At 44.2% G+C, this 65,858-nt stretch overlaps 1 pseudogene; it reads left to right on the top strand.

The window, feature by feature from the left end:
- Positions 1–47,506: 47,506 nt before the first annotated feature.
- On the top strand, positions 47,507–62,761 carry LOC121287380 (annotated as a pseudogene).
- Positions 62,762–65,858: the final 3,097 nt, after the last annotated feature.

Below are 65,858 nucleotides of genomic sequence, written 5' to 3'. Positions count from 1 at the left end.
AAACAAAATGGCAGTGCTGCCCAAGCAGAAGGGATTAAATTCCAAATTTTCCACCTGTGCTCTGCTTTTTTTGAAATGCCTGCCAATTATTAACAAAGAAAACTAACATTAAAATCATCCTGCTGCTTATATTATGGGATATTTTGAAGTATCATAGAACATAAATGAGTTATCATGTACAGTTCTTGAAATCATTTTGAAAATTGTTTATATAAAACAAATTCTGTTTATTGGTGCAAGCCTCTCAACCACGAGAACAGGTGATAAACAGAATTGATAGGTTCTCACTCATGAAGGAGCAAGGGATCCAGCTGTAGCACTCTGACCCTCCGGCTTGTTTATCTTACAAGAATCAGCATGAATTTCATGCATACTCTCCTCTGAGAGGGTGAAGTTTCCAGCAGGTGTTGTAAGTTCAAACTGAAACTACAAAATCTTAATCATTAGTTTCGTGTCACATGGAAGCAGGAGGCAAGCTCATGTATTTTTAATGTATATTTTTAAAGTGGTAACATTTGTTGACCAAAAATGTGGAAACTATATTTACAGCTCAGGCATCTAATGTAAGATGTGGCCTGTGCCTGTAATTCTCCACACACTTCAAACATTTCCTTCTGTCCTTGTGGGCAGATGCCAAGCAGAAACTGTCCATTTTCCTAAAGGATGGAAAAGAAAATCAAAAGGATAATCACTTCATGAACACAGACAGCTCCTACCTGTAAACTGTCATTGGTAGAGATTTTGCTTAGGTTGTCATCATTTGCCTTCATGTTTTGCCAGTCTCCCTGCCCACTCCCAAAGAGCAGCAAGGGAGCATAAGAACATAGGAACATAAGAAATAGGAGCAAGAGTAGGCCATTCTGTCCCTCAAGCCTGCCCCACCATTCAATAAGATCATGACTGATCTGCTCCAGGCCTCAGCTCCTCTTTCATGCCAGCTCTTCATAGCCCTCAACTGCCCAATATTTCAAAAATATATTTACCTTCTCTTTAAATACTTTCAGTGATCTACCCTCCACAACTCTCTGGGGTTGAGAATTCCAGACATTCACTACCCAGACTTTCACTACCCTCTGAGAGAAGAAATTCTTGTGTATCTCAGTTTTAAATGAGTGTCCCCTTATTCTGTAACTATGTCCCCTAGTTCAAGATTCCCCCACTAGTGGGAACATCTTCTCAACATCTACCCTGTCAAGCCCCCTCAGAATCTTGTACGTTTCAATAAGATCACCTCTCATTCTTCTAATCTCTAATAAATAAAGCCTAACCTGTATAGTGTTCATCTCCAGGTCCCACCTTGGCTTTTACCCCTATTCTTCTGGGTTATAAGGCTAAAACACCTCACCCTGGACCACCATTTCCACCTCCCCTTCAGGTTCTTCCTTTACCATTTCATTCTCATTCACAGCCTTTTTCACTGAAGTCTCTTCCAGCTGTCAGGCCTCAATATTTGTACAGAGGTCCATTCATCTTCAATTTCAATCTTCACTTGAACTCAATCCCCCTCACTGACCGCCCCACCCATCCCCACCACCGCCACCCCACCACTCCTAGAGTCAACCCTTTACTTTTTGTTTAGCAATAACAACTTGTATTAATAATAATGTGAAGGCTATGGGCCCTGACAGCATATGGTATTGAAGACTTGCATTTCAGAACTAGCTACACTCCTAGCTAAGCTGTTCCAGTGCAACTGCGTCACTGGCATCTACCAGAGAAAGTGAAAAATTGCCTAAGTGTGTTCTGTCCACAAAAAGCAGGACTAGTTCAATCCAGCCATTCACCATTCCATCAGTCTACTCTCAATCATCAGCAAAGCGATGAGTTTTAGTGCTGTCAAACTGCGCTTACCAATAACCTGCTCACTGCTGCTCAGTTTGCCTTCCATCAGGGCCACTCATCGCCAGACCTCATTACAGTCTTGGTCAAAACATGGACAAAAGAGATGAATTCCAGAGGTCAGGTGAAAATGACTGGCCTTGACATAAAGACTGCATTTAACAGTGTAGCATTAAGGGGCCCATGCAAAATTGAAGTTAATGGGAATTGGGGGGGATAATTTCCATTGATTGGAGTCATACCTAAAACAAAGGAAAATGGTTGTAGTTGTTGGAGGCCAATCACCTCAGACCCAGGATATCACTGCAGGAGTTCCCCAGGATAGTGCCCTAAGCCCAAACATCTTCAGCTGCTTCATCAATGACCTTCCCTCCAATAAAAGATCAGAAGTGGGGATGTTTACTGATGATTGCACAGCGTTCAGTACTATTCACAACTTCTGAGATACTGATGCATTCTGTGCCCACATACAGAAAGACCTGGAGAACATTTGGGTTTGAGCTGATAAGTGGCAAGCAATATTTGCATCACACAAATGCCGGACAATGACCATGTTCAACAAGAGAGAATCTAACCATCTTGCCTTGATATTCAATGGCATTACTATTGCTGAATTCCCACTAGCAACATCCTGGGGGTTACCTTTGACCAGAAACTGAACATGACCAACCATTAAAATACTGTGGCCTGAGCAGGTAAGAGGCTCAGAATTCTGCACTGAGTAACTCACCTCCTGTCACCCCAAAGCCTGTCCACCATCTATTAGGCACAAGTCGGAAGTGTTTTGGAATGTTCTCCACTTGCCTGGATGTGCTCCACAAACACTCAAGAAGCTCGACACCATCCAGGACAAAGCAGCATGCTTGATTGGCATCCCATCCACCACCTTAAACAGTTAATCCCTCCATAATTGTGGCAGCAGTGTGTACCATCTACAAGATGCAATTCAGCAACTCACCAAGGCTCCTTCACCAGTATCTTCCAAACCTATAACCTCTTCCACCTAGAAGAACAAGGGCAGAAGATGCATAAGAACACCACCACCAGCAAGTTCCCTTCCAAGCCACACACCATCCTGACTTGGAACTATATCGCTCCTCCTTCACTAGCATTGGGTCTACCTAGGCCACGTAAAATGCAGTGGCTCAAGAAGTTCCATATCAAGGGCAGTTAGGGATGGGTACTATATATTGGCCTTGCCAGCAATGCTCACACCCCATGAATGAATAAAAAACATGCCTTTACTGCAAAGCACATCCCAAGTTGCTTCACAGGTGCAAGGAAAATTACAGGGCAGAAGTTAAAAATGATGTAGAAGGCTTAGTCAAAGAGATGGGTCTTGAAAACTTTCTTAAAATACTAGAGAGATTTAGGGAAGGAATGTCAGAGAGGTAAAAGCCAGGAAGTTGAAGGCTCTGCTACTGATGGTGGGGGCAAAGAGAGAGGTGTTGCTCCAGTCTGAACAATAATGTTTTGGTGGAGGTGTGAATACAGGATTGAAGGAGATTTCAGTGTTAAGGTGAGGGAAAGGACAGTAATTTAGAGACAAGGACAATAATTTTCAGTTTAATATATGAGGAAAGGGAGCCAGTGTCAGCCAGCAAGGATGGGAGGATGAGGAAGAAAGACATAAGGCAAGACAAGATATGGAAAGCAGCATATTTCACAAATTGTGGTTTTTAGAAAGTGAAGGAAGGTAGATGGTGGGTGTTATTAGAATTGGGAATAATTGGAGCATTATCAAGTAAGCTATAAGGAACAACTGTCTAGATTTATACAGTGCTTTTTTCAGAATAACCTCTCAATGTACCAACAGAGCTATAATCAGAAAAAAATTGACTCCAAGCCAAAAATGGAGCTACTGCGAGAGGTGTGGAAAAGCTTAGTCCTAGAAGTGCGATGGAGGTATAGAGAGAAATTGGAATCCCGTCCCTGAGTGGCAAAGAAGTAAGAGTCAGTAAAATTGAATATTCTGGAGGGATTGTAAAGCTGAAGAATGTTACACATACTGAGAGGGGTGAGACCATGAAGTGATTTGAACATGAGGGTGAGAATTTTAAATTGGACATGATGAAGGATTGGAGAGGTAGGTGGGGGCAATGTAGATTACCAATCTCAGGAGTAATGGGTGAGTGAAGTGTGATGTGAGATAGGATACAGCTTTGGATGAACTGAAGAATACAGAGCATGGAAGATGGGATGTCAGTCATTGAAGTAATCAAATCTGGAAGCAACCAAGTTAAGGATGAAAGTTTTAGCAGTAGCTCAGCTAAGACAAGGTGGAGGCAAGAAATACTATGAGGTTAGTCTTTATGACGGAAAGGACATGTGTTTTGAAACTCAGTTCAGGGTCAAATTGGACACTGAGGTTGCGAATAGTTGGGCTGCACCTGAAATGGTCGTGGAGGTGGATGGAATTGGTCAAGGGCACAAAGTTTTTGGTGAGGGTTGAAGAATAAGGTTTTATCCTTCCTGAGACTAGATATCAGAAAAGCACTCTGACTGCACAGAGACAGCAGAATTATTTATAAAGGTTGTGGAGAGAGAGAGCTGAGTATCATCAGTGTACCTTTGGAAGTGGATTCAATGTCTTAAGATGATAATGCCAAGGGACAGTATACTTGAGGACATTGATTGTTTCCTTATGACATTTCATGTGGTAGTATACCTCCTCTTGTAGACCAACTCTGCAGCTGTGCCTAGATTCCTAATGGGGTCATGATAAGGGATAACCCTTGATGGTCAGCAGCCAACCTAATGATGGAACAAAGATGGCACAGGATTAATGCATAATGACCGCCAGGCAACTGAACATAGGACTGGATAGTGAGGAAATGGAATTTCCTTCTATTCCGAAAGATGCCAGGATCATGTTATAGAGCAAGGGAATTCGGGTGCGGGCTATTTAATTTTTGGTATAAACCTATCAGAATTTCAAATTACATGAGGTCTCATGTATATGCTGTTATAGTTCCAATTCTACATCTCTGATTTGATATTCTTCCATGTCTGGAGAATTGGTCTAATGTTTTGCTTTTTTTTATATATGTTGGCCCTATACTCATTGGAGTTTAGAAGAATGAGAGGTGACCTTATTGAAACATATAAGATTCTTAGGGGGCTTGACAGGGTAGATGCTGAGAGGTTATAATCCCCTTGTGGGACAATCTAGGACCAGAGGGCATAATCTCAGAGTAAGGGATCGCCCATTTAAGACAGAGATGAGGAGGAATTTCTTCTCTCAGAGGATGGTGAATCTGTGGAATTCTTACTGCAGGGGGCTATAGAGGCTGGGTCATTAAGTATATTCAAGGCTGAGATAGACAAATTTTTAATCAGTAAGGGAATCAAGGGCTATGGGGAAAAGGCAGGAAAGTGGAATTGAGGATTATCAGATCAGCCATGATCTCATTGAACAGCGGAGCAGACTTGATGGGTCAAATGGCCTGCTCCTGCTCCCACGTCTTATGACCTTATGTGACAGTGCTCTGTCACTAGGAGTGACATTTATGAAAATCTGTATTTTACTATTCATACTGCTTGAATCATTTGGAACTGCTCTGAACTATCAACTAATTTTTGTCAGATTGACAGCGCAGCCCATGTTATATAATATTAAAATGTTCAAGCTCAAACTGTAAATCAATTTTAAAACATTCTTTGGTCTCTTCATACATGTCATAAAGCCTATGCAAAGTTTTGTACATTCTGATGTGATTTACAGAACCACATGTTCTGATGGTAAACAGAGTTGACAGAATCTTATTCGCCTGAGGAAAAAAGGGTCCCAGGTGTGATATTCACATGGGTCATTTCTGATGAACCTGAGGCTTGTGTTTATCTCTAAAGTATCAAATGCTTTCCCCTTTGAGAGAATTGTTTCAAGTTAGCATGAAATCTAACAGGAATCACAGGTGTGTGGGCATTCGATGATTGATTTCGTACCACATGGGAAATGAAGCAATCTTAAGTTTTAAGAAATAACAAGATAATATCTGGCATTTTGACCAAGCATTTCTAGAAACATTTGCCCACTTGTTCCCCTAGAAAATTGGGTTCAGTATGCTTCAGATTTCAAGACTGGGCATTCATTTTTTCCTAAAGTCTGCGAGGAGAGTATTTGTCAAGGCCAGTTTGCAGGGATGGGGTCACAATGCGCAATCACCCCATACTCTGTCGTGTTTAGACAAGGAGCACACAAATTGCATGTTGCCTTCTCATCTAAATGATTTCAGGATGCAGCTGAGTGCTGAACACACTGCTGACTGGTTGCATGCTGAAAAGGGGACCTATCAGTATACATTGCTAGCACATGTTTCTCCTCGTCTGCATGCTTAAAGACGGCTTGCTCCTCTTAACAGGGAGCTGCATTCATTGAATTGAATGCAGCCACAGATTGCCTTGAAGACTTGGTGAGAAACAAAAGCACAGAAAATGGAGTAACAGGCCAAAGAGGTGTGGTAACTTGAGACATAATATACCTTTAAGACAAGTATTGTAATGTAAGGTCACAAGATCTTATTGTCCAATAGCAGAGTAGCATGGGCTACCTCTATGTGGGAGAGTCTTGGTTTAGTTACTGAGGAGTGAAGACAGAGTTTTAATGTTGTGAACACATAAGTATAGTTGTAGAGTTAGATTGTAAATAAACAGCATGGGCAGAATTTTCTGCCTGTCGGGTGGGCGCGCCCAACCCAATCTCCGGCAGGCGGGGAGACGATCCCTGCTGGAGAAGCAGGCCCTGCCGCCATTTTACGTGGGTGGGCCAATTAAGGCCCGCCCAGCGTGACGTCCGGCAGGAAGCGCTATGCACTTCCTGTGCAGGCGGGGGGGATTCCCCAAAAGCGAGAGTGCGCTCTTTCACGCATGCGCACGAAAGAGCGCACATCTCTCTGAGGCTAAGTGCTGCCTCAGGGAGATCGCTTACACTTTTAAAAAGATTGAAAGTAGAAAAAAAAATTCCCTAACATGTCCCCCTCATGTGACAATTTCACATGAGATGGGACATGTTCATAAATTACAGTAAAACTTTATTAAACTTTTTAGAACCCTGCATGAAACCTCATCCAGCCAATGGATGAGATTTCATGTTTTTTCTATTTGCCGCTGGGGCTCCTGGCCTGTCCACCAACCTTAAGGTTGGACGGGCAGGTCCTTTAATTGTTTAAATGATCCTGTCAATGGCCTCAATTGACCATTGACAGGTCAGCGGGCCCGCAGCTGATTTTGCCGTGCCCCCGCCTTCCTGAAAATTTAAATGGGGCGGGTTGACGTCAGGGGTTCCGCCCAATGTCATCCTGTGTCATTTTACATGTTGGCGAGTGGGCCCCACCCCCTGCTCGCCAATGGCAAAATTCTACCCCATGTGTTTATTCTAACAATGACCTCCTGATGTTCTCTGTCTGTATTCCGACACAGTCGCCCCAAACAAAGTATGCAGCCCAGATCCTTTAGTCCCAGCAAACAAAGGGCAGTGGATCCAACAAACTGGCGACAAGAGTAAAAGCACAAAAAGCCAATAAACTAACAACAAGAGAAAAAGCATGAAAAATCATGGAAGAAATGAGATAAAAATGCAAGAGAGAAAAACAAAGGAAACTAGAAGAACTAAAATCAGCCTGTATCTCACATGGTAGATGTAAGTTAAAGAAAATTTCCTTCTGAGCATCGAATTAATTCCCTAAAAGATGCTGCAATTTGGAAGAGTAGAGTCATTTGCTCCAACCTTGGACGACTGGTCTCATTATGTTGAACTATGTCCTCTTCTTCCAGGCAAGCGACATTGTGGGGGAGGAGAAGATGTGCGTGATCCTTCTGTTCACATGTGGGAGTAAGACTTACTGATTAATTTCACAAAAGTTGAAACATTGTTCCAGTCATCTACGCTTCTGGTACATTTTGATCCAAAGAAAGAGTTGATATTAACATGTGATGCATCAGCTTATGGAGTAGAAGCGGTGCTTTCTCGTCGAATGCATGATGGGTCAGACGACCTATAGGTTATGTGTTGAGAACACATAGTACTGCAGAGAAAAAGTACTCAAAAATTGAAAAAGAAGGCCTGGCAATCATTTTTGGCGTTAAAAATTTCATCAATATGTGCAATTTGTTGTCACTTTACTATCATAATGGATCACAAGCCATTATTAGGACTACTCAGTGAAGACAAGGTTGTACCCCCTATAGCCTCAGCAAGAGTACAAAGATGAGCATTGATCTGGGCAGCGTATGAGTATACTTTTATTCATAGACCCGGAAGACAAATTGCTAATGCAGATGTGCTTAGTCATTTACCTTTACAGGTGAAAGATGAGGATGTTCCAATTTCTCGGGAACACATCTTGGGGAGAATTTTCCCCATGTCGGGCGGGCCAAGCAGGCATCGGCAGGCACGGACCCGATTGCCGCCTGCAATTGTGTTCGCACCGCCATTTTATGTGGGCGGTCCAATTAAGGCCCATCCAGCATAATGTGCAATTCCCAAGGATAGCAGGAGTGGGTAGGCGATGGTGGGAGTGCAATGACCGCTGGGTCTAATGGCACCCTGGCGGCCGGTTTAAATGAAGTGTTGGCAGCCTTGGAAGGGCTGCTCATAATGGCAAGTAGAAGGGCTCACCAGAGGGCTTCTGGAGAGCAGGCCAGTCCGGAGGGTAGGCCAGCAGAGCAGGCCAGGCCGGATGGTAGGCAGTGGGGCAGTGTGCCTCGCGGTTTTCAGGTGAGTGCCTAGCTGCCCTCCTGGAAGAGGTGGTAGCACAGCGGGAGGTCCTGCTTCCGAGGGACTGGAGGCGGAGGCCCCTCCTCCTGACCAAACGTGCCTGGGAGGAGGTGTCCAAGAGAGTCAGCTCCCAGGATGTGGTGCAGCGCACTTGGGTCCAGTGCCGCAAGGGATTCAACGACCTCCTGCGCTCGGGAATGGTTAGTACCATGTTGGCAGAGGTCACTTAATACAGCCGTCAGTCTTTCCCCCCAAGGCGCCCAGTCAGGGCACTTCACACTCACTTGAGGTGCGGGTGGAGACAGAGAGTGCCCTGGGCGCTGGCAGTCGGAGGACTGCTGGGGACCAGGCACATGCTCAGTCAGTGGCTGATGATGTGCCTCTGGAGTCGTCTGTGAGGCAGGAAACACTGGAAGTACAGCAGGGTGTGCAGGAGGATCTGGTGGAGATACATGAGGGAATGCGTGGCATGGTCTCCGTGCTGGAGGAGTGCATGCAGAGCATCAGTAATGCAATGAGCCTCATGGCCGAGTGTCATGCTTCCTCCATGGAGGGAGTGGCGACTCTCATGGAGAAGCTCCTCCAGGAGAACTATCAGGGCTTCCTGGGGTTGTGCTTGGACCTGCAAACCCTCACATCGGCATTGACCTCAGCTTGTCAGTGCCAGTGTGGGAGATGATTTGGGTGCCTGATGTCCCAGCTCAGTGGCCATCCATCTACGGTGAGCAGGGAGGTCCAAAGCGACCTCACGTTGACGCAGCAGCTGCCTGTTATCTCTGTGGGCTCCTCTCAGGGCGCTCCGGATGAGGGCAGCAGATCCTCCGCCCCTCTGCTAGTAACCATGGCATCCGATGAGGCTGCGGCTAGTAGGGAGATGCCAGCTGTGGAACTGGCTGGTCCCTCCCAGGTGGGACCGTCAAAGGCTCCATGGGCCAAAGATTGCTCGCCAAGGTCATTGAGGCCAACAGGACAGCACAGTGAGCAGGCTGTCTCAGATGCCAGTGCCAGCAAGGGGGGAGCACCTAGATGGAGCACCCAGAAATGTAAATGTAAGGCACCTTAGACACACCACGGGTTTCTCACTGGTGCTTTTATGTTGCCCCACTATTAGTCCATTAACACTTGGTGTGATGTGCAACACCTTTGTATTTGTTTTTTTCTGAACTTCATTTTATTAAAACATTAAATTTTGAAACATAAGCATGGCTCAGGGTGACTCCTTTCTTCTGCAGGTGGACGGTTACCCATGACATTATGCGTGAGTTGTGTGACATTGAGATTTATTGACAAGGGCCTTAGTTAATGTTATTATCCAAGCTGATTGAGCACTCAGGTATCGAGTGTGGGGCCTGCAGCCCTGACATGTGTTGAAGGCCCATCTGTGGTGGGATAGCTGAAGGTTCGTTGGATTAAAGTCTCCTGGGTGTCCCTGCCTCTCTGGAGTATGCCCGGGTCAGCATCTACCCACTCAGCATTCTCCTGAGCATGCTCATCCTTGGACTCACTGCTGGGCTCATTGTGTCTCACTCGTTGCCCCTTTCCAGCACAAGATTGTGGAGGTGCAGCTTGCAACCACTATCAGCGACACACGATCTGGGGGGTACTGGAGTGTGCCTCCTGAGTGGTCCAGGAATCGGAAGCGCATCCTGAGAAGACCGATGGTTCTTTCTACCACTGCCCTTGTGGAGAGGTGACTCCTATTGTACCGCTGCTCAGCCTCTGTTCTTGGATGGCAGAGAGGCGTCATGAGCCATCTTTTGAGGGGGAAGCCCTAGTCACCCAGCAGCCATCCATCCAGTCGTGCTGGAGCACTGAAGAGCCTCAGCACCTGGGAGTGTCTGAGGATGTAGGTGTCATGGGAGCTGCCTGGGTACCTTGCACAAACTTGCAGAATCTGCATCTTGTGATCACACACTATCTGCATGTTCATGGAGTGGAATCCCTTCCTGTTGATGAAGGCTCCCGGATCACTCACTGGCATCTTGATGGCCACATGTGTGCAGTCTATTGCACCCTGGATGCAGGGGAACCCAGCAATCACTACAAAGCCTCTGGCTCGCTCTGTCTGACTGGCCTCGTCCCAGCGGTAGTGGATGAAAGTCAATGCACGCCTGAACAGAGCGTCTGTCACCTGCTTGACACAAGTGTGGACAGCTGGGAGCCTCCACAAAGATCACCCACCTGGAAAGAGCCAGACACATTGGCGTTGAGGGCAGCCATGACCTTCAGTGCCACTGGCATGGGCTGCCCACCCACACAGTGGCGCTGATCTCAGGGCCTATCATCTGACAGATGGAGGTGACTGACTCCCTTGAGAGATGGAGCCTCCTTCGGCACTGCACCTCAGATATTGAGGTAGCTGCTTCACCGCCTTTATGCTTCTGCGACCCCTTCCGCCTTGGACTTCCTATTGACCCTGCGCCCCTTGTGCCTGTGCCTCTCCTCCCAAAGGTGGCTCTGCTGGAGGCTGAATGTGGACTCCTGGCCTCCTCCCCTTTCTGGCCCTCCCTTCCTCCTCAGAGGAAGTGCCTCTAGTAGAAAGCACAACTCCCATTCCCAGGCTAAGGGAAGGCTTCCTGAAACCTGTAGGCCCCAGAAATGATCTTTACTGTAGAGTCCTGACCTGAAGGCTGTTACTCCTGTCCAAACAGCTGTGAAGAGTTTTGAAGTATTCCTGCTCACACAGGCAAGTATCAGTAACTTTCACAATTAAATATCTGACAGATCACACTAGCGATCCTGCTCACCCCTCTTATCCTGCCCGTGGATGAGGTTTATACAAATGTCTCCTACCCGCCTGCCTGTTGTGCCCATGCGACGTCCTGAAGATCACACGGGCCCCGAAAAATAGCAGACAATTGCTGCCTCAAGGGCCTTAACTCAATGATCAATTAATGGCGGGCGTGCATCGGAGAACATCGCACGCCTGCCCACCTAAATATTGCGATGGCACGTGGTGACATCGGGATGCTCACCTGATGTCACCTGCGCGTCATTTTACGTGTCGGCGTGCAGAGCCCGCTCCCGCAAGCCAACAGGAAAATTCTAGCCCTTGTTATTGAACTTCCTGGACTCATCACCGATATGTGCTCAACAAATTAACGAACCGAGACCCCATCTTATCCAAAGTGAGGAATCGAGTTCTTTCTGGATGGTCAAGAAACCAAGAATGAAACCATATTTTCAAAGAAGATACGAGATAACCAGCCAGGAAGGTATTTTAATGTGGGGAGCTCGTGTAATTGTTCCTCTGAAAGGACGAAAACCACCGTTATCTGAGCTTCACAGTTCACATCCCGGAATTTCTAAAATGAAGGCTATTAATAGCACGTAGCTACATGTGGTAGCTGGGAATGGTGAGATAGAAAACTTAGTAAAAAGTTGTATGCAATGTCAACGAGTACAAAAATTACCTGCAACAGCCCCATTACACCCCTGGGAATGGCCAAAAAGACCATGAGTAAGTGTACATGTCGATTATGTGGGACCTTTTATGGGCACAATGTTTCTCCTTATAATAGACGTGCATTCAAAATGGATGGATATTTACAAAGGTCACCCACATCTTCAGCGACAATAGACAAGCTATGACAAAGCTTCACTATAAATGGATTACCTGAAGTCCTGTTATCAGATAGTGGAACAATATTCACAAATGCTGAATTTAGCCAATTCACAAAACTCAATGGTATTGTTCATGTGAAAACATCTCCATACCAGCCCTCTTTCAATGGACTTGCTGAGAGAGCAGATCAGACGTTTAAATTTAGCATAAAGAGATTGTCTGGAAATTCAATAGCAACTAAATTAGCATGATTTCTATTCCACTATTGAACCACCCCTCATTCGACAACAGATGTCACACCTGCTGAACTGTTAATGAAACGTCGTCTCCATTCGAGACTGAGCCTAATTATGCCAAACTTGGTGGGGGGGGGTTATGACGGTAAAAAGAAGGCAGGAAAATCAGAAAATGGGAACTGATTGACACAGTTGGGACAGAACATTTCATGTAGGAGAGAAAGTACTTGTGAAAAATTTTAGAGGAGGACCAGCATGGTTATTCAGTGAAATAAGTGCTATAATGGACCTCTTTCCTAGGAAAGTTGAAGATTGAATAATAAGAAGACATGTAGATCACATTTGAAGTGGAGAAGCCAAATATCCAGAAGTGATTCCACCAGTGCTCAAGACTGAATCAACATTTCCTGTGGAAAGAACTCAACCAAGTACAAATGTATTTGAAGGGCTGACTATACCTGAATGAGTTGAAGAAACAAATTTACAGGTAACTGCTGTAGAACCTGAACTTCAGATGAGTTCAGCAAGGGAAATTCCAAAGCAAATTTCAGAGCTGTAGAGTTGAGACGTTTGATACGCTTAAGGTAACCCCCAGAGAGACTGGCTTTGTGAATAATTGAACTGTGTAAATAACTTGATGTATTGAAAAATTGTAAAATATATTTTTCAATAAAGGGGGAGGGAGTTAGTAATTTGAGATGTAATATACCTTTAAGACAAGTATTATAATATAAGGTCACATGATCTTTTTGCCCAACAGCAAAGTAGCCCAGGTTACCTCTATGTAACAGAGTCTTGGGTCAGTCACTGAGGAATGAAGACAGAGTTTTTAATGTTGTGAACACATAAGTATAGTTGGAGAATTAAAGTGTAAGTAAACAGCATATGTTTATTCTAACAACGACCGCCTGATGTTCTCTATCTGTTTATCAACGCAGTCACCCCAAACAAAGCTTGCAATCCGGATCCTTTAGACCCAGCAAATCAAAGGCACTGGATCCAACAAGAAGGAGCTCCCAGGTTTTCTGATGTGGCACTGGAGGCATTAGTACAGGAGATGGAAAGGAAGAGAGATACAATGTTTCTACCAGAGGGCCAGGATTCCCTCAAGGCAGACCCTGAGAAGGGAATGGGTGTAGGTGCCAGTGAGATAAATTCCTGGAGTCTGACCCCAAGGAGGTGGGGTGGGGGGGGGTTATCCATCAAGTGGTTAGGGGAGGGCATTAAGTGGAATTGCGTGGTCCAACTTGTCAGATCGTGCCGCAAATCAGCCTTAGAAGCTGATTGAGGTCACAATCTGCCCATTCTGCCTACTTCTAGTGCAAACCCTATGCCAGCAGCATCAGTCAGGTCTGGAGGTGGCTGGAAATGCTCTGGCCATTATTTCACTTTTGGGCTCCATGGGTCTGAAATTCCTGGGCACCTGGTGAGAGGGCTGGGTGGGGGATGGGTGGATGAGTTGCTGACAGCATAGGTGGACTAAAATTAGAGATAGGATTCAATTCCACTAAGTCTCCATTTCTTGCTTTACGCAACCAAATTTTACCAAAAGACAAGCACTTCATCCATACCTCCCCCGCCCTCCCCATGCATCAGAAAAGGTGGGACTTGTAGAATGTCACAAAATGAAATCGCAAAGATTACCCCTCAAGTCACCCCTCATGTAAAGGCTGCCTATTTCATAATTTGTGTGCCAGGACCATATCCTGCTGGAAGTTGGCTCAATAATTGTTCTAGATTCTCAATTACAATGGATCATTGTCAATTGATTGTCATCAGGAAAGCAGCAACTTGATTCTGTGTTATCCTTCTATATTTTCTGACATCTTGAGCCCTTAAAATTGCAGCACAATCACACACCAAAATTCCACTTACCCACTTCCATACAAATGATGCTGACCCGGCAAGCTGGTAAGGGGACAGACCAGCAGCAGCAGCAGACCAGTGATCAAGAAACTTTCAGCAACAGAGTGGGGCCACTACAACTCTGGGGTTTTAGTAGGTTTTGGGGAAACAAATATTCAGCAAATTGCTAATTATCAATCAAGATTGTGTTTTTAGTGTAATGTTAAGACTTCTGTTTAATCAGATACGTACAATATATATTTTATATCAAAATCAGACAGTTCAGATTAGTTCCCTTTCAAATGAAATATAATGAATAAACATTTTTTAACCACATTTATTAAATAATTCTCTAATATTCATCCGGGTTATAAAGTGAAAATTGTTAAGTGATTGAAGAATCAGGCTTAATTACAAACTTGCAGGAAAATTCTGTTTTCAAGAGGTTAATATTGTCTGGAATGGATTGTATTGTTGTTAATGGCAGTGAGATACCCCCACCATTGTACTGATTTTTTAAACTATCTTCCCCTTCAATAAGGTTCACAGTCTGTGGTTGTTACATCAATGATAACTTTATCAGAACTGTCAACATTAGAAGATGTTGGTGCAACATAGGTTATAAACCCATTTTAAAAATGAAGAACTATTTTTTTAAGGGTGATATATGCTACCCTGTCATTTGGTGGTTTTCGAATCATTCTGTGAATATTGGCACATGCCCAAGAATGTCTTGCCTTAATTTCTGAAACACTGTCAACTAACATAAGGAAAACATTGTATGATTACAGACAATATTTTGGTATATATAGCAACAAAAATAACCTATTAGTAAGTCAACCAATACAAAAAAATATAGAAATGTTTTTAGATAGACAGAAATCTGATGATGTTGAGGACACCCTGGGATCCCCACGCAGACAGACTAGTGTCAAACAAGCCTTGTTTGAAAATCAAGGCTGCACACTATTTTTTTAGGCAATGGCCCAGATTTTGTGGTTGTAATGATGGAAAAACTGTTAGCGTTCAATACAGCTGTGAAACAGACAGCAACTTCCGACACACACACAAGCCCAGTTAAACGTGGAAATCTAGAAGTTGCTGTTAATGATTTCCTGCTGTTGATATCACCACAGATATAAATCTCCAGAAATCACTTGAATTTACATAAACTTCACTTTTCATGCTCTAATCTTGCTGTAAAAACCTTTACTCAAATGAGATGTAACTGGGTTTTTAACTCGTAAGCCGGCATTTTCCTGCCCCGCTTTTGGTGGGACCAGAAGATCTCAGCAGCTGGTGAGGCTAGAAAATCAGGCCATAATTACTGCTGAGCAACCTCTCTGGCCATGAAAAGCTAATTTTATATTTATAGAGTGTCAAATGTATCTATTATGATAAAAACATAGGTTTTTAAGATAGTAAAATTTAATTATTTTTTAAAAAACAGTTTATGATATTTCAGCTTCTACCTTAATCTTAATTGTATGTTACAACATTTATCTTGCTGCCTGTAAAAAATAATTAAAAATGAAGGATAATTAGTGCATTTTACGCTCTGGATTGCTGCCTGTGAGAATTCTTCTTTGAGATTGGCTCTTTATCCTGCTCATGACATCACTGTAGCTGGACACCAGAAATCCCCCTACAATTGAGGCCAGAATCAAAATTAACAACAGGAAAGGGGAAATCTATGCTGCAGAGATCATTAGTTCCTTATGAGCAAGTTTCTTCAAGGCCAGCTACGACCACTGTCACTTTGCCAATAACGATAAAATCCAGGCCAAATAAGCTTTTTACTAAAGGCCAAGTTTACATGATAGGATCTTTTGTTGTGTCTTTCTCTCTTCACTTTCAATTGGATTATGCGAGACTCTCCTAGCTTTAAACAAGATTAAAGCTTTCTACCATATTTCAGCAAACCAGACTAGTGCAACAGTGTTTGTTCGGCAAAAAATCTAAGAAGACACAAAAATACCATTAGCACAAATGAAGTATTAACAAAAAAATGGATATAGGAAATAACAACCCTGAATCAACAATGATTTTGATCATTTCCCTAATTTTCTATGATTTTTATTTGTTCAGTGCTAATGAAGAATGGAAATGTTTACTTTAATATTGTTTATATTCTAAGATTAGTTATTCAATTAAATTATAGCTTATGTCAAACAAAAGTGTGCGAGTTAAGCTTTCAGAAATGGAATGCTGTAATATGTTTGCATCTCACTGTAAATATTTAAGCATATACATCACTCTGAACTTGAAAGTTTCAGAGCTAGAATGAAAACTGAAAGAAATACAATCTAATGAGTTTGATTCAATTTCTTAAATTTGTTTCAGCAATTGCTGCTCAAATGATCCCTAAGAGGTTCACACACACTTAAAAGATGACAGATAACAGGTTGAAGTATTTTATTAAATAACTTTAATATTCAGCTTTTTATTAAAATATATTTGCATTAAATGAATTCATCAATTAAACCCTTAGTTTAACCTCAATACCAGTGAACTGCAATAATTGTGTCAGCAAAGGAATAGTTTAATTTTTGGATGAGTTTGTTAATTAACATCTTGCTTTGAGCAATTAACTAATTTGTATTAATAAGGGTTCCACTGAATTGTCACTTAATCCTAAATGTAATAAACTGTTGCAATGTTGAGCAGGTTGGACCTTTGCTCATTGCAGTTTACAAGATCTGATTAATAGAGAGCTGATCTTATTGAAACATATAAGACTCTGAAGGGGCTTGACAGGTTAGATACTGAGAGGATGGGCAGAATCATCCCAGATTTGCACTAAGTACAGTAGCAGGCAGGAAAAAAGACATGTTACCTGCTGGTCGCAATGGCGGCTGTTCACGCCATATTGTCCCAATCCCACATCATTAATCATGCATTCCTGGGAAACACATGGGACACACACAGGGTCACTGGCAGGACACCCTTCCATTCTCGCCCTGCCGTCACCTCAGGGTCAGGCCTTCGGTAAATCTGGCACCATATTTAAAGGCCACCTCTTCAAAGAGGGTTAGGAAGCAGCTGCAAACTGATGGCTGCCAAAGGGATGAATTTATCAATGCCTCCCTTGAGCGCCTACTGGAAGCAGTGGAGGCTCGCCACAATGTCCTTTTCCCCCAGTCTGGTCAAAGTCCAGCAAGCAAGGTCACCAATCCATCATGGGAGGCAGTTGCAGCAGTGGTCAGTGCTAATGTCCTGCAAAAATGGACAGCCACTCAGTGCCAAAAGAGGATGAATGGCCTCCTCCGTTCCACCAGGTTCTAATCACTCTCAACTCATGCACTCTCAAACCCATCGCACATCCACAGGGATCTCACGCCTCAAGCAACAACACCACTAACTCTCAAACACACCGTCACATCTCCATCAAGCTCATAGCATTCTCATCCCTTCCATGTCTCTGCTCACCGCACAAATATTCCATCCAGTGCCATGCATCCTACTCACACTTTCTCCATCTGTTTTCATGCAGGTGAAGCTGGCTCACAGATGCAGGGAGAGGTCCCAGACCGTGGGTGGAGTGGCCCACATTAGGTCTCTCACTCACTTTGAGGAGTGTGCCATCAAGCTGACTGGTGAGAACATGGATCGTGCCTGCGGCGACAGTGAAGTCAGCGGCGAACACCCGCATGAGGATCCTGCACCTCATCATCCCTCTCTCAACACAACTGTGAGTGCTCTCTCCTGCTTTTGACTCTGCTGCCATGCACTAATTATCTCTACTTTGGTTCACAGGGAGCGCTGCCAAGTGACTGACACTCTCAGCCAGCCAGTCCCTCATCTCCATCCATGTCCTCACCTCCATCCAAGAGGACAGCTCCTCCATTGAAGAGCTAGAAATAAGCAGCCTGGAAGACCCATCACAGTGCTTACCCACATCCTCACCAGCAGAGAGACACACACGTCAGTGGGACCCAGATCTACAGCAGGCTCAGGTTCACAATCTGGTGGTCACTACACGGACTCGTGTTTGTGGCAGCAGGACAGAGGTTCAGCCGAGCTCCCTGGCACTGGGAGGACTGCTGGGGAAAAGGCACCTGTGAAGTCTGAGTCAGATGGCGAGCCTCTGGATTCAGCCTTCCAACTCATTGTGGAGAGTCAGCAGAAGGCAGGGGAACGTCATACAGAAGCCTTCAACAGAGTGGCACATGAGTCGCAGGAGTGCGTCTGCCTGCTCTCTGATGAAGCGGTGCCCACATGTGCACATGTGAAGGTCTCCATGGGATGGTGGACTACTCGGCAGAACCCAGAGATGTACGCAGACCTGCACTCCCTCATGGTAACCACAGGGAGTGGCAGTGGCAATGCGAGAGGGAAACAGAGCACCTCAACATCCCTCCAGGTGCTCCTTCCCCTCAAGGAGTCAGGCCGGGGCCCTCTGGCACTCAAAGGGAGGAGAAGCGGCAGCTAGATAGCCCTGGGTCCTCCACTCAGGAATCTCAGAGGCTGTCCTCTCCCTCCAAGACCCCTTTGCCTGTGAGCCTCTCAATCTCATCCTCTGTCACTACAGAGAGAGCAGTTGGCCTGCAGGAGAACAGCCAAAGCAAGCTGAAGCCCCCAAGGCCTCAGATCTCCAGTGGACCCATGCTGAAGTCATCAGAGGCAACAGGGCCAACCATAAGCAGTCTTCACTCCTGCTGAGGATGTCAGGGCAGCACCTCAGCCAGGATTTTACCCTCATCTGGCAGGCTCGGCGCGGGCAGGTAGGAGCTGTCAGGAAGCCAACTGCTGCCTGCAATCGGGGCTGGACTGCGATTTCACACTGGTGGGCCAATTAAGGCCGAGTGTGAAATGCATGCTACAGCGCTCAGCACTGCCTATGTGTGAGGTGGGGGGAGGAGGGTGAGCGTACAAGTTCACGCTTGCATGCAAGTGTGCACAGGAAAAGCTCCCTGAGGCACAGAGTTGCCTCAGGAAGCTGAAGGTATAAAAAACCAAAAATAAAGATTTTTAAAAAGTTACAAAACATGCCCCCTCATGTGACTCTGCCACATGAGCAGGGACATGTTATTAATGAAAAGTTAAAATTTTTATTTTATTTTTATTTGCTGTTGGAAATCTCATCCTGCCCGTGGACGAGGTTTTCTAAAAAATGCAAAGGCTGCTTGGCCTTTTTTGCCAACCGTAAGGCTGGACGGGCAGAGAAAAATTACATTTAATTAGTACTTTAATGGCCTTAATAGGCCTGTTAATTGTCGGCAGGCGTGCTGCCGACTCCCGAGCGCGTCCAGCAACCGAAGTATCACGTGAGTGTGCAATGACGTCGGGATGATGATGTCATTTTACACTCGTTTGGGTCAGGCGCACGCCCACCCAACGAGGTAAGAATTCTGGCCCTAGAAGTGGTAGGCCTAGGAAAGCTAAGAATTTCTGATCACAAGTGGTTGCATCGGTGAACACATTTTCTCACTTTATAGTCTGAAAATATATTCACTTTCACTGAATATTGTATAATGGTGCCTTTCAGCTTTGTTTACAGGCTTCATGAGTCCTCTTACTGCATGTTCCCCCACTAGAGATTCAGCTGCACACAGCAAGCCCAAGAGAGATTCTGGAGGGAGAAGTTTGTGTGTGGCAAGGCACTCTCCCATGCACAGGGATCATTCCTCCATCACACTCATCTCAATATCCTAAGCATTTTCAATGCTGCCTGCTGGGGTTCTCTTTCAGTTGTCTATCTGACCTACAACTCCACCCACCCACTGATCGTACCCCCATGCAGCACCTGTGCCTGTCCAGCACAAGGCTCCTTTCACATTTGATTTTAGAAGCATGGTACTGGTGAAGTAAAAACAGAATTACCTGGAAAAACTCAGCAGGTCTGGCAGCATCGGCGGAGAAGAAAAGAGTTGACGTTTCGAGTCCTCATGACCCTTCAACAGAACTAGAGTCATGAGGACTCGAAACGTCAACTCTTTTCTTCTCCGCCAATGCTGCTAGACCTGTTGAGTTTTTCCAGGTAATTCTGTTTTTGTTTTGGATTTCCAGCATCCGCAGTTTTTTGTTTTTATTTATGTACTGATGAAGTATGTTTTCAGTTCCCCCGTCCTTTCCCCTCTTTCAGTCACCCATGTTCTTTCCCCTATCACTGTTGACCCCCCCCAACATCACCTTCCACCTCCCCTCCATCACTCACTAGCCAGGACCCTTTTCTTTCCGGATGTTCAGGTGAACATTTACATTCCCTACTTTCCTGAGAATCCCATCCCCATCCACATTGACTTCCCCAACCTCCTCCATCACACCTCCAGGTCTTGTGTCTGCCTCCGAGACCCACCTCCATCCCTTCTACCGCTACCATTGCACCTTCAACCTCCTAACCTACTGGCTCATTCTGCCCTCTCTCATTCTTGCCATTCCCTCCTACCACATCCACCCTCATTTTGCTCCCCACGAGGCAGTCATCAACTCCACAGACCTCTTCCTTGTGCATTTACCTGGAAATTCTCCCCACCCCTTACTCCACACCTAGTCCTTCCTCCACCCTTACTCCTTCCTCTCCCTGGAATCCTTCCCCCTCCAAATTTCTCCTTCCCCTCTGAGCTTCTTGCTTCCCCAGACTCCTTCCTCCCCTTGTAGTCCTTCCCCCCTCCAAAATCATTCCACCCTACGAATTCCTTCTCTGACATCTTCCTCCCCCTTATACCTACACCCCCAGTTACCACATTCTTCCCCTTTACACCCTCCTCCCTCCGTACTCCCTCCTCCACTCCCAACCTCACCCTCACCCAACACCATCGATCACCCACCCCAACACAACTCTTCCCCAGTATACCTTCCTTTCGTAGTCAAACCTAGATCTTCCTCTCCCAGCACCCCTGGTACATCTTCCTCTGTCCCTCATGCTGGACCTTCCTCTCCAACCTCTTGACAATCCTCCGTAGCAAACCATGGCCAAGACACTGATGTCCAGACGCAGACCCTCAGCAGTGACTTTCCACCTTCTGTGAGCTGCTTCGTGGCGGAGCCATTTCATTCAGACTCCGTCCAGCATTCGATGCATGTGTTCCTCCAGGGTCCGGTTGCTGTCGGACTTTATCATCTTCTGCTCCTCGGATGTCCGTGATGTGAGCAAGTCCTGACCACTGCATGTCACGCTTGTCAAGAAGTGTTTTGCACCGGTGTGTTTTCCGGCAATTTTGTGGGCGGTAAATTTGATGTGGGGGGTTGATTCCAGTGAGCAGGGCTTGTAATGATATGCAGATGCATGAAAATGAAGTTCCTGGCGTGCGGCAGTGGGAAATGCAGCCCACCATTGACAGGTGGAACGGACGGTTGCAAACTGGTTTCATGACGGCGTGAATTGGATTTTTGGCCCTCCTGCTATATTGTCTGCTCAGCCCATCATGATGCCTGACGCCAAATGGCACAGAAAATTCTGTCCAATGCTTCCTCTCATGGGGGAATCCAGAACTAGAGGGTTAGATTAAAGCGGTATCATAAGCTGGAGATAAAGAAAATTTCTTGTCCCAGAGGGTCCTAAATCTTTGGAATTTTATCCCCTAGAGAGCTGTGGAGGCTGAATAATTGATTTTATTCAAGGGTTAGACAGATTCCTGAACTATAGGGGAGTCAGGGGGTTGTAGGAATAGGCAGGAAAATGGAGTTGAGGCCAAGATCCAATCAGCAATGATCTCACTGAATGGCATGCAGGCTGAAGGGCCTGTATGGCCTACTCCTGCTCCTAGTTCTTATGTTCTTGTGTGCTAAGAGGCTCCTTCCATCTCCTTTTGATACCTTACTTCATAACTTTAAACTACTGCTCAGAAGTAGTCAGAAAGCAGACATTTTGCATAGTATTTGCCCTGAAGTAAAGTTACACCTTAATCAAAATGGAGCTAAAGGCAGAGGACGCCATTCATAAAGTTGCTGGAAGGAAATCAGTGGTGTCTGACTGGAGGATGGTGTAAGGATGATGGGGGAGAGTAGGAGCAGGACTGATATACTGGCCAACAGTCTCCTCCCGAAATGCCCCTGATCAGCAGTTCTAAAATGTAAAATGTAATGATGAATAACTGAAAATTTTCAATTTTCGTCCTTTATAATAGGGTTATGTGACTATTAAGTGGAATACACTTTCCTATCATGAACTATAGATACAGATACACCACAAGCACTTCCCAATGAAATGCAGTTGTCCAAATAAAGAATTTTACTGCTATTTCAGCTTTAAAATAATTTAATTTCTAAATCTGAATTCATTGGTTTCTTTAAGCGGGAAAAGTTAAACCATTTGATTGGACTCAAATGTGTCCAAAAGTCATATTACCTCTGAATGTTCAATGAAAAAGATGAAGGATGGGAATCTCTTATCTGTGTTTTGAATTTTACACATGGGGTTAGAAATGTTCTTACATCTATTGTTGAAGTCATTGGGAAATTAGCTGTTCATTTCAAAGTTCTGCTAAAATAATCTGATCTTTCCAATATGCCAGCTGTATCTGAGGTTTTCCATAACCAGACATCTGCAGCAGGATTTTCAGGTCATCGGGTGGGCCCATGAGCAGCGGGGAAATGGGCCGCCGCCCACAATCTGCCCCCGACCGCAATTAATTGATCAGCCAGCGTGAACCACCTGTTGAAAGGCCCAGCACTGCTGGGGTGGGGGCAAGAGGAGGTCGAGCATTGAAGTCAGCACGGGCACAGGGTAGCGCGCAATGAAAGCTCCCTGGAGGCAGAGAGCTGCCTCAGGGAGCTGAAGAACTTTAAAGCCAAAAGTAAACGTATGAAATTCCGAAAAAAATTTCCACCTCTAAGAATCACTCGCCTAAACATATTGATGATAAAAATTCTGCCCAAACTTTGTTATTTTTTAAATTAATATTGGAAACATCCTCATCTGCATCTGCCTTTGGATGAGGTTTCCTCGAAAATCCAAAGGCCGCCTAGTCAATTCATAAGAACATAAGAACATAAAAAATAGGTGCAGGAGTAGGTCATTCAGCCCTTCAAGCCTGCCCCACCATTCAATAAGATCATGGCTGATCTGCCCCAGGCTTCAACTCCTCTTTCGTCCTCACAGCCTTCAACTCCCCAATATTTCAAAAAGCTATCTACCTCCTCCTTAAATACTTTCAGTGATCTAGCCTCCACAATTCTCTGGGGTAGAGAATTCCAGACATTCACTACCCACTGAGCAAAGAAATTCCTTCGCAAATTAGTTTTAAATGAGTGTCCCCTTATTCTGTAACTAAGTCCCCTAGTTCGAGATTCCCCTCTAGTGGAAACATCTTCTCAACATCTTCCCTGTCAAACCCCCTCAGAATCTTGTACGTTTCAAGAAGATCACCCCTCATTCTTCTAAACTCTAATGAATAAAGGCCTAACCTGTTTAGACATTCTTGATATGCCAACCCCTTCATCCCAGGAATCAGCCTAGTGAATCTCTTTTGAACTGCCTCCAATGTCAGTAGATCCTTTCTGAAATACGGAGACAAAAACTGTACACAGTACCCCAGGTGTGACCTCACCTGTACAGTTGTAACAAGACTCGCTTATTTTTAAACTCCAACCCCCAGCAATACAGGACGAAATTCCATGTGCCTTCTTAATTACTTGCTGTACCTGCATGCTAACTTTTTGTGTTTCATGAGCAAGAACACCCAGATCCCTCTGTGCTGCACTTTTTTGGAGTCTCTCTCCATTTAAATAATAGTCTGCCTTTTGATTGATTCTTCCTACCAAATTGCTTGACCTCACACTTTCCTACATTAAACTCCATGTGCCAAGTTTTTGCCCACTCACTCAACCTATCTATATATATCTGCCAACTGGTGACTTTGGATGGGCAGTGAAAAACCCAGGTTAATTACTACATTAATAGGCCTCTTAATTGTCGGTGGGCGTGCTGCCGACTCTTGCACGCGCCCACCAAATGAAATATCGCGCAAGTGTGCAATGCCATCGGGACACTCCCCTGACATCATCGTACACTATTTTACGCCCAATCAGGTCAGGCACACGCCCGCCCAAGGGGTGTAAAACTCTGCCCCGGTTTCTTTTTCAGCCAAATTTCCTGCACCAAAAAAATAGTGATATTAAAGGGCTTCACGTGCGCCAAGTGTAAGTGACACATTTTATACAGACTACCCTCCTTTCTTGAATGAGGATACAATGCTCTTAGACTTTTTCTGCTTTCAAGTTAATCCTTTCCCTAGCTATTCTTGTTTTAGCGTTTTTTTCAGATATACATTGATGCACATGAATGAAAGAGATTCAGAATTTGTGGAGTCAAGAAACAAGCAGCAAAACAGATAGCAAGCCGGCTATAAAACAGAATACAGAGAATAGCAGTTAAAGGTTCAGATTGGCAAAAGGTGGGAGTGGTGCTTCACAAGGATCAATGCTGGTACACCATTTGCATAAACAATCTGAAATCAGAAGTACTATTTCAAAATTTGCAGAATACACCAAACTGGGAGGTTAAAACAGAGGAGGACTGCAACAAAATACAAGAAGGCATTAATAAACATGCAGAATAGACCTGCAATTGGCAAATGAACTAGAGTATAGATAACTGCGAGGTAATTCATTTTGGTAGGAAGACTAAGGAGACCACATACTCCTTGGAAATGTGACAGAGGAACAGAGGAATCAAATCGTTAGAAGGAGCAACCTAAGTCAATAAGACCATCAAAAATAGCAAACAAAGCATTAGGGTCCATTTCTAGAGGGATGAAATTGAAAAGAGACACTGGAGAAGGTACTAAAAAGATTTACTGGAATGAAACCATAACTCAGTGGTTATACCTATCAAGAAAGAGTGAAAAGTCTGAGGCTGTTTAGAAAAGAGAAGGCTGAGGGGTGACTTGCTGAGAGCTTTAAGATAAAGAAAAGTTTTGATAGAGTAGATACATAGACCGGAAATTTCCAGCCACGTTGGCATTGGTTGTCATGGTGGGCAGGGGGGACAATATAGTGAGAAAGCCAAAAATTGGTCTTATGCTGTCATAAAACTAATTTGTGATTGTCCGCTCCGCCCGCCAAAGGCAAGCCACGTTTCTCGCTGCTGCACGTCAGAGACGTCATTTTAACACATTTGCATCTAATTATAAGCCCTGCTCACCGGAATCATCTCCCCACATCAAATTTAACAGCCTCATCTGCGTGACTTCAGAACGGCATACTTCACGTCTGCTTTTAGAAGGTGTGCACCTGGTGACCTGAACTCAGAGATGAGTGCACACAACTTTGCACAGCGCTCGCAAGGACAATCGCCCATAGGACATCAAGGAAGAGACATCACATAATCATGGGAGGCACAAGCAAGTTACTTTTTCCCGCTGGTTTTCAGTGTCATACCAGGGCAAGGGCTCCAGTGCCAGTCAGACCTGCGGGGGGGATTGGGGGCAAGGCAGTGCAGACAGACTGAAGGAAATATTCAAGCATATGCTGGGGGTGGGGTGGAGGGAGCGGGGGATGGCAGTGGTGAGGGAAGCTTGGAAAAACTTGTCAAAAATGAGCATTCTTCCACAGCTGAGACCATTCGGCTGCAGGTCCATTGATGTGCTTGGAGTCGGGCCTCTGAAGCTTTTCTGCCCACTCAAGCAACACAAAAGCATGAAAGTGCCACCAAGTTCTCCAGAATTTTTCACCCCTCAGTTACAGACTGCAAATTAAAGTGCATTTTAGGCGGCACCAGAATAATTGGCCAACTGGGTAAGTTGTATAATCCCCTTGCAAAAGGTAGCCATGGCACAGTCACTGGTGGAGGTGCTCAGAACACCTCGCAATGTCTTTATTAAGGTTTGGACCCGTATCTTTGATGGTTCAAGCCAGCAACGCAGACTTGCAGTGCGGTTTAGAAGAATTCCTGCACCTGAGTTGAGAGCACAGCATGTGGTCCAGTGACCGAAGCTGCTGCTAATTGGCCAAGTGGAGTGGAGTGGAGGTGGGTGGGGTTTCGGTCAGCCAATGAGCGCACTACATACTGGTCATCCAACTGATGGCCAACAACTCCTGCATGCATGAAGGGGCCTTCAGACTTAACCAAGAGAAGTTCTTAGTATACCCATGCTAACCTTCGCGTCCCCATCTTTGAACTTGCAGGAGGAGAACATCAGGATGATGGAGCTTGATCATTTAGCGGTGTGCTTCTTGGCTTCCAGGGGGCAGAGAAGAAGAAGAGAAGGAGGCACTTTACTCAGCAAAGGGAGGAGCACCTCCCTCAGGATGAAGGGGCGGCAGGGCCTACAGCTTGCAGTTGAAGATCCACACTGAGCTGCCGCTCATAGGCGTCTCATGGGACTCAGAGTTAATAGACAGCGTCTGTCATTTCTGCAGGTGATGGAGACCACTGTCACCAAAGACTGTGCATGTCCAGAGAACTGTTTGGTCACATAGGTCACCTGCTGCAGGATTTGGCATCATGGCGACATGGAGGGCATCCACTGCCAATGGTCATGAAAGTGACTGCAGCACTCAATTTCCTTCCAGGCCTCCACAGATGACCTGGGCGGGATCTCACAAGCCTCCATGCACAAGTGTATCCAGGAGGTCACGGACAACATTTTTGTGAAGGCACAGAACTTTGTACATTTCGCCCGGGATCAGGAAAGCCAGGAAGCAAGAGCGCTGGGATTTGCACAGATCTCTGGTTTTCCAAAGGTGCAGGGTGCCATCGACTGCAGTCATGTGGCACTTAGATCTCCATGGCAACAAGCAATCAACTACCAAGGCTTCCATTCGCTGAATGTTCAGCTGGTGTGCGACCACCACAAACATATCCTGCAGATCTATGCAAGATTCCCAGGGAGCATCCACGACTCCTACATCCTCAGCGGCCTCAAGTCTCTGACACCTTCCAGGGTCCAGAGAGGCTGCAGGGTTGGCTTCTCGGGGGACAAGTGCTACCCACAGAGAACGTGGCTGAAGTTGAAGGGTCATGAGGACTCGAAACGTCAACTCTTCTTCTCCGCCGATGCTGCCAGACCTGCTGAGTTTTTCCAGGTAATTCTGTTTTTGTTTTGGATTTCCAGCATCCGCAGTTTTTTGTTTTTATTTTCAAAATGAGGTCTGGTGCCTTGACAGATCCGATGGAGTGCTGCAATACATTGTTGCTCACTGCATGCTCCACAATGTAGCGCTGCAATGGGACCAGGACCTGGCTGCAGGGGCTGTGTGTATCCTCCAATGAGGCGGACGTGGAAGGGGATGATGGTGATCAGGTCCTCGAAGGCAAGGATGCTGGTGATGAGGCCACCGCATTGGCTAGACAAGGCAGGCATGGCTTGGGAGGTCCTCATAGTCGCAAGATTTGTGGAAGGTGATAATGAGATGCAGTGAGAACAGTCCTGACATCCTCACATTGCATCTGTGAACGTTTGACTCCAGTGTGGCTCATGGCAGTGCACATACCCTCTGCACTCGGGTCATGTCATGGAGACACAACGGAGGCCCTAATAGCCCCTAGATTCCAGGAGGATGATGATGGCATGTAGTGAGGACACTCCATAGATCTTCACATTGCCTCTGTGAATGTCTGACCCCTGTCTGACCCCTGTCTGGCTGAGGGCAGCCCACTTGCTCTCTGTGATGGAGGTGCAGCCATGAAATTTTAAATGCACCTGATCCTTTGTCAACCTTCAGCACTCATCCCCTTCAGGAGCACAGTGTCACCAGTCACAGATGCTGAACAGATAAGGGTCCAGGCCCATCTCAAAGGCACTGAGAGCATACAGTTAGAATGACCGAACTCTAAGATGTCTGCCCACGACATTCTGGCAGCAATGACAAGCACCATCAAGGTGCAGGCATCACTAATATGTCCAGTGAGTGTGAAGCTGGACCATCACTTTGCTCTGAAGGTTACACACAACACAAGACCCTGGAGTGAGTCACCTGCCTTTATCTTGTGCAAGAGCCAAGGTTTCACATCTGAGTGACACGAATACTACTCCTCATAACAAGGAGCCATAGGCAAGGAGACATTCTTGGGGGTTTATTTACAATAGTAAATATTAAGTACAAGTGATTAACCACCATGCCCACGCTGTGCAACGCTCTCTTCTTAACCTTCCTAATCCTGCCATTACCTCTTGGTGCTCCCCTGATATCCACAGCGGCAGTGGAGGCAGCCTGCAGACTGCTACGCCTTGTCTGTGATGATCCTGGCAGTGTGTGTGTGGAGGACCAAGACCTGGAGGGCCCTGGCCTGCTTTAGGTGTCCTGCTGTGTGATAGTTGCACCCTCCTCGACCCATGGAGCTGGATATGCTGGGGTCACAGAAAAAGGGATTCAGAGGGGCCGGACACTCCTGGAAACACCAGGGTGGAAGGCCCTCCAGTGTACCTCTGCTGATTCTCCTCCCTATGGGTGCCTAAGGACCCTTAGCTGACTCCTTAAAGGGAGGCTGGAGTGAGATGGAGCTGCCCTGCACCCCTCTCGCATTGACACTGTCGGAGGCCAACTATGGTGTTAGTGATGGAGTTCAACTCGCGCAACAGTGCAGGACCAAAGGACTGGACCAAGGTCTCCATGGTGGCTGCCATCCTACCAGTGTTGACCTCAGTGTGTTGGCATGCTGGTGCTATCACCTCATACTGAAGGTGTTTGGTCTCTTTCATCATGCCTCGCAATCTGAGGAGTGCAGTGGACATCCCTTCCTGATATTCCTGAGCTTGCCTTTGCGGTTCCATCAGCTGAGGTATGACCAAGTCCAAAGGTTGGTCATCTGACTCAGACTCAGCAGATTTCTGGTTTCCAGCAGTCCTCTGAGTGCTAGAAAGCTGGGTAGTCCCTACCGCCTGCTGTGGATCAGACAGTGTAATGTGTTCACTAGATTGTGACCCTGAGGCTATTCTAGAACTAGGTCCCACCATGGTGTGCTTCTCTGCACTGGTGGAGGGTGTGGATGAGTGGCTGTGATGGGTCTTCAAATAGGGTGTCATCAGATTTTTCTTCCAAGGTATCTTCAGAGCTTGAGTCGAGGACATGGCTCTTGAACCTCCTTGACTGCTTCCCAGATGCGCCTGCAAAATCAAGGAGAGATAATTAGTGCATGGCAGAGACTGGGAACAAGGGAAATGAATGACAGCATGGTTGTCTGATGGATGTTGCACTGTTGGATCCTCACTTAGGTGAGCACCCCCAACCTCATTGCCAGCGCAATAATGGTCAAGATCGTCCAGCTAGCTGGATGACTCTATTTTCAAAGACCATGAGGACCTTGATGTCAGCCATTCCTCCACCAGTCTGCGACCTCTCCCTATTTTTGTGTGCCAGCTTGTCCTGCATGAAGAGTGCAAGCAGGAAACCTGCCAGGCCAGATGGGAAGAATACTTGGCATGTGTGTGTGGTGAGTGGTGCAATGGGCGGGATGAGGACATGATCTGCAGAGCAGATGAAGGTGTGTGAGAGAGAGTGAATGGTGATGTCCCTTGAACTGGCAATGAGTGAGCTCTTTGTAATTGTGTGATGGGTTTGTGAGTGTGTGAGTTGGGAGTGATGAGAAGACTGACTTACCCTGGTGGAACGGCGATCATTCATCCTCTTTTGGCACTGGGTGGCAATCATCTTTTGCAGGGCGTTGATGCTGACCACCACCGCCACTGCCTCCCATGCTGGATTTTTCATCTTTCTTGCTGGTATTCACCGAGAGTTGGGGTAGATGACTTCACAGCTGGCCTCCGCTGCGTCCAGTAGGCACCCAAGACTTCTTTACCTAGAGAATGGTTAGGTGTGAAACTTACTACAGTGGAGTAGTTGAGGTAAATAGCATTGATGCATTCAAGGGGAAGCTAGTCAAGTACAGAAGAGATAAACAAATACAAGGATATGTTGATGGAGTTAGAAATATAAGGGTGTCAGGAGGCTTGTGGGAGCATAAACACCGCTGTGGACCTGCTGGGTTGTATGACCTATTTCTGTGCGATAAATACTGTGTAATTTCAAAGTCCCATCATTGTAAATATATTCCAAAATAAACATGCATGCAAAAGTTCACTCGTTAACACAAGTAAATACCAGAATGAGTAGAGTGGCCCCAATGGAACAAGCTGTAGGAAACTTAGATAAAAACAAAAAACTGCGGATACTGGAAATCCAAAACAAAAACAGAATTATCTGGAAAAACTCAGCAGGTCTGGCAGCATCGGCGGAGAAGAAAAGAGTTGACGTTTCGAGTCCTCATGACCCTTCAACAGAACTTAAACTTGATAATGTGTTAACCGTGGCAATGCCAACCTGTACCTAAACTTATGGGACATAAATATTCTTAATCCCAATCGAGAGAAAGTACAGAGTTTTCAGTAGCTTTGTTTGGAGATAAGCATTGTGATAAGATTCTGTGTATCATCCACCTGACTGAGCCAAAAAACTATACACCACTCTATTGAAATGTAGAATTTTATGCCCTCCCCAAGGCGAGTTTGATGATGGGGAGGGCATTTGACTGGAGTGGGGACACTGCTGCCTTCCCACCTCTGCCCTGATTAAGTCCTGGGCAGAAAGGCTTGTGGATGGCCTTCCCACCCCAGCCCCAATTAAGGCCCCTTACTAAGGGCCTTATCCCGCAACCAATACAGTGAGCAGGGCACTCGCCATGCAGGAAGATTGTTGGGTTTTCTTGCAGACTTCCAAGGGGGCTCCCTCATTCAAAGGCATTCGATCAGTGCCTGCTTGTGTGACTTGGCATTTGGTAAAGGTGGCAGCCTCTGAGAGCTACCCCTTCTCTTGCTGCCGACACCACCCCCCAACATAACCCCCACCCTGCGAATCCCATCCCACCATCAATCACCTGTGGCCTGGGTTCATCGGCAATCCTGGGCCTTGGGTGGTGCAAATTACTGCCAGCTGCCAGCATTCCCCCTGTGGCGCTGCTGAGCAATGCATCGCACACAGCCTCTGATTTGCCAGCAGCTCTGGGAGGGAGGCAGGATTTCCAGCCCCAGGGTCCTCTGATCCCAGGTAAGGCCTGCCACTGCCTGAGTTAAGTGCCTGAGAAGCACTTAATCTGGCACACCTTCCTGAAATGAATGCTCTTGCTGGTTCTCCAGCCAGAAGACAAGACCCCTGTCACCTCCATTAAATACCTTCCGTTGTTGAAGTAGTTCTAAAAATTATTATGCTTATTTCAATTAATATCATAAGTAATAATTGAAAAGGAGCCAATGTTAAAGGCTTGTACCGATGTGTATCAATTAATATTCAGCTGTTGGATTGACATTATAGACAGTTTTCTAATGGATTACTGACTCATGACAACAAAATAAAGTCTTGAACATACTGGTCACAAGCGACACTCGTGACAAGCAGAGTTGGCAATCTCCTGCTAACCTAAAGAAGAAGAGGACGCAGGTGTTCTTCTCTTACAAGACACATCCCTGATGGACCACAGACTTTTCTTTATCACACAAGTAGCAATGAGTTGAATGTGTCCAATCTTCTCTCCTCTGAGGTTAAATTTGCAGTTGGTGTTGTAAAATAAAACAGGGAACCATAGGTGTATGAATGCCAAAAAATTAATTTAATATCACGTATGGAAGATTCAAACAATCAGGTTCACTTAATAAAAAACAGTTCTAAAATAATACTGCTCAATATAGTAAATTGGTTGGGAGCATTTTGTTAACATTTTTATGCTTATTTTCATTGGTCTAGGAGAGAAAAACAGGAGAGACTGTCCTCTGGTGAACATAGCCCTTTTTCAGTAGACCTGCTGCAGACCATGAGGCCTACCTGCCCACTCTATAAAAAGGGATCCCTGTTTGGGTTATGTGCAAATTAGCCTATTTACACCCGCACTGGAAAATCTTATTGAGAATAATGTCTGCTTACAAAATAAAAACAGAAAATGTTGGAAATGCGAAGAATTCAGTGAAGAAGTGAAAAAGAAAAATTCGTTTTTTTTTATTCGTTAATGGGATGTGAATTTCATTGGCTATTACCGAACCCTAACTGCCCTTGTTCAGAGGGCATTTAAGATTCAACCACATTGCTGTGGGTCTGAAGTCACATGTAGGCCAGGCCAGGTAAGGACGGCAGATTGCCTTCCCTAAAGGACATTAGTGAACCAGATGAGTTTTCCCGACAATCGACAATGGTTTCATGGTCATCATCAGACATTTAATTCCAATTTTTTTCATCTTTCAAGTGTACCCCTTCAATAGAATTGTATTTTTCACATACTAACACTCCCCAGTAGTTTCAGTATTTTCTTTGTTTCAGCAAATAATTGAATGATTTCTATGTTAAATTGGTGAAGAAGTTAGCTTAATTGATTTCTTTTGAACAAGGCGACTGACAAACACAGGATTCAACAGGGAGAAAGAGATATTCTGTGTAAAACAAGACAAAGATGGAAATGATTTCTGCAAGTTCTGAAAAGACAACAGCAACAATAGAATGAGCTGAATATTCTCCTTCAGCTTCTACTTTGCTACGTTACCACAATCAAACCGATTTCTGTGATGGAAATTGCAGACAATCGAATGAACTGATTGCATTAATCATTGGAGTGTGTATAAAGAAGGAGCAGAGATATTTTAGATGATATCAGTATTATCTGGAATACAGTGCTTTTGCTTTGAACAAAACCTATTTCGGATGACATCTGTTGTTCATAGCAGAGTTCTGACTGCATCTTCATTTTCCCAGTTCAGTGATCATTACCTGTGAATAGGATTTCTATCATCAAAAGGAATTCTGCAAGGTTACAGAATCCTTGCAAGGTTCCCATTAAAGCTCTAGGTCAAGACTGAAGACTGTCAAGGGTCAAGCTTGTTATTTGTGGTCAACTGGAAAGAGAGGTGGCCACTATAATGCTCACTCCATCTGCTGGGCGTAGCTCTGGTACCACCACTTCCTGGGATCATATGGCAGCCCTGGGCATTAGTAGTAACCAAGGCAGAAAGAAGGAAATATTACCATTTACACATGGTGGGTGGAGAAAGGTCAGCTTATGAAGATGAAAGGAGATCACAGCTTGATCAGTAAGACCACAGTAGGCCTCATTGCCTGAATTTTCTGACATTCTTAGCTATGATGCTGTCTATTTTCATGAAGATGAAATACTATCATTATCTCCAATTTGCCTCCCTCATAATTGAGGTGCCTTTTTGGGAGCTCCCTAATTGATTGACAAAATTGAGCTGAATATATTTTTATGTTGAAACAAGGGAAAAGCACAGCTACATCTCATCAAGCTGCTAATGTACTGTTGCACAAGAACGTATGTTAGACAAGTTTGAGTGCAGGAGTTAAACCAAAGTGCTTCATTGAGACAATACAAAAAATAGTGGGTGGAGTATTAGGGAAGATGGCTGAGATTATGGTCAAAGAGGTAGGTTTTGAGGAAACACTTGAAGGTAGAGAATGAGATGACAAGGGAGAAGGGTTATGGAGAAATTTCTATAGTGTAGTCCCCAGACTGCTGAAGACTGTACCACTGAAGTTGGGGAAGATGCATAGAGGGACAGAATTAAGAGCTGAGGATATGAACACGTGCATTGGAAGGGTTTTCTGAGATAGGGTGGTTCAAGGAGATATGGTGGTGTTTGGAAGTAAGGACAATGTTCAGTGCAATAGCAGATAATGGATATCATGACGGCAATAGCAATAGGGTACTGGGACTTAATGCTGTATAGGATGGGAGTAGCTCAGTTTTGGACAAATTAGAGTTTATGCTGGGAGCAAATACAGGAAACGGTGAGGAGAACATTGGAGTGATCAAACCTGGAGATGATGAAGGCACAAGGTCAGGAAGTAGCGTAACACAAAATTGTGGTCATCAGTAATAGTTGGTTTAACAAATGTTAGTCATAATTCAATCTGGTGTTAGATAGAGCCTTACACTTCTGTAAAGCATTATTTTGAAAAGTATAAAGCATCATAGTCAAATCTTGCCTGTCAGGTCAACAATATGATTAGATGATCCAGGAACATGGCAATATATCTTTTCATACAACCCAAGTCACCCATGGAGATATCTAAAGTCATTCCATACTCAGGTGTGCAGGCCAGTGATTCCTGTATCTTCCACACAACATAAGCTTAAAGTTTCCATTTAAATGTGATTTTTTCTATCATTAGTACACTTACCACAGGGTGGTTAGTCATGAATATCACAGATAATAAACAGAACTACACAGTTGACAGGGCATGAAAAGATATCATGATGTACAAAATGAAAATACATGAAACAAGGGTGCAGACATAGTGAATGTTTGTAAGATTAATTTGTCAGTTACTTCCATTCATTGTTCTTTTTATGATAATAACGACAGTGTTATATTGGCACTCCCCTGGACTGATCCTGGTCACACAACAATGTAGGTAGAATGCAGGTTTGTAGTTACAAGACAATTTCCTCCAAACTAGAATACTGTTTAGTGTTTCTCTACTGTTTAGTGATGTTGCTCCATATCATACCAATACAGAGAGATTCCTTCCCCCTTACTGCATCCCCAGTCCCCATTTCAAAGACTAATGACTATTGGAGTTCTGGATCAATTATTAATGTGGTGTAGATGAATTTCTCACCAATTTCTTCATGGGTTTTACTCTGAATGGTAAGATTGCAAAGTGCAGGACTGGCCATAAAATTTACAGGCTTTTGTTGGTTATGAGATATCCATGAGCATCTAAACCTGAGTTTGCATGTTTTTACATCGATGCTCAACAAGAATCATGGGCAGGATTTTTCAGTTGGCATGACGGGGCAGGCCCAACACTCCAACGCGTAAAATGACGCGTGATGACGCCAGGCATGCGTCCCAACGTCATAGCTCTGAGTAGCGATGTTTCCTTTGGTGGGTGCATGCCGGAGTCAGCTGCGCGCCCGCCAATATGTAAACGGTCTGTTAAGGATCTAATTAAGGTTATTGTAAATGCTGCCCATCCTTAAGATTGGTGGGTAGGCAAAAAGGCCAAGTGGCCTTCACGTTTTTTAGGAAACCTCCTCCATGAGTGGGATGAGGTTTCCTAAAGCTTTTATTAAATAAATTTTTTTAATTTCATACATATAAAAACATGTCCCATCTCATGTGACACATTCACATGAGGAGACATGTTTAAATAAATTTATAAACCTTTAATTTAATAATTTCAGAAGGCTTTCAATCTCCCTGAGGCAGCTCCGTGCCTAATGGAGATTGAAGTGCTCTTTTGCGCAAGCGTGAAAGAGCGCTGGCCCTGACTCTCCCTCCTCAGTCCACTCACACAGGTAGCACTGAGCGGTCCTGCTCATGTCTTACACTGAGCGGGCCTTAATTGGCCTGCCCGTGTAAAATCACGGCACGGAGCCAATCGTGGGCGGCGATCGGCTCCACAACTGCCCCCGGCCGCTCCTGCCAAGCTCGCCCACCAACTGAGAAATTCTGCCTCATGATTCTGTTTAGGACACCATAAGCTAGGGTTTTATTAAGTAATGATTGATCAACAACAGCAGGTTTCAGATTAATTCTCTTGCTTAACAGGAAATAAATAAGCAGGATTTTCTGCTTGGCGGAAGGGTGGACCAGGAGTGGGCGCGTGGAGCAGGAGTGGGCACAGACCCAACTGCCACCGGCAAATGGATCCGCACCGCTATTTTATGCAGGCGGGCCAATTAAGGCCCACCCAGTGTGTTTCGTGGCTCCCAGGGATGGTGGGAGTGGGTGGGCGGCAGCGGATCAGCAATTGCCACCGGGTCCAATGGTGACCCGGTGGCCTGTTTAAAGGGCAAGCTGCAGCCGCTCCAAGGCTGCTGTACTTGGCCAGAGGTCGGGGCCAACACAGATCCAGGCTGGCCATGCAGGAAGGTAGGGCGGATGGTCAATGACTTCTCGGACAAGTGCCTTGCTGCCCTCGTCGAGGAGGTGACAGCACGGCAGGAAGTGCACGTCCCCCAGGACGGAAGGAGGAGGCCACCCTACTTGATCAAGTGTGCATGGGAGGAGTAGTGGAGGTCGTGAGCTCCCACGATGTGGTGCGGCGCACATGGATCCAGTGCCGCAAGCGCTTCAATGACCTGCTGTGCATGGGAAGGGTGAGTAGCGTGTTGGCATCATTCACTTCACCATCATGTAAGCTTCTCCCCTGCTGGCGGACCACCCATGTCTGACTGGCCTGAAATCAATGAGTCTTTGACGGCATGTGTCCATAGTTGGATGGGCCAGCAGATATTCCCTATGCATTGGTCAGCCTGAGGGGGTTGTGATGAGATGGGTTCTGCACCTGCAGCATATGGTGGACTGAGACCCACATGACTGTGGTGGGGGCAACCTGAAAGTTCTGCATCCAGGCGCAGTGCTCGAACTCCAGGACATGTCGAAGTCAGGGTGATGACATGGTGGGAGGGGATCTGCAAGGCGGCGTGGCACAGATCGATCTGTTGCCCTCTGTGCTCCATGTCATTGTGCCTCCTGGCTTTGGTGGATTAAACTGTGTGCTCCCAAGTGTGATGAATGCAGCATGTGGCCAAGGTGGGGGGAGGGGGTTTGGCGGTGGGGAAGGACACACCTGGAATACTTGTGCGAGTGTTCGGCAGAAGTGGAGTAAGGATGCATTGGACCCGTGCAATGGCCACCTGTGCTTGGGGTAGGCCGGCTGTGAGGAAATTCACAGTACAAGTATCACTGCTCTTTTCTCATTTCCAGGAGAAGAATTCTCACGACACCGCTGAGTGGCTGAGGACTGGCAGTGCGCCAGTCCAGGTAATGCTGCTTAGCCGCTTTGAGCAGGAGGCCCTCGACCTGGAGAGGCGCCATGTGCCCAGGTCCACCGGAGGCAGGGAGGCTGGGGTTCCACAGGCAGGTCAGCACTCAGTCTCCCAACAGCCATGGCAGCGCTGATTGTTGAGTGAGTGACATTACCAACATGGCTGGCCCATTGCTTGTGGAATGATGAGCACATGATGATCCAGGGGACAGGCATGTACATTGACATTTTCCGCAGGCTAACTGATCAAATTTCCTTACACTTCCTTTCAGCATCAGCGGTGCAGGACCGGGACCCGGAGAAACAGGGGCCCCCTCTGACACCTGAGGACCATGAAGTTCCAACACCACAAGCGTCACACCATCTCTGCCAGGCAGGAACCAGCGCAGATACTGGCACCCCGGCGGGCATTAGATCTTCGGTTAGCGTCCTGGGGCACAGTGGTGAGGGCACTTCACAGTTGCTGGAGGAGCTGGTGGAAATAGAGGGTGCCCTTGGTGCCAGCAGTCAGAGGACTGCAGGGGCCCAAGCATATGCTCAGTCGGTGGCTGATGATGGGCCTCTGGACTTGCTACAATGCAGCAAACTCATGAGATGTGGCCGGATGTGCGGGACCATCTGGTGGAGATGCATGAAGCTGTGCTTGGCTTGTTGTCAATGGTAGAGGAATCTACATGGACCATAGCCAATGCATTGAGCCTCATGGATGAGTGCCGAGCTTCCTCTATGGAGGGAGTGGCGACTTTCATGGAATGGCAGCTCCAGGGACAGGATCAGGGTTTCCTGGGGTTGCACTCGGACCAGCAATCCCTCACAGGGGCATTGACCTCATGTGGTCAGTGCCCGTGTGGGCGGTGGTTTGGGCACCAGGTATCCCACCTCGGTGTCCATCCATCTACGGTGAACAGGGAGAGTGGAACGCACATCATGTCGGCAGAGCAGCTGCCTGTCATCTCTGCTGGTGCCTCATAGGGCGTCCCGGATGAGGCCAGCAGCTCCTCTGCCCCTCTGCCAGTGACCGTAGCATCCAATGAGGCTGTGACGACTGGGGAGATGCCAGCTGCGGAGCTGGCAGCTCCCTCCCAGGCGGGGCAAGCGCAGGCTCCACGGGCCAGAGGGTGTCCACCAAGGTCATCGAGGCCAACAGGACAGCAGAGAGAGCAGGCTCTCTCAGATGCCAGTGCCAGCGAGGGGGCACCACAAAGACGTGGCACCCGTAAATGTAAATTAAGGCACATTAGGCACACCCCGGGTTCATCACTGGTTGTTTTTTGTTGGTCCCCCTATGACTTCCTTCTGATTGTGTTTGCAGTGCGACACCATTTTATTTGTGTTATGTTAGGAGACTTTTGTGAAAGCATTAAATTAAGATGGTCTAACATGGCTGGGGGTGCCTCTTTTCTTGGGCAGGTGGGTGGTTTCCTGAGATGTTATGAGTGATTTGTGTGTCATTGACATTTATTGACTGGGCCCATCATCAATACTCCTATCCTGACAGATTTGGCACTAATGTCTCCTGTATGGAGGCTGCAGCCCAGGCTTGTATTGGAGGTCCATATGTGCTGTGCTAGCTAAAGGTTCCTTGGATTAGCGTGTCCCGGGTGTCTCTGCCTCCCTGGAGTATGCCCAGGTCAGCATCTGCCCTCTCAGCATTTCCCTGTGCATGCTCATCCTCGGACTCATTGTTGGACTCATCGTGTTCAGCCGCAGACACTCCGTCTACATCGTCTTCATCCACAGCGTCCCAAAGATTTTGGAGAGCACAGCATGCAACCACTATCAGTGACACTCGATCTGGGGGGTACTGGAGTGCATCCCCAGAACGGTCCAGGCATTGGAAGTGCATTTTGAGAAGACCAATGGCTCTCTCCACCACAGCCCTTGTGGAGGCGTGACTTCTGTTATAACGCTGCTCTGTTTCTGTTCTTGGATGGTGGAGAAGCGTCATGAGCCACCTTCTGCAGGGATAGCCCTTGTCACCCAGCAGCCATCCATCCAGCTGGGCTGGAACACTGAAGAGCCCTGGCACCTGGGAGTGTCTGAGGATGTAAGCATCGTGGGAGCTGACTGGGTACCTTGCGCATACTTGTAGAATCAGCATCCTGTGGTCACACACTATCTGCACGTTCATGGAGTGGAAGCCCTTCCTGTTGATGAAGCCTGCTGCTGGCGCCTTGATGGCACATGTGTGCAGTCTATTGTACCCTGGACACGGGGGAAGCCAGCAATCACCGTGAAGCCTCTGGCTCGCTGTGTCTGGCTGGCACCGTCCCAGCGGTAGTGGATGAAGGTGAATGCACGCCTGAACAGAGCGTCTGTGACCTGCTTGAGACAAGTGTGGACAGCTGATTGGGAGACACCGCAAAGATCACCCACTGACCCCTGGAAAGAGCCGGAGGCATAGAAGTTGAGGGCAGCTGTGACCTTTAGAGCCACTGGCATGGGGTGTCTACCCACACTGTTAGCTGACATCTCTGGCCCAATACTCTGACAGATAGTGTTGAATGTCTCCCTTGACAGACGGAGCCTCCTTCGGCATTGCGCCTCAGACATATTGAGGTAGCTGCTTTACCACCTGTATATCCTGGCAGCAGGATAGTGGCGTCTTCTGCGGCCCCTTCTGCCTTGGACCACCCTGTCCTCCCAAAGGTGGATCCCCTAGAGGTTGAATGTGTACTCCTGGCCTCCTCTTTCTAGCCCTCCCTTCCTCCTCAGAGGAGGTGCCTCCAGTGGAGAGATCATCTCCCATTCCCAGGCTCAGGGAGGCTTCCTGAAACCTACAGGCCCAAAATAAATTCTCACTGCAAAGTATTGACCTGAAAATTATGAGTCCAGTCCAAGCAGCTGGTATGTGTTTTGAAGTTTTCCAGCACACACAGGCAAGTTTCAGTAACTTTTGTTCAATAACTTTTAAATCTGTAGAATCATGACCCCACTGAGCCCTCTTCTCCCGCTTGTGGATGAGGTTCATACAAATTTCTGCTACCCGCCTGCCCATTGTGCCCATGCGACGAGCTGAAGATCTCACAGGCGCCTTAAAATCCAGGTCAATTGGAGCCTCAAGGGCCTTAGGTGGCCTATTAATTAATGGCGGCCGCGCAACGGAGATTGTCACGCGCCCGCCCACCGAAATATCACGATGGCGCGTGGTCATGTCTGGACACTCACCCGATATCACTGCGCAACATTTTACGAGTCGATGTGCGGGTCCCACCCCCCCCCACACTTCAAATGGAAAATCCTGCCCTATGACTTCTTTGGAAATCTTTAGACTTGTGATGTCACCAGGATAATTTTTTTTTGGGCATTTTGTATCACCTGAGTGTTGAGAAAGTGGAAATCTTCATGGTTAATCTATGTTAATGAATTTATTAGTGTTACCAGCTAACCACATGAATACAGCCCACCACACTGAACACTCTGGTAAAATCAGCAGTGATGTCGAACCTTTACTGTATGGATAACTACTTGAAACTTGCAATTTGCTGTATGAATACCATTTGAAGCTAAAAATTGGATATTGCTATTAATCAGGTATGGGAGTTATGATTTGCAACTGCCAACAGCAGTTCTGTTGGAGACGTACAGCATTCAAATTTGATACTGCTACCTCATTTCCATGATTGTAGCATTGGGCCAAGCAGCTTTCATGTTGCCATCTGCCTCTGCATTCCGCAGGGGCTTAATAGCCTTGTGGAAATAGCACATGGTGCAACCAGCCTTTTGTTTTTGAAGGTCAGTGAATGCATCCTCACGTCATACTTCATACCCAACATTCCACCAATCTTTCATGCTGTTCATGCACCACACCCCCATCACTCAACTAGTAGCAATCTGTAGGCTTAGGACACAAGTCTGACATTCAGATACTTCACCTTGCCCTCTCACATCCAATGCTGCCCAACCCTCATTGACCCTGCATACTTACAGTTATTCAGCAATAGCAAACGTTCTAACACAATGCAACATAATCACTGACGTTCTTTCCCCTCTCTTGTAAGACATGGTGGCACACAATAGATTGGAGCAGAGCAGAGCTGGTGGGATCAAGGACGCCTGCATCTCTTGAGTTCTACACGGAGGAGATGGTTCTCCACTTCATGAGGCTGCGACCATGCAATAGAATCAATTACATTCGGCATTGTTGAGGTTGATAGTATGTTCCTGCCTTAAGCGTCTTCTCAAACCCCACAAAATTCTTACCCTGCCATCTGACATGATGAGTAAGCTGCAGAATGTGTGATCCTGGATCTCTTGCTTCCCATCCTACTCTTTTTTCTTTACTTCAACTTTCTCCCTCCAATTCTTTGCTTTCAGATACCCATGAACTGCTGCCCGCAGGGAAAGTGAGGGACCACAAGTAGGCTGTAGCCTGGTCAGGGGGAAAGGATTGTCAGCTTACCTGAAGATGAGATCGCAGTCCAGTCAGGGGATTCAGGTGAGGATTTCTGGGGTGGCATACAGGAGAATGCTAATGAGCATGCATGTTCTGCAGCTGATGTTCTGGGTGCATTGGCTTGCCTGCAAGACTGCCTACTGTCACTGTCAAGGCATATGGAAGTGTCCAGCTTCAAATTCGTAGAGGGCATCCTGCAGAGCTTTCCCTTTCTGCAGCCTCTGCTCCACCTCTCTATTGTGCTGCAGACCCAGGGGCACTCCCACTGCTGCCCCATACCTGTTGCAGCCTTTTGTTGACAGGTCACCCAATCCTCTGCTCTAAGGATGCAACAACTCCCTGCCAGATCAAGGAACTCTCAACAATACCTCCAAGATCACTCCAAAACGCTCCCAGCACTTTGTAATAGGAAAGGTTCTTAAAAACCACCTTACCTAGAATTTGGGTGTCTGTCCCTTTAAGTACCCTCTTGAAAATTTGTAAACTGAGCCTCTGTGGTCCAAGTTTGGTCAATGGTCGTTACATCAGCGCATTGGGCTATATGATATCTGGATGGCACCATTTTAGTTGCTTCCACTGCATGCAAGGGAGACCCACATGGATGCCCTTCTCAAGATGGCATGCCAAAGGCAGCTGGCAGTCCCTAGAGAGGGACCAACCTCTGTATGGAGATGAAATTCACACCCTTTGGGGGAATCTTGTAGAAGTGAAAGGAGTCTCAGCTGCCCGCTGGAGAGCTAGTGAGACCCCATGTCACATATTTTCAGAAAGGCCTGCCGCATCTTGTGCCACTCAGGCACTTGACATGCCAGGGGCAGGCCTTCCCCCAGATTTAAGGACCCCCAAGGTGGAAGTCAACTTGCTGAGAGTTGCCAGCCAATCAGATGCTGGCAGCTGTTCTGCTAATCAGATGTTGGCACTCAGCAGCACCACCTGACTGCTTGGATCACCAAAGGGACCCAAGGACAAGTGAGCAATGGTGGGAAGGGGATAAAGAGGTAGGGATTGTGGGGAGAGAGGTTCAGCAGCAAGGGCAGTGTGGTGGTTCAAGTGGGCCCCCTGCTTCCCGATGCCAGGTCCCTCAATTAGGAACTGAGTGCATTTGAACAAGGGACGCCCCGCCCCTAACACCCCCCACCCCTGGGAAGCCCACATGATGAGTCCCCCACCCATTGTAGGGTTAATTCCAATGATTGCAGAATGAGGCCCTTAAGCGGGCATTAATTGCCTTCCTGCCCTGGACTTATTTGGGCTGGAGGCAGGGAGGTTATGTAAGTTTTTACGGTTCAGGAGTCACAGGTTACCCAAAATAGGTGGCCGCGAACTCTTACGTGATTTTAAGGTACTTTATTAAGCTTATAAGAAGTAACAGTTCAGATACAATGCAGGAGGTAAATAGACAAGAGAAGTATATGACCCATGACAGATGAGAACGGTTTACTGATCCCGGAGGATGAATGAACGAATGCAGCCGATCTCTGCAGCTGGAAGTGACGGTCTCTCATCTGTTTGCTAACAACTGTCTTCTCTCAATCTGTCCCCAAGCATGACCCAGACCTCCCTGTCACTTGCCATTTCAACACACCATCCTGCTCTCATGCCCACATGTCTGTCTTTGGCCTGCTGCAATGTTCCAGTGAAGCTTAACGCAAACTGGAGGAACAGCACCTCATCTTCCGATTAGTCATTTTACAGCCTTCCGGACTTAACATTGAGTTCAACAGCTTCAGCATGAGCTCTCTCCTCCATCCTCGCCCCCTTTCCGATCCCACTTTTTCCAATAATTTATAAGTTTTAAAATATATATATATTTTTAATATATTTTTCTTATCCCACCTATTTCTATTTTTAAATTTATTTCCATCCATTGTTTTATCTCTACCTTTTAGCCCATTTCGATCCCTTCCCCCCACTCCGCCCCCACTAGGGCTATCTGTCACTTGCTCATCCTGCTTTCTACCCTTAATGTCATCATTAGTACATTCCTTAGATAATATCACCACCTTCAACTCCTTTTTGTCCTTTTGTCTATGGCATCTTTGTCAATCTCCACCTATCACTGCCCTCTATCCAGCTCTACTTGTCCCACTCCCCTCAACCAGCTTAAATTTCACCTCATTTTTATTTCTCCTTAGTTCTGACGAAGAATCATACGGACTCAAAACGTTAACTGTATTCCTCTCTGCAGATGCTGTCAGAGCTGCTGAGTTTTTCCAGCTATTTTTGTTTTTGTCTTCTTCTCTCTTTGCTCTTTGCCTCCTCAAGTCAACTGACATTTCAGGAAGCTGTTCATCCTGTCCTAGTGAGAGCTGAGGCCCTATGCCCGTGAACATCTGTCGATATACTGTACTTCTAAGGGTTGGTAGTTCACCCTATGTCAATCACTTGTTCAAATCCTTCGAATCAATGAATGCAAGACAGGTACCTAAGGCATCAAGAGCAGTCACCTCCCCCTTGTTCATCACTTTTTAATTTATCTCATGTTGAGGGCCATTTGTTAGACCTTACCAGACACTTGTATATATAAAAGGATACATAAGGCACCAGAAGACACGCTACCAAGGGTGCAGGAATATCTGTGGAGTCTAGTGACCTCTATACATACGACTCTCATGAGAGCACAATCTTTGTGATTTATATTTCTGGTCTTGGTCCCTATCTGTTTAGAACTGTTTATCTATTTCCAGGGAGAGAGAGATCCAATGCTATGTCAACTAATTTCATAAGAATTCTATGCTATTTTGAAAAGCACAACTTATTAAAGGTCCTTATTTCTTACATTGACGGGGGTCCCCACCCTCCACCCTCCCTCCTGATTATATGCCTCCTACCACCAAACTCACCAGTGGGGAGGGCACAAGATTCCACTCCATATCGGCGCTCTTTGAAAAGTTAATAAATCTGCTGGCGTCAGGAGACTACATTGATCGTTTCCAACATACAGGGGGTTATGGAGGCCTGGCTAATTCTGTAAAAATCACATCCTGGTGCCTGGAAGAATTCCATGTTGAAAACAATTAACAAGTCTTAGGCCTAGATATTTGTCACGACAGAGAACATCTCTGTCATGGTGAAAGTGCTCAAAAATCAGAAGTCCCGTCCCAAACATGGCACTTCCCATTTTCACAGGTCAGGAATGGAGGCAGCTCGTGCTTTGTGCTTACGCATTTCGTAAATGCACGTGGCCATTTAAATCAGCAGCTGTTTCCATTCAAGTCAGATCTTAGTAGCCTAGAATTGTGAAACCTGAAGTGTGCAGAGAAGACCTGGTAAAAGCAGGTCTGAACTTTGTACCTTTCTTTGGATAGCTAGGGTAGCCTCTCCCTTTGGAGATGTAAAATATCCCTTTGCATATGGTCCTGGGACACATTTGGGGGAGGTAAGGTGCCCTTTGGGGGAGATAAGCTGCCCTTTGGAATTGTTAAAATAAGGCATAAATGTGCCAAAAAGTGCCTATTAACTGTCAAGCACATTGGAACTGTCAATGGACCTGTCAAAATCAACTGTCACCGGCCACATTCGGGCCCCAATATTGATTTCACGCTGGCTGGCCAACTAACAGCTAGCCATCTTAAAATGCGTGCAGCAGTGCTACCGGGGTTTGTGGGGGGGGGCGGGGGGAGGAAGGTGAACGCAGACATTCGTGCATGCATGCAAGTGCGCACAATGAAAGCTCCCTGAGACACAGAGCTGTCTCAGGGAATTGAAGATTTTAAAAATCAGAAATTAAAAGCTTAGCAATGTTAAAAACATGTCCCCTCATCTGTCACATGAGCAGGGACATGTTATAAATGAAATGTAAACATTTTAATTTAATTTTTATTTGCTGTTGGAAACCTCATCCCACCTGTGGATGAGGTTTCCTGAAAAATCCAAAGGTCACTTGGCCTTTTTGCCTGCCCAGCCCACTGAAGGTGGACAGACAGCAAAAAAATTTCATTCAATTATAACTTTGATGTCCTTAATAGGTCTGTTAATTGTTGGTGGGCAAGCTGCCAACTCCTGAGCACGCCCACCGACCAAAATATCGCACAAGTGCATGATGACGTTGGGACACTCGCCTGATTTCATCCCGTGTCATTTTACGCTTGAGTGGGTTGGGCGTGCCCGCCCACTCAGCCCAAATTTCTGCCCACTGTGAACTTGCACCATTTTCTGTTTCATGACATACGAACATATAAAATAGGAGTAGAAGTAGGACATTCGGCCCCTCAAGCCTGCTCCACAATTCAATAAGATCATAGCTGATCTGTTTGTGTTTTGAATTCCAGATTCCCATCTACCCCCGATAACCTTTGATTCCCTTGCTTAACAAGAATTTATCTACCTCTGCCTTTAAAATATTCAATGAACCCACTTCCACCACCTTCTGAGGCAGAGTTCCATAACCCTCTAAGAGAAAAATATTCTCCTCATCTGTCTTAAATGGGCGACCCCTAATTTTAAAACAGTGCACCCTAGTTCTGGACTCACCCACAAGAGGAAAATCCTTTCCACATTGACCTTGTCAAGGCCACCCAGAAGGGGAAAACAGTTCAGACCAGTACTCTTATTTCCCGGTTTTTATTGGTGTTCCATTTTAAGGTATACAAGACCAGTTCAAACCAATAATTTTATTTCCTAGTTTTTATTGTTTTCTCATTCTGGGCATTCAGGACCTTATACACTTCAATCAAGTCACCCCTCATTCTTCCAAACTCCAGCCTACATGCAGTTTTTGGGGATCCCAACTGCCCACCCACCACGGCGCTCAGAAACTGAGCAAACATCTTCAGGATTTTTTTATTCATTGGATGTGCTGGCTAAGCCAGCATTCATTGCCTATCCCTAATTGCCCTTGTTCAGAGGGCATTTAAGAGTCAACCACATTGCTGGAGTCACATGTAGGCCAGACCAGGTAAGGACAGCAGATTTCTTTCCCTAAAGGACATAAGTGAACCAGATGGGTTTTTACAACAATCATCATCATTAGATTTTTAATTCCAGATTTTTATTGAATTCAAATTCCACCATCTGCCCTGGTGGGATTCAAACCAGAGCCTTACCCTGGGTCTCTGGATTACTAGTCCAGTGACAATCCCACATGCCATCGCCTCCCATTGAATGAGATCCAACTGGAAGAAGCCCCAGAGCTGCAGATGCAGGATATGAAGGTTGTAATCCAGAATTGTGGCCATCACCGGGTGGATCAGAAGCCTCCTTTCCCTCCCCATTCAGATTCCCTGCTCCATTCACCCTGTCCACGCCACCAACTCGGAGAAGGTGAGGTGTTTTTTAATCACCGTCTTTAACAACTGTTTGATAAGCATCTCTGCTCCTGGCTGCTGCCTACTCCATTGCTTGCAATGACATAACAGACTAAAATAGTTCAACTGTGCATGCAACACATTGGCAGCAATTACAGCCTTGCTGAAAAGTGCATGTGGACGTTGTGGAGGACAGGATGGGACATCATTGTGATGGCTACTATATTTGAATACCTTGTCTATCTCAGTGGAGCTAATACTGGATGACCAGCAATTTTGGAGGTATTAATATTACATTTAAGAATTTTTTGAAGAAAGTTGAGTCTAATTATGTTTAATTATATATTTATTTGTCCTTTAGCATCTATTATGTTCCAATTTTCACCTAAATCTCAATTATTTGGTTCAGGATAAAAGCAAACATATGGCTGCCAGTGGATTAAATAATTAATATGCCTTAAGTTTTGTTTTAATTTTTGACTAACAGCTTGTTTTGAACGATCAGTAAATTTACATGTATAATTTAGTTAAAGAAATTGTGATCCAGAAATGAAAAGGAAGTTGGAAAATTGTGCATTTATAATTTAGAACTATTCAATTATAATACATATTTTTAAAATAAGCCATTGGTGGTTGTTAGTCTCATTTCAGGATACATATGGCCCTGATGTATTTTATTCTCCATATTTCTATACAAGCCATTACAATACATTTGCTACTCACTAAAGCCTAGTTTATCTCTGTACCTGTTATTATTCACATTCCTTCACCCACAGTTTAGTTGTGGGGGAAGATTTCTTCCTGTTGCTATGCTTTAGCAACATTGTACACATGGCATTCATCACTATTGCTGTTGTGTTTTCCCTATGCGGATTAAACCATACAGTTGAATTCTTTTGGTGATATTTTAGTTTTGAACTTCTTGTGAAATGATGAGTCCTGTCAAATACACCAGCTGTATATAAGGGCGACTAATAGTGAGATAGATCAGTCTGTTTTTATCGTGTGATGAAGGTGGCAATGAAGTTCGATGTGTATTTTGTCCTGATATTTTCCTTGTCTCTCTCTGTGCGCGGGGTCATTGATCTATCATGTAAACTACTTGAAAAGTTTAATCTATATGGAGTCCATAAGAGTGGAGACATCATTATTGGTGGCTTGTTTCCTATTCACTTCACAGTAACTATACCTGAACTTTCCTACAAGACAAAGCCTGAGATATTACAATGTGAAGGGTAAGTTTGAACATTCATCACAAGTAAATTGAAAGGTTACTGTCAAATATTTAAGATACTCTTAATAGTCAAAGAGTTTGTTTGCCAAAGATAAACAGATTTTCACTGGACACAGAGCAGATTGAAATCTGTCTCTTGATTTTTATTTGCATGTATATAAATGGGAATTAACGCAATGCCTACTTGCAATTTTGCTATTAAAATTTAAGCTTAGATTCATTCATGAGCAATCAACTTAATCTTAATGCTTCTGGTGTTCTCACTTTTAGAATGCAATGTTGAAATTGAGAGATTTGGAATATTTTGATGGGGAAAAGATTAAATAATTGTGTTCACACGGAGTTATACATATTAAGCACAATATGGTTTCAGAAATAGAAATCAGAGAGAGCAATAATACATTGCATTTGGAATGACTGATCATTTGATTGCAATAGGGAGACAAGACAGAAGAAGTAAAATGTTCCATTGAAGGCAGCTGCTTGGAATTTGTTTTTCTTTTAAATAACTGCTTAAAAGGCAATGAACAGAAGTTCAATGGAAAGAAATGATTTTAAAAGCAGCCCTTGATGCTCATAATTAAGAGTGTACAATTTTAAAAAATCAATCATCCAATGGCAAACAGTGCATTTTTTTATCAAGTTAGTTTAAATCCATAAAGTGTTATTTAGTTCAAATCTCTTTCAATAACCCAAATAAATAGTTCATGCTTGAGAACAAAATAAAAATAGAAATTCAGTAGATCTAACATACAGTGACTTCTCCATGGATACCATTGATATTTCTCTATAATACTTGATGAGAATTAACTGGCTTCTCCAGTAACTTTATTACAAAATGGGACACATCACTGTCAAGCAAAGTTCCTTCAATTGATTTGGTTAAGAACTGATAAAACTGACTTTCTTTCGGCAATCTACAAGATGCCCTGGGACTCAACTTTTTGCAACTTTGAAATTAACTGCTCTATTACTTTTGATGGGATTGGTCTGATGGATACATGCTGAAATTGCATATCATTCACATTTTTATTTAATATGAGAGATTAAATGAAACGACATCATGTATTCAATTTTTATAAAGTAAGAATGGTAAGACAAAATAATTTTTTTCGTAAACAGTTTTAATTTCAGAACATTTTGATGGCTACAAATGATGATCTTCACCATTGAAGAAATAAACAAAGATCAAACACTACTTCCAAGAATAAGATTAGGTTACAGCATTTACGACAACTGTTGTAAAGTACCACAGGCTGTCAGAGCAGCAGTCACTCTCCTTAATGGAATAGATAATATTTTCAAGAATTCTAAATGTACAGGATCACCTCCCATTCCAGCAATTGTTGGTGATGCTCGATCAACGCAATCCATTATTACTGGAAGAATTGCAGGATGATTCAGAATTCCTATGGTAAGAAAGATTGCAGACAAACAATTAAAATACTATCAAACCATCAAAGATTGATATAAGGTATTTTGTTGCCAAAGAGAAACAAATTTTCTCTCGATATGGAGCAGATTAAAATCTCTCATTTTCTAAATACAATATTTCCATATATATATATGTATATATATATAAAATGTTATTGTATGCAATATCAATTTGCAAATTTTCTGTAAATTCTATGCCAAGATTCAATCATGGGTAATAAACTTTTATTTTAATTTTAAATAGATAACAGTGACAAATTCATTATTCATCACAAGCAATGACTGCAAGTGAGGGAGCTGTAAATATAGAAGTTTCATGCGCAAAAATGTAGTGGTATAAAATCTTAAATCTCTTTACCATATTGTGTGGCATCAAGTAAAATAGATAAAATGTGCTGTAATAATATAAATAAATCATTGTTGAATATATATTTTTTAAATTACACACACATGTTGAAAAAAATTACCTCCTATTCGAATATAATGAAGATTCTGCTTTAACACTAGATTTACAATGTTCTTGACAAAGCAACCAAAGTAATTCTGTCTTTTATCTTTTTATTTAATCTTCACAAATCTCTTCTATTTTTCAGGTCAGTTACTCTTCTTCATGCTCATGTCTTAGCAACAAACTGGAGTTCCCTACCTTTATCAGGACAATACCTAGTGATAGCTTTCAAGCAACTCAAGATGATTATGGCCAATATTTAGTTCAGTTATTTAATGAACAGGTTCAGGATTATGGTGTATGCCTTGCCTTTACTGAAGTAATTCCAAAAATTCCATCCAGACATAAGATACTTCAGATCGTAGACACCATCAAAAGATCGACAGCAAAGGTTATTGTATAGGGGATATAATTTCTTTAGCCAATGAAGTGGTGCATCAGAATATTACTAATAAACAGTGGATAGCAAGTGAAACTTAGAGTACTGCAGCACTGCTAGCAACAAAACAAAACTCAGATCATTTGGTTGAACAATAGGGTTTGCCTTTCGTAAAGGAGAAATTCCACAGTTCAAAGAATTTCTTCTTAAGGTGCGCCCAACTGCAATCCCTGGTAATTCTTTGGTAAATAGATTCTGGGAAAAACTATTTGGATGTACTCTTAATTCACCAGATAACACCACAAGATACACCACGGCAACTATTTCAGAATCTTTATGCACAGGACAAGAAGACATAGAGAAAATAGACAGTGTATATGGTGATGTGTCACAACTGAGAGTTTCATATAATGTCTACAAAGCAGTGTATGCAATAGCTCATTCACTTCATAATTTGGTTACCTGTGGATCTGACAAAAGACCATGCCCAAACAAAACCTGCGCAAATATTTCACTTTGAGCCATGGCAAGTAAGGCATTTTAATGTATATTATGCATTTTCAGGTTTTACACTAAGTAGTGTTTATGAATAATTACATTTTTATTTATCCTTTTTGGGTTAAACTAATCATATATTTTTTCAACCTTAACATATAGCTTCTCCATTACCTAAAAGAAGTTAACTTTACAAACAATTATGGTGCCAAAGTATATTTTGATGAAAATAGCGATCCTATTGCATCATATGATATCATGAATTGGCAAATGAACACAGATGGTTCTGTTAAAATTGTTACCGTTGGCCTTTTTGATGCATCAGCAGCTCCTGGGCATGAACTTTTAATTGATGGAGACATTGTTATTTGGAGTGATGGGCAAACAAAGGTAAATATATTACATCATTTACTAAATTCTGTAAGTAGGGGGTAAGGATTGAATGTATTTTGTACCCAGCAAAATGTTGAGCAAGCTTCCATTGCGAATGAAACTAAGTGTGAAGTTAGGGTTTCCTCCCATAAACAGTTTTTCATAAGGTGGTCAGTATTTCAAAACCATAACAGAACAAGCTAGATGCAAGATAATAACTAGGAATTTATTTTACTTAGAATAAATGCTCACAACTTTCTGTATGAAGTTTTTAAATTTCCAAAGATAATACCTTGTACTTTTTGTAGGCTTTTGAAAGCAGAGATATAGGGCAGAAATTTCCCCCCGTTGGGGGGGGTTGTATGGGGGTGGCCAGGGGCGGGCATGGACCTGATCGGCACCCTCGATCAGGGCCACGCCACCATTTTACGTGGGCAGGCTAATTAAGGCCCGCCCAGCGTGACACGCACCCGGAAGCACTGAGCGCTCCTTGTGCGGGCAGGGGGGATTCCTGAGTGGTTCCCTGTGCTCCTTCGCGCATGCGCACGAAAGAGTACAGAAATCTCCCCAAGGCATGGAGGTGCCTCAGGGAGATTTGTTTTAACTTATGGAAATTTGAATAACGGTGAGAAAAAATTTAAGGACATGTTCCCTCATGTGAAACTGTCACATGAGCTGGGACATGTCCATTATTTATTTCAAAAATTTTTATTTAAAGAATAAACCCTTCATGAAACCTCATCCCGCCCGTGGATGAGGTTTCATGAAAAATGCAAAGGCCACCTGGGGTCTTCGCCTGCCCACCAACCTTAAGGTTGGATGGGCAGCTCGGTTAATTACGTTAATTACTTTTTAACAGGCCTTAATAAGCCTTTGACAGTTCGGCGGGCACACAGCCGAGTCGGCTGTGCGCCCGCCAAACTGACAATCTAAATGACGCACGCCTGATGTCACCGCGCATCATTTTACACGTTGGCGAGGGGCCCCGCCCCCGCCCACCCCCACTCGTCGACCCAAAAATTCTGCCCATAGAAAGACAGAGGGGTTTAGGAAAAAGCATGAAAAAGCTTCTAAAATAACACAGAAGGAAAATCTATAGATTAGTTAGCCATGAAGAAGGAGTAGGTTTATGAATGTTGAACATAACAAGTGATACAAGAATTTAGCAGACATGTTGTTGAATCCCATGAAAATTAAACTTACTCTCAGCTTGAAGACAGCTTCCAAGTTAGGTATACTAAAAATGAGTCGAAAGAATCTGTACCTGCTTACTCTTTCCAATCATCTGTTGTAAAGGTGATATTAAAAAGCATCATTCTAATAGTTTACTGAACAAGGTTACATTGAAGTGAGAGTATTCCTGAAGAAAAAAGAGAACAAGATTGAAGACATTGATATATGGCTGGACAGCATCTTTAAAATCCATGGGCAGAAATTTTCTCTCTGTGTGCAGGCGTGTGCGAGAGTTGGAAGCCCACCCGACAATTAAGAGGCCTATTAAGGCCATTAAAGTAGTAAGTAACTGAGATTTTTTGTTGTCCGTCCAATGTTATGGTTGGCAGACAGGGAATTGGCCAGGCGACTTTTGCATTTTTCAGGAAACTTCTTCCAGGGGCGGGACGAGGTTTCCGATCTTAGTTTTAAAAAAAACGTTTGGACAGAGTTTTCATCATCCACACGTTCCGGTAACTGATTTTGATGCGAGGACGTTTTTTCCCAGTTTTTAAAATCTTTATTTTTTGCACTTAAAGTTTTCAGCTCCCTGAGGCAGCTCTCTGCTTTCAGAGAACTTTCATTCCGTTTTCCCCCGCGCCCACACTAACTTTAGCGCTCGGCCTCCTCCCGCCCCCCACCCTGGCAGCGCTGAGCCTTTCAGCACACCTTTCACGCTGACTGGCCATTAATTGGCCAGCCAGTGTGAAATTGCGGTCGGAGGTTTGTCCACCCCCAGGCCTGCCGATCGTGGGTGCCCACCGAAATAAAACTCCTGCCCCATGATCAGAGGAAAGGCTTAATTGGAAATTATTAATAAATACATCTCAGAGCACTTCACTCAATGTCAATTCAAATCAAACATCAGCTGCTTAATATTGATTTAATTCCGGTAAAATGGATCAATTTCATTGATCTTTACCCGACATCTATCAGAATAAAGGTGGCAAGCCAAGAAATAGAATAAAATTTAACTGGTCATTTCAAATATCAGAATGCAAAACCAACACCCAATTTAACACTGCATTGCAGAACTATTTCAAACTCATTTCTACATCTAAATCAGGAATTAATATCCAACAAAAATATATGTGTTGTCAAGGGAGACCTGAGCAAAGTTTTGAACTCAAGTACAAAGGGCCCCATTTTCTGAAGAGAGTAGAAGTCCTGCCACTGGAATCAAAAGTGGTAACCAACCTGCTCCAACACCGCAGGCAGTGAGACCCAGGGGCAGCATTTTGCCGGTGGTGGCCAATTAATAGACTACTGTTGGGACCACCCAATTGGATGGCCAGCAGCTCAGTAGCCATTGCAGGTGGCTACTGGTGAGGTTGCGGTATGAAGGAGAGTGTGCCTCAATGCCAAGCCGCCCGTGAAGATACTATCACTGTTGGCCTTTTTGATGCATCAGCAACTCCTGGGCAACAACTAATTGAGAAACCCAGGCAGGCAGGTCTTGCCCATTGGGGAGTGTGGTGAGACATATTGCAATGGCGGTGTCTTAGCCATGGGGGTAGCCATTGCCAACATGGGCCATGGAGTAGCTGTAATTGAAGGCCCCCTTGGAAACCCGCTGGGAGCTGATGGACTTCCCACGCAGCAATGGGCCCTCCTGACACAAGCAAACTGGTGGCAGGGGTGGCGAGTAGTTATTAATTGGGGACTCAAGTGGCTCAATGCGGCCAGGCTACTGAGGTTCCCGCCACCTGTAACATGCCATGGCAGCAGGAAGATGTGGGCTCCTCTCCTGATGCCTTATCCCACCTTTTTACCAGCTCTGCCACCTCCCAGTCTGTCACATTAGGGCCAGGAAAACTCAGCCCATAGTTGGACAAGCATTTGAAAAATGTACAGCAGTTACAAGAAGAAGCTTTGACCCCTGCTGGAACAGATAAATTAGGTATTAAAAGAAAGAGAACTTCACAGTGAAAATACTTTGATAGCAAGTCAAAATTACAAAATGGGAGGAACATCCTTGCTAAATAATGCATAGTTTTCATTTCTGCTTATTTTAGACTCACCAACTATTCCTGCCAAAGATGATTGTATCTTAGTGAATCAAATCCAATGATAAAAGCAGGAGCAATGCAATTCATCAAGGTTGTAAACTGCATCTAAGTGAAGTTCTGTAATTCTGTAAAAGTGAAATTATCCTCAGCAGTATTTGTAATAAATGAGAGTAGATATTCACATGAAAAGCCGCAATACAATACGTTAATATAGTTGTAAACTTTAGATGGGTTGTCAAATGCCTTAAAATAGTGTATAAAGAAATGTTAGAATTTTAAAAATTGTTATAAATACAGTACTATTCACAGGAATTTCATCCACAGTATGATATCTGAAATATGGACATTATGTATAATCATCTAGATGTTTAACAATAACATCAAACCCTACCAATGTGAAAATTGCATAACTGGTCCCTTACATTAGCCAAGGAAGTTCGAAAAGTCAAAATTTACTGTTAGCTGATAACAGCTCGGATCTTAGGGATGAAATTGCTCTCAGCAATATTTGTAACAAGCACAGAAGTTTGTTGTATGAAATTCCTCTGTATGCTATTTGTTAACCAATTTAAATGTGTTAAAATTCATATGAAGAACTTTAATAAAAACACTAATGCATTCATTACAAATATCACTATCATTGATATTGCCCCACATTCTTATGGCAGTTGTCACTGCCACTGGTGTAAAATTCCATAATTATATAAAAAGAAAAAAATATGAAAGTTACTCGAACTTGAAAGTCAATGTTGCTGACTTCTGCAGGAATAAAAGTTGCACAAGACAAATTCATGTAGTGAACAGATTACTGCAAGAGCCAGCAGACTAATAACTTATGCTGTTATCAAATTCAAGGAGGGACTTGCAATCTTATAAAACTGCTGTTCTGTGATGTGCCTCAAATAAAATTTCTGCATAATGACATGTATAACAATACTGAAACAAATAATTACTTGCAAAAAAGGTAGATTCTACTAAAACTAAAACTCTCCAGCCCAGGCAACATCCTGGTAAATCTCCTCTGTACTCTCTCAAGTGCAATCACATCCTTCCTATAATGCGGATTCCAGAACTGCATGCAATACTCTAGCTGTGGCCTAACCAGCATTTTATACAGTTCCAGCATAAACTCCCTGCTCTTATATTCTATGCCTCGGCATAAATTGTTGTTTGCTTTGAAATTTGGTATTCTTGCATCTGTCCAGATGATTGCGACAGGAAAAACTTTAACAGTATGTCTTTCTTCAGCAATATTAAGTTCTGTACTACTGAATGACAAGGGGTTTATAATTCTCTTGTTGCTGATCTAAAAGTCCCGGTGAACGCACATTTTATGAATGTCTCCCTCAGGCCCTGTTGTTCATTGCCCCATATAAAGGCGGCAATTGCGCATGCACTCTGTAGTACATTGTCCCATAAAGATGACGGTCGCACAAGTGCCTTGCTCCACATTGCCCCTATAAAGATGGCGGCCATTAACTTGGGCCTTTCTCCAGAGCCCTGCGAACCAGGTGGCTCCTTATTGAGGATTTGGGGCCAGAACCGTGAGTTTCTGAAACCTAACAACTCACCCAATATCTATGCTCACCGGTTTATTTTCGTATGACAGATAATAGAGACTAATGATTAGAAAAGATTGCAATCAAACGGTGTATTGAATTGTAAGAATTAAGTTTGAGGAATTTATGGCTTCTAAACTCGGGTGTATCTTTTAAATAATTATAGGAATTTATACCCTGTTTTGAGTATGTTTCCAGACAATTGCAGATGTTGCATGTGTTTGACTTATATTGGATTGCATGTCCTCAAGCTGTGTGATATTTACATGAGGACATCAGTAGTTTGTGGCATTGTTGCAATAGTTTTATCAAAAAATATTCATTGATTAGTGATTTGTCTCAGCTGTATATCAGATGTTACTTTAATAATGGATCAGATTAGAATTGAAATGCTACATTGCCTCTTGTCTTTATTCCTGTTCATGGTAGGTCCCAACCTCTATCTGTGGTGAAAGCTGTCCTCCTAGTACAAGAAAAGGGCAACCAATGTGTTGTTTTGACTGTTTGCAATGTGCTGAGGGAAAAATGAGCAATCAAACAGGTCTGTAAAAATTTAATATAATCTTAGATTTTTTACTCATATTCTTGAAAGTTATTTGAGATACAAATCCATTTTGAGAAAAAAGCCATGAATTTTTTTTCCATTAAAGTCACCTACCTCCAGCCAGATCACTAACCTTTAATTATCTAGGTTCAACTTTTGCCAAATAAAGAATCTTTCAATGCAAAACCTATTTGGAGGCAAACTTTATGCAGCAATTTTATATGTTCAAGTCATAGCTTATAGTAAGTCCACCAAAAATGCCAAACTCTTTCTAAAAATTAATTTAAAGAATGTATTTTTAAAATGAGCAACGTAGCAGAAGAAAAACATATTAATAGTGTAGTGTTTAACGCACTGGACTGGCCAATCAAATCATAAGATCACAACAAGTTTTAAGAATGAACTTAATAATCATGACTATTTGTGTGCAAACTGCATAAAAAAATGACTGTGCAAGTTAAAGAATTGCCACCATCAGGTCAGTCATGATCTTATCAAATGGCAGAGCTGGTTCAATGATTTAAATGGTCTATTCCTGCTATTAATTTGTGTGTTATGTTCGTATTGCAAGGCGCAACTTTTGCAGTAAAGCTACATAAATCTTGGATATTTGATGTAAGCATCTTTGCTGGTACCTCAATATGTGGTGCAGTGCATTGGTTGAAAATATTATTTCTGTTAACTTTCCTCTTCAGTACAGTGCTGAAAAGAATCAAATCTAATGCGCTTGCAATCCCCTATGAATGATACCATTGTGTGATTGACTTGGCACTTATCTTCTACTATCAGTGACATTGAAATAATTACTGACTGTACACATTAACCTAAATTACCATCTCAGTGGCAAAGGAATTGCTTTCAAAGTTCACCACACGACACCTGCCCACAGACATTTTACAGGCTTGTCAGCAGAAATTTCTACTAATCGGCATTTGTTCCACAATGTAGCACCCTCTACAGGGGAGTTGTGGCATCTGAGGACAGGGCAAGCAACAGCAAGGCTCTTCAACTAATCAGTCGGAGAACCTCACAGTGTCATGCAGTCTAAACCAGAAAGTAAATTACATTAAATATAAATTAGATTTAGATCAGGAAGCAAAATAAAGATTGGGAAACACAGATAAGACAAAAGAAGAGTGAGATAAAAGGGACAGACAGAAAAGCTATTTAAAAAATATATTATTTTAAATCTCCAAATTAATTTTCTTCTGAGGGTAAAAAGCCCTACACTTACAAAATTAATTTTTCAGGGCCAAAGAGGCTGTTCATTAATAATTATCACTTATTACACTGGTTAAAAACTCACTTACTCCTGAATGCACTAGCCGTAACCTTTTCATCTGTTTTTTTGTGTGGAACTAGTAGGTAACTAACCCAGGTTGACGCCATTACAGTGAGTTCAGTGCTGAGTTTATCGGCAAGGTCTGCAACATCACACCCTGTAGAGCAGAATATCTTTGACCACAACTATAGACAGAGGGAGGTGTTTGTGTAGTGGTATTGTTGCTGGTCTAATAATCCAGAGACCTAGGGCAATACTCTGGGAAGCCAGGTTCAAATCCTGCCATGGCAGATGGTAGAATTTGAATTGAAATCTGGAATTAAAAGTCTAATGATGACCATGAATTGATTGTCAAAAAACCTATCTGGTTCACCAATGCCCTTTAGAGAAGGAAATCTGCTGGTCTGACCTACATATGACTCCAGGCCACAATGTAGTCACAATTGATTTTCATATTTGTGTTTCACAGAATCACACAGTGCAGAAGAGGCCCTTCGGCCCATCGAATCTGCACTGACACATGAGAAACACCTGACCTACATTCCTAATCCCATTTACCAGTACTAGGCCCATAGCCTTGAATGTTATGACATGCTAAGTGCTCATTCAGGTACTTTTTAAAGGATGTGAGGCAACCCGCCTCCACCACCCTCCCAGGCAGCACATTCCAGACCATCACCACCCTCTAGGTAAAAAAGTTTTTCCTCACATCCCCACTAAACCTCTTGCCCCTCACCTTGAACTTATGCCTCCTCATGACTGACCCTTCAACTAAGGGGAACAGTTGCTCCCTATCCACCCTGTCCATGACCCTCATATCAGCTCAATCAGGTCGCCCCTTAGTCTTCTCTGCTCCAGCGAAACCAACCCAAGTCTATCCAACCTCTCTTCATAACTTAAATGTTTCATCCCAGGCAACATCCTGGTGAATCTCTTCTGCACCCTCTCCAGTGCAATCACATCCTTCCAATAATGTGACGACCAGAACTGCACACAGTACTCCAGCTGTGGCCTTACCAAGGTTCTATACAATTCCAACATGACCTCCCTACCTTTGTAATCTATGCCTCAATTGATAAAGGCAAGTGTCCCATATGCCTTTTTCACCACCCCACTAACATGCTCCTCCGCCTTCAGAGATCTATGGACACACACACCAAAGTCCTTTTGTTCCTCGGAACTTTCTAGTGTCATGTCATTCATTGAATACTTCCTTGTCAAATTACGCCTTCCAAAGTGTATCACCTCACACTTTTCAGGGTTAAATTCCATCTGCCACTTATCTGCCCATTTGACCAACCCGTCAATATCTTCCTGTAGCTCAAGACACTCAACCTCACTGTTAACCACCCAGTCAATCTTTGTGTCATCCGCAAACATACTAATCCTACCCTCCACATAGTCATCTATGTCGTTTATATAAATGATGAATAATAGGGGACCCAGCACAAATCCCTGTGGTACGCCACTGGTCACTGGCTTCCAGTCAATAAAGCATCCTTCTGTCATCACCCTCTGTCTCCTACAACTAAGCCAATTTTGAATCCACCTCATCAAATTACCCTGTATCCCATGTGCATTTGCCTTCTTTATAAGTTTCCCATGTGGGACCTTGTCAAAGGCTTTGCTAAAATCCACATAAACTACATCAACTGTACTACCCTTACCTACACACCTGGTCACCTCCTCAAAAAATTCAATCAAATTTGTTAGGCATGACCTCCGTCTGACAAAACAATGCTGACTATTCCTGATCAAACCTTGCCTCTCCAAGTGGAGATAGATTCTCTCCTTCAGAATTTTCTCCAATAGCTTCCCTACCACTGACGTGAGACTCACTGGCCTGTAGTCCCTGGCTTCTCTCTACAACCCTTCTTAAATAGCGGAACCATATCAGCTGTTCTCCAGTCCTCTGGCACCTCCCACGTGGCCAGAGAGAAATTAAAAATTTGGGTCAGAGCCCCTGCGATCTCCTCCCTTGCCTCCATCAACAGTCTGGGACACAAATCATCTGGCTCTGGAGATTTGTCCACTTTTAAGCCTGCCAGTACCTCCAATGTCTTGTCACTCCCTATATCTATTTGCTCAAGAACCTCGCAGTCTCTCTCCCCAAGTTCGATACCTTCATCCTCATTCTCTTGGGTGAAGACGGATGTGAAATATTTGTTCAACACTCTACTGATGTCCTCTGGCTCCACCCATAGATTGCCCCCTTGATCCCTAATGGGCCCTACCCTTTCCCTGGTTATCCTCTTCCCATTGATATACTTATAGAATATCTTGGGATTTTCCCTATTTTTACCAATCAAAATTCATATGCCACATGTAATACCAGGTCACAGCAATGTGGTTGACTCTTAAATTCTCTCTGAACAAGGGCAATTAGGGATGGGCAATAACTGCTGACCTAGCCAGTGATGTCCACATCCCATGGATAAAAAAAAATTCACGTTTAATTGTGCATATGCAGTTGCTATTAGATTTATCCTATAATAATGGTGAATGCTGTTTTATTCTTACAATGAAATCCAGACCAATAAAATGGTATAGTTGTTGCTCAATACATATTTTTTGCATTCATTCTCTGTGTGTATTCTCTTCAGTAGATATCATAAATTGGATTCTTGTTTTTCAATAACATCCAGATACAAATAGTTGTTTGGTAGTACAGGACTTGAGTATTGTTGAAGAAAGATATTTTGTCGAAGCTTTTCATCTTGCACTCATCAGGGCAATTGTTGGGGAAGCAACAACTTAATACTGTATGAGAAGACAGTGCTTATTTGTTGGCAAGTGGGCTCTGATTGGTAGAAGCATTACCACAGAGCATGGTGACTGACAGTTAACTGCCAAGAATAGTTTGAAATTTTAAAAAAGGTAGCTTGACTCCGATTGGTCAAGGCATTGCCCTGGGCAATGAACCAGTGAATGGCTGTCATTTATTTTGCTTAGCTGAGCTAGGCACAATGTGTGTACACTTTCTCTCTGTCTGCAAAGAACAGGGCCCTGTGTATTAATATATTTAGTTTCCAGTACACACAAATGCACCACATTGCGAGCCTGCCTGACAATCTTAAATCGGTTAGCAGCAAAATTTTTAGCATACTGAGGATTATCTAGCAAATGTTGTCCAAATGCCGAATCACATCAAATGTTGGACACTGTGCTTTGAGTTTTGCAAGCACAGGCTGGTTGGGTATGGTCTGTACCTTGCACATTGTGAACAGCAGAAGGGACATGCTGTTTGCTATGATCAACCAGACTTCGAGATATACGGCCTACATACTTAGCATCATAAATTCATATACCACATTATTCTTTTGTGTGATAGGCAGAATGTCTTTTTGGCTTGACGTCAGCGTTAGTGGCGAATACCACTTGTGTTGCTACTGCATAGTAGCAGCATAAAACAGCTAGCATCACCTGTTGATCAGATTTTTGAGATACCTTGCCCTTGGTAGAAGGTAGACTGGGCACTTTTCAGGGCCGAAAGTGGTGGCCTTAGGCCCGTTCATGGATTTGCGCAATATACAGCACAAAATGATCTGATCAAGTAGCCATTATCCCGCAGAATGTTTTTGATGCACTCTATTTCAGCACTAAACTTGAATGGTCAGCAAATAGCTTAGGCCCTATTTATGAGGTTGCTGATAAGGCCAATCTTATAGTGTGTGGAACTGTAAGAATCCTAACCTGTTTATTGACCAGTAAAGGTAGGCTTGCGGTAAACCATGGTAGAGAACCCCTGGCAGATTCCTCAGCTAGTATGTCAAGGCATAGGCACCTCTTTTTGTTTCAGAGAGAGACTAGTGGTTAATGCTTGAAGGGTGCCACTCCGCATCAAGCATGGCTGACCAGGAAGTCTCTCCCACTCGTACCACCTGCCATGGGTGTTCTGGAAGGATTAGCAACTTGATTATGAACCTGTTTGGCTGCATCATGAACATTCCTACCGTGTCCATCAAGTCCACCTCCATTAGTGGCAGGTCATAAAATTGTGGCATGAGTGTTCTACGATTTGCCAAACTCAGACACATCATTGTGGAGAGTAGCCAAGCAAAAACTTAAGCACTTTTGCATAGGGAAACAAAAATAGAAAATCAGATAGTTATTACTAGGCAACATCTACAGACCTACATGAAATACTAGGTTAAACAGATGGAATAAAAATTGAAACATAAAGTGCAGAATAATGGACTTTAATGGATGTATCATTTATATGTTTTTTTATTTTATAGATTCCATACACTGTTTGACATGTCCCATAGATTAATGGTCAAATCAAGAACGTGATCAATGTATACTGAAGAAAATCGAATTTCTCTCATTTGAAGACACACTGGGCATCATTTTAACAACCATTGCATTGATTGGAACTGGCACAACCACCATAATTTTGGCCATTTTCATCCATTACCGAAATACTCCTATTGTGAGAGCTAATAATATAGAGTTGAGTTTTCTCCTGTTAATTTCATTACTTCTGTGCTTTCTTTGCTCACTGACTTTCATTGGCCAGCCAACCACCTGGTCCTGTATATTACGACACACAGTGTTTGGAGTTAGCTTTGCTTTGTGTATTTCTTGCCTTCTTGGAAAAACAATTGTTGTGCTAATGATATTTAGTGCTACACTTCCGAACAATAACATGATGAAATATTTTGGGCCCCTACAGCAAAGAGGCAGTGTTTTTGCATGTACTTTTCTTCAAGTTATAATATGCATTTTATGGCTGGCCACCTCACCTCCATTTCCAGTAAAAAAAACACCAAGTATCAAAGTGCAAAAATTATCCTTGAATGTGATGTTGGCTCTGTAACAGCATTCTGTTGTGTGTTGGGTTACTTTGGTTTGCTGCTTGGCCTAAATAGCCAAGTGGTTATGGTACTGGGTTTGTAACCCCAAGATCAAAAGTTCAAATCTCACAATGGTAAACTATGAAACAATATAACTTCATCTGAAACAGATGGAAACAGGTTTGTACTCAAAAGAGTTACATTGGCTTGCTGGCAGCAATTTCTGTCATTTTAGCATTTCTGGCACGAAAACTGCCAGACAATTTTAATGAAGCCAAGTCCATCATCTTTAGCATGTTAATTTTTTCTGCGGTTTGGGTAACTTTCATTCCAGCTTACGTTAGCTCACCTGGAAAATATACAGTGGCCGTTGAAATATTTGCAATTTTGAGTTCTGGCTACCTGTAATTTTGCTCCTAAATGCTACATTATTTTGTTGACACCAGATCAGAACACGAAAAAACATGTGATGGGTAGAGCAGCTGCAGCTAGTACATAAAATAATGCTTTGTAACAGTCAATTGTCAAATAGTCAAATACCAAATGAACAATGTATCCTTTTATTCTGTTCATGTTAGGAAAAAGTGCCTGGTTTATTTGTAAATTTCCATGAACTGTTATATAGATAGATTTAGCAATGCTGTGATCCCTTAAATCAATACAAGTATCATCATACTATTATAAAAACAAAAAACTGCGGATGCTGGAAATCCAAAACAAAAACAGAATTACCTGGAAAAACTCAGCAGGTCTGGCAGCATCGGCGGAGAAGAAAAGAGTTGACGTTTCAAGACCTCATGACCCTTCAACAGTACTTCAAAGGTTCTCCATTAGCTGTAAAGCACTTTGGGATGTCCTGAGGTCACGAATTGTGCTTTGTAAATCTAAGTCATTGTTTCTTTACATGCTTTCAGTCTGTCGCTGTCATAGATTCATGAAGAAGGCCATTCAGCCAATCGAACGTAAGCGATTCTCTTTAGACTAGAGCAATCCAATCAGTCCCATCCCCTGCTCTATCCCTGTCGCCTTGTTAGTTTATTTCCCTCAAGTGCCCATCCAAATTCTTTTTGAAATCATTCATCATCTCCAGTTCCACCATCAACATAGGTTGTGAGTTTCAGGTCATTGCCACTTGCTACATGAAAAGTCTCTTCCTCACATCCCCCCAGCATTTCTTGGCTGCAACCTTATGGGTTGGATTTTCAGCTTGGCGTGTGGGCGTGAAATAGCGCGTGATGACGTCAGTACTGCAGCCAGTACATAAAATAATACTTTGTAACAGTCAATTGAACTCGCATGATATTTCGGTCAGCAGGTACGTGCGGGAGTTGGCAGCATGCCTGCCGACAATTAAGAGGGCTGATAAGCCCATTAATTAATTAATTAAGTAGAATTTTTCCCTGCCTGTCCAAGCTTACAGTTGGGGGGCAGGCGAATAGACCAAGTAGCCTTTGGATTTTTGAGGAAACCTCATCCACGGGCGAATGAGGTTTCCAATGTTAATCAAAAATAAAATAAACATTTTTAGGACTTATTTCAACATGTCCCCACTCATGTGACAGAGTCAGCTCCCTGAGCAAAATCTGTGCCTTCAGGGAGCTTTCATTGAGCACATCCGCGCGCATGCGCTGACTTCTGTGCTCACCCTCCCCCACTGGCCCCCTCAACCAGGCAGTGCTGAGAGTTTCAGCGGCGATTCATGCTGGCTTGCAGTTAATTGGCCAGCCAGTGTGAATTCGCGGCCGGGGCCCAATCGTGGGCAGTGGATTGTTGTGCAGCCGCTCCCAGGCCCACCTGCCGCAACCGCCCGACAAGGGGAAAATCCTCCCCTATATCTCTGTCCCCTAGTTCTTGTATCATCGGCGAATGGAAACAGCCTTTCTTTGCCTACTTTATCTAAACTTGCCATAATCTTGTACACCTCTATCAAATCTTTCTTCAATCTCTAAAGAGAACAGCCCAGATTCTTCAACCTAAACCTGTAGCTAAAATCCCTCAAACCTAGAACTATTCAGGTAAATCTCCTCAGCGCTCTCTCAAGGAACCTTACATCTTTCCTAAATTGTGGTAACCAGAACTGGATGCAATACTCTAGTAACCTAACCAGGATTTTATAAATGTTCAGCATAACTTCCCTGCTTTTGTCCACAATACCTCTATTTATGGATCTCAAAATCCCATATGCTTTGCTAACCACTGTCTCAATATGTCGTGCCACCTTCAAAGGTCTATGCACATGAACCCTCAGGCTTCTGTTTCTGCACATTCTTTAGAACTGTGCTATTTAGTCTATATTGCCTCTCCCTGTCCTTTTTGCCAAAATGCATCACCTCACACTTTTCTGTGGTAAATTTCATTGGCCCCTTAGCTGCCCATTCTGCTAGCCTATCTATATCCTGTTGTAGTCGATTGGCATCCTTCTCACTGTTGGCCACACCTCCAAGTTTGGTGTCAGCGACAAATTTTGAAATTTTACTCTGTATTCCAATATTCAAGTCATTTATATATATCAAAAAGGCAATGGTCCTAACCCTTGGGGAATACCACTGTCTACCATCCTCCTGTCTGAAAAACATTTACCATAACCCGCTGCTTTCTGTCCTTAGTCAATTTTTTTTATCCAAGCTGAGACTGATCCCTTTATTCCAAGAGCCTTCAATTATGTAACAGTGGTCAATGTCACATTGGCCCCTGGTTACCTGCATTCTGAGCCACATCATCTTCTGGTGCTGCCCCTTGTTGGTGGTCTGGCCGCTGCCATGCATTGTTCAAGGCCATCATCTCCCAGTGCCTCTTCTTGTCTGCCCAAGCTTGTCTGAGCCTCCAAAAACACTGGGTGCACCAGACCCATTTGTCTGCATGAAGTGAACTCTGGACAGAAGACAGGCAAGGATACGGTCAGCACAGTCTATATGGTCCTTGTTCCTGACCTTGCACTTGTCGACAAATGGGGATCCCACTGCTTTGCATCAACCACATCTGGTCTCCACGCATCCCACTGTGGCCGCCTCCCTCCTCGAACTGGTCTCCTGTCACCTCTTCCTGTTGTTGCAGCGAAGTACCTCAAGACTCCCACTATCACCCTGGAGTTGCCAGATATCAACCTTCACCCTCCCTTCGTCATCTTGACCTTCCCTCTATTGCCCTCGACCCTCCCTTCATGACCCTTGCCCTGTCATCGGTAACCCTCGACTCTCCCAACATCACCGTTGAACAACTCTCAGTCATCCTCGACCTTCCATCTGGCACCCTCAATCTGCCCCCCAACCCATCATTTTTAAACTGCTAATTTGTCTGTTGTCATCTTTGACCCTTCCTTCATCATGCTTGACCTGACCTCGATAACCCTCGACTCTCCCAACCTCGTTGTTGATCTGCCCTCAATCATGCTAGATCTCCCCTCTGTCAAGCTTGACCTCTCATCACAAAAACAGAATTACCTGGAAAAACTCAGCAGGTCTGGCAGCATCGGCGGAGAAGAAAAGAGTTGACGTTTCGAGTCCTCATGACCCTTCGACAGAACTTGCGTTCGAGTCCAAGAAAGAGTTGAAATATAAGCTGGTTTAAGGTGTGTGTGTGGGGGGGCGGAGAGATAG

The sequence above is a fragment of the Carcharodon carcharias genome, chromosome 2 (genome assembly GCF_017639515.1).
Source record: "Carcharodon carcharias isolate sCarCar2 chromosome 2, sCarCar2.pri, whole genome shotgun sequence".
NCBI lineage: Eukaryota > Metazoa > Chordata > Chondrichthyes > Lamniformes > Lamnidae > Carcharodon > Carcharodon carcharias.
Note: the sequence above shows the minus strand (reverse complement) of the source record. Positions and strands in the feature narration are given on the sequence as shown.